This window comes from Scyliorhinus canicula, chromosome 6 (genome assembly GCF_902713615.1).
Source record: "Scyliorhinus canicula chromosome 6, sScyCan1.1, whole genome shotgun sequence".
NCBI lineage: Eukaryota > Metazoa > Chordata > Chondrichthyes > Carcharhiniformes > Scyliorhinidae > Scyliorhinus > Scyliorhinus canicula.
The window spans coordinates 97,462,018-97,534,106 of NC_052151.1; the positions used below are offsets into that span (position 1 = coordinate 97,462,018).

The 72,089-nt window shown below is 47.2% G+C and overlaps 1 long non-coding RNA gene across 2 annotated transcripts; it reads right to left on the reverse strand.

The window, feature by feature from the left end:
• Nucleotides 1-2,658: 2,658 nt before the first annotated feature.
• LOC119967330 lies at nt 2,659-49,356 on the reverse strand. 2 transcript variants are annotated; one of them, XR_005460963.1, is made up of 4 exons: nt 49,203-49,352; nt 7,124-7,245; nt 4,718-4,824; nt 2,659-2,852 (listed from the first exon to the last, which is right to left on the reverse strand). It is a non-coding gene; the product is annotated as an uncharacterized LOC119967330 (long non-coding RNA). The 2 variants fall into 2 exon arrangements; XR_005460962.1 differs by having other exon boundaries at nt 4,718-7,245; nt 49,203-49,356.
• Nucleotides 49,357-72,089: the final 22,733 nt, after the last annotated feature.

Here is a 72,089-nt window from a genome sequence, read left to right on the forward strand (position 1 = left end):
TGCCCTTTGTCCCCAACTCCAAATCATCTATGTAAATTGTGAACAATTGTGGGCCCAACACGGATCCCTGAGGGACACCACTAGCTACTGATTGCCAACCAGAGAAACACCCATTAATCCCCACTCTTTGCTTTCTATTAATTAACCAATCCTCTATCCATGCTACTACTTTACCCTTAATGCCATGCATCTTTATCTTATGCAGCAACCTTTTGTGTGGCACCTTGTCAAAGGCTTTCTGGAAATCCAGATATACCACATCCATTGGCTCCCCGTTATCTACTGCACTGGTAATGTCCTCAAAAAATTCCACTAAATTAGTTAGGCACGACATGCCCTTTATGAACCCATGCTGTGTCTGCCCAATGGGACAATTTCTATCCAGATGCCTCGCTATTTCTTCCTTGATAGATTCCAGCATCTTCCCCACTACCGAAGTTAAGCTCACTGGCCTATAATTTCCTGCTCTCTGCCTACCTCCTCTTTTAAACAGTGGTGTCACGTTTGCTAATTTCCAATCCACCGGGACCACCCCAGAGTCTAGTGAATTTTGGTAAATCATCATTAGTGCATCTGCAATTTCCCTAGCCATCTCTTTTAGCACTCTGGGATGCATTCCATCAGGGCCAGGAGACTTGTCTACCTTTAGCCCCATTAGCTTGCCCATCACTACCTCCTTAGTGATAACAATCCTCTCAAGGTCCTCACCTGTCATAGCCTCATTTCTATCAGTCGTTGGCATTTTATTTGTGTCTTCCACTGTGAAGACCGACCCAAAAAACCTGTTCAGTTCCTCAGCCATTTCCTCATTTCCCATTATTAAATCTCCCTTCTCATCCTCTAAAGGACCAATATTTACCTTAGCCACTCTTTTTTGTTTTATATATTTGTAAAAACTTTTACTGTCTGTTTTTATATTCTGAGCAAGTTTACTCTCATACTCTATCTTACTCTTCTTTATAGCTTTTTCAGTAGCTTTCTGTTGCCCCCTAAAGATCTCCCAGTAATCTTTGCCACTTTATATGCTTTTTCCTTCAATTTGATACTCTCCCTTATTTCCTTAGATATCCACGGTCGATTTTCCCTCTTTCTACCGTCCTTCCTTTTTGTTGGTATAAACCTTTGCTGAGCACTGTGAAAAATCGCTTGGAAGGTTCTCCACTGTTCCTCAACTGTTCCACCATAAAGTCTTAGCTCCCAGTCTACCTTAGCTAGTTCTTCTCTCATCCCCTTGTAATCTCCTTTGTTTAAACACAAAACGCTAGTATTTGATTTTACTTTCTCACCCTCCATCTGTATTTTAAATTCCACCATATTGTGATCGCTCCTTCCGAGAGGATCCCTAACTATGAGATCATGAATCAATCCTGTCTCATTACACAGGACAAGATCTAGGACCGCTTGTTCCCTCGTAGGTTCCATTACATACTGTTCTAGGAAACTATCGCGGATACATTCTATAAACTCCTCCTCAAGGTTGCCTTGACCGACCTGGTTAAACCAATCGACATGTAGATTAAAATACCCCATGATAACTGCTGTACCATTTCTACATGCATCAGTTATTTCTTTGTTTATTGCCTGCCCCACCATAACGTTACTATTTGGTGGCCGATAGACTACTCCTATCAGTGACTTTTTCGCCTTACTATTCCTGATTTCCACCCAAATGGATTCAACCTTATCCTCCATAGCACCGATGTCATCCCTTACTATTGCCCGGATGTCATCCTTAAATAACAGAGCAACACCACCTCCCTTACCATCCACTCTGTTTTCCAAATAGTTTGATACCCTCGGATATTTAACTCCCAGTCGTGACCATCCTTTAACCATGTTTCAGTAATGGCCACTAAATCATAGTCATTTACGATGATTTGTGCCATCAACTCATTTACTTTATTCCGAATACTACGAGCATTCAGGTAAAGGACACTTATGTTGGTTTTTTTACCTCTGTTTTGAATCTTAACATATCCAGTTTTATTTATTTTGTTATTACTGGGCCTATTCACTGAGCTCCCCTCAGTCACTGTACCTTGTACTGTCGCCCTTTTAGATTTTTGACTATGGCTTCTCTGCCTTGCACTTTTCCCCTTATTTCCTTTTGCTTCTGTCCCTGTTTTACTACCTTCCAACTTCCTGCATCGGATCCCATCCCCCTGCCACAAGTATACAGATGAGGGTAGTGCGGTTGATGTAGTTTACATGGATTTCAGCAAAGCCTTTGACAAGATTCCACATGTGAGACTTATTAATAAGGCAAATTACATGGGATACAGGATGATTTGATAAAATGGATTTATAATTGGCTTAGCAGGAGACAGAGGGTGATGATAGATGGCTGCTTTAGAGACTGGAAGCCAGTGATCAATGGCATCCACAGAGATCCCTGCTGGGCCCCCTATTGTTGTTATTTATATAAATGACACAGATGACTTTGCCAGGGTATGATCAGCAAGTTACTGGATAACACAAAGATTAGCTGGATGTTAACTGTGAGGTTGAGTGTCTTGGGTTACAGGAAGATATAGACGGGATGGTCAAATAGGCGGATAAGTGGCAGATGGAATTTAACCCTGAAAAGTGTGAGGTGATACACTTTGGAAGGAGTAATTTAACAAGGAAGTATAATAATAATAATCTTTTTATTGTCACAAGTAGGCTTACATTAACACTGCAATGAAGTTACTGTGAAAAGCCCCTTGTCGCTACATTCCAGCACCTGTTCGGTACACAGAGGGAGAATTCTCAGCCGGTATGCAAATTGAACTCAAGCTGCAGCCTGTGAAAGGTCCGACACTGGGAAGTTCCAAAGAACAAAGGGACCTTGACGTGTTTGTCCATCGATCCTTGAAGGTAGAAGGGCAGGTTAATTGTATTGTGAAAAAGGTATATAATAATAATCTTTATTGTCATATATAGGCTTACATTAACACTGTATCGAAGTTACTGTGAAAATCCGCAAATCATCACATTCCGGCACCTGTTCGGGTACACGAAGGGAGAATTCAGAATATCCAATTCACCTAATAGCACTTCTTGCGGGACTTGCGGGAGAAAACCGGAGCACCTAGAGGAAACCCACACAGACACAGGGAGAACGTGCAGACTCTACACAGTCAGTCACCCAAGTCGGGAATCGAACTGGGACGCTGGAGCTGTGAAGCAACAGTGCTACCCACTGTGCTACCATGCTGGGACTCTTGCTTTTATCAATCAGGACATCGATTATAAAAACAGGGCGATTCTGTAATCTCAAGCTACACAAAACTGGATAATAAACTGAGAGCAATCAATGCAGTGCATCACCACTTCACAAGTGGGACCTATTACAGTTTATATACCACAGAGTTTTCCATGCTGTGCTGATCTTACATTGAATGCATTGTGTTTTATGACGATAGCATCAATAATTTGGAGAATAGGATACTTTCTGAACTCTTTTGACATGAAGGAATTTTCCATGTCTGATAGGTTCCATCATTCATGGCAACAGCGCAAGCCTAATTAACGCAGAAGAAAAAGTAAAACTGATAATAGAAAATAATGGGAACCAGCTTTCAGCTACTGGATGGTTACTGAGATAAATATTGTCAACAGAAAAACTAATACAGACTGAAAACTGCACATTTACATTACAGGACCAACAACTTAACTCCTTGATTTCTGAATTTACTTTGCAAACTACTGCCGGCTACTAATTTTCGTGATTTTCGAAGGGGGAAGGAGGGCCTCATTTATGGTCCCCGGTGGCAATGACTGCGCCTTTTTTTTAACTTGTTCATGGAATGCAGGTTTCACTAGCTAGGCCAGCAATTATTGCATTTTAAGAGTCAAGGACATTGCTGTAGACCTGAAGTCTCATGTAGGTGTCATGTGAGAATACCTTTAAGAAATGGGTGTTTAAGAAATGTACCTTTAAGAAATGAGTGTTTATCAGTGATGTCAGAGTGTGGGTGGAGCTGGGCTGTCTGTCAGATTTTTACTTTTGTTTTAGGCTGTTTCCTGTAGGGTGTGTTTTAGTTTCGTTTTCAGAGCTGGATAGCTGCAGTCACAGCCAGAAAGGGTATTAGTCTCTCTCTCTGTAGTCTAAAAACTGTAAATCAATCCTTTGGTGATTTGAAACAAATAACTGCTCTCAGTAGTGACTTTAACCTGACGTGCTTCTGTTAAAAGTTATTTTTAAGTCTTATGGATGTTAAAAGGGCCGCTTAAGGATTACTTATTGTCGTATTCTTTGGGGGTTGTATTTGAATTAATGGTTGCTAAGGTGTTCACTGTAAGTTTTAAAAAGGTTAACTTGAGTTCAGAGAATAAACATTGTTTTGCTTTAAAAAATACTTTTCCATTTCTGCTGTCCCACACCTGTAGAGTGGGCCGTGTGCTCCCCATACCACAATCTAGTAAAAGTTGTCGGTCAGGTGAACTCCATGATACACTTTGGGGTTCTCTAAACCCTGCCCCATGACATAGGCCAGGCTAGATAAGAATGACAGATTTTCTTCTCTCAAGAATATTGATGAACCAGATGGATTTTTATGACAATCGACAATGGTTTTATGACCATCATTAGACTTTTAATTCCAGATTATATTTATCAAATTCAAATTTTACCATCTGCATGGTGGCAATCGAACTCAGGGCCACCAGAACATTGCCCTGGGTCTCTAGATTACTAATCCAGTGACAATACCTCTATGCCACTGCCTCTCACCTGTGGTTATGGTGCCATTGTTGAATAGTGTTGTGTCTGATCTTCCATAACTTGCAAAGGAATCCACCAAACACCTAGACTTGTCCAAACCGGGATCTTTATTGAGTCTCATGTGGTAAAAAAAGCAACCTGTTATCAAGTACGTTGTCACAGAATCTCCTTTTTACTCCTCTGGAACTGCACGTAGCACCGATCTTTCAACTGTATGTCTTACTATCATCTGCAACCATCTGTGTCTGTTTCCAGAGAACTCAATTCCCTTTATCTTTCTACATATGTATCTTTGGAACAACAAATGCTCAAGGAGAATAAAATAAATGTAATGAATGGTGTGTCTCCCCTTATATGGGAGTAGCTGATCCACATGACCAGGGTCTTGAGACCACAAGGTGTGTCTGCACTGCCACCTGCAGGTTGGAGGTCGCACACCATCCATCTCAGATACCTGTGTCCTGGAACACTGGGCTTAAGGGGACGTATGAGTCTAGAAGGTAATACGGTTTCAAGCAAGCAAGTTGTTTTCCTGGCACAGCCATTTGATTTTTTCCAGTCTACCTTTCTCCTGGAATTACATGTTCTAAGCCTGGTATATTCTTTGTGGTCTGCGAATTATAATGATCATGTTCACATTATAAAAGAGGTAAAGACTTCCTTTCAGCCTAAAATAAAGTGAAGCAAGGTTTGGACGTCAGAACAAAGAGATGAAACCAGCAATGCTGCCTCTCGAATTTTACACCGTTCTCCTTGAGCATTTGTTGTTCCAAAGATGCATATGTAGACAGATAAAGGTAGTCGAACACAGAACATTGGGTAATCTTACAATATCTTGCTGCTGATACAGAGTCCAACCAACTCGCAGCACATATCAGGAAGTCTGGTACTTGTCAGCCATTATCCATTCATTAATTTTAATGCTGGATGGTTGGAGGAATTGCACTCAAAATTACTATTGTGTTCTCCCAGCGCAACACATCAGTAATTTGATATTATAAAATTAGCCCCTCTGAAATTATCTAATTGAAATTTTCCAAGATAATACACTTCATGAAAACATTGGGCTGGATTCTCCATCTCAGACGAAGTACTCACGCCGGGACTTAATCGGTGGTGTCCCATGACCACGGAATCTGTGCCAGTCTCGAACAATTTAGGATCTATTAATGGGCAATCACCGACACCACGTGGAACTAGAGCAATTCCAATGAAGAACGGTATCTGATTCTCCGAGGTCGGAATTGGCACTCGAGAGGCTGACAAGTTGCAGTTGCATAGAAGCACTCCACTCCCCGCACGCACACTCATTCCAACCAACAAGGTGACAACACGAAGAGTGGCACAGAGGTCCGCAGTTGCGAAGCTCGAGACCGTGCTGGACGCCATGGAGGAGAGGAGGGCCACTGTACTCCAAGCCTGGGTGCAGGTGGCAGAGGTCACAAGGGCTGTGGACCGCACCACCAAGATCAGCCAGCAGTGTCGCAAGAAGCTGCATGACCTCCTCAGAGCATCCAGGATGGGCAGTCAGCACTGTGCCCCTGGCACCAAACCCTGTCGCACACACCCGTAGCCCCCCCCCCCCCCAACTGCAGGGCAACAAAAGCCCACCCATCGACAGTCTGCTCATACCCCACCCTGCGCCACATGCCAGCACCCATACCGCCTGGCATGGCTGGGAGCCCTGTTCACAAAGACCACCAGCTTCCCACCCTCTGTGTTGCCTAACCCCAGAAGAAGGTGGCACCAAACAGAGAGGGAGAAGACCGGAGGTGGCCCAGGGGACCTGCGGCACCTCACCATTGGGGAGCGGCAGGCACTGGACCTGGTCGGTTTGTCTGGGGAAAGGGCAGTTGTCGAAGTGGAGGTTGGCATCGAGGAATCAAGTGAGCCCCTGCTTAGAAGTGGTGTTCCTATGGCACGCGTGCCACAATCCCACACCAGCCTCACACCATCTCACCAGCCCAACACCCCCACCTCCGCTACACCACCCCAACCCCACCTGACCCACACCATCGCCCCAACCTGCTATCCAAGCATGTGTCATGTCTTGTGTTTTGCAGGATCACCTGGCAACAAGGTCGGCCTTTCTGGTGTCCCCCGCCCCTGGCCACTACCTCAGGACATGTCCAGCGAGGAGGCTAACCACTGCACCACCGTGCTGCCCTTTGCCTCTGAGAACATGACCTATTTTCTCTCCCCCTCAGCAGCCACTGAGTCTGTTTCCCTCTTTTTAACGCACGAGTGAACCTCGCTGTCAGTAATTCCTCCTGCCGGAGACAAAGCATCACAGTCCCGGAGAATAGTGGGACGGGCTCATTAATGATATGCTAATGGCATTTAGTGTATGTAGAATGCATTCACATGCTGTCGAGGCACCAGAGCATGGCATTCTGTAGAGCGCCCGACGCCAACCTCGATTTCCGGCTGACGCCGAATTCTCCGCTCATTGTGTTTCCAGATTCCGGCGTCGGCCAACAGAGAGTCCCGTCCATTGTGCTCAGTAAATTGTTCACTATGATGAAGTATTCAAATATCTGTAACACAAGCGAAACCAGAATGAGAATGATGATACAATAGAATAAGTTAAGAGTGAAGCCTACTGAAGCAGATAGTGAAAGTGGGTGGATGGTGGAATTAATACATGTGAATAATATTACATGGTATGGTGAGACGTCAGTTAGTTGGGATTAAGCTGTGGAAAAATGCATAGTTTGTTTGGCTCGAATGGCCTTTACTATTCCCAAAACAATTATGTCCTTCTGACATATGGAGGTGATTACATTTTAGGTTACCAAAGTACGGTTTAGAACCGTATGTTAATCTTTGCATAATCAGAGGCTGCCTTATCCTACTGACACATGATATAATCTTGGACTGAAATTATTTCTAAAGATAGCTTCCTGCCACCACTTGTCATTCAAAATAAGATGTACCATTGAGTCCTTAAGTGCCGAATTTTCAACTATTATGTAAAAAGATGAATAAGCGAACTCAATCTCCGAGGCAATAATGGTATCATGGCGGGGATTCGCCGACCCCGCAGCGGGTTTGAAAATCCCGGGGGGGGGGGGGTGCATGAGAATTGCACCCCACCTCCCTGACGCCAGCTTCACCATTCTCTGGTGTCGTTTTTCGGGCGCCCGCGGGATTCCCACCGCTCCGGTTGGGGCCGTTGTCAGGCGATTCTCTGGGCCCAAATGGGCTGAGTGGCTGACGAGTTTGGCCGAGTACCGATGGCATGGATTAGTCACCTCACATGGCGGGACCTGGAAGGTGAGTGTGCGGGGGCTGTCCTGGAGGGGGGGAGTGGGGCCCCCACGGTGGCCTGGCCCGCGATCGGGGCCTACCGATCGGCAGGCGGGCTGGTTCCGTGGGGGCCCACTTTGCTCCGCGCCGGGCCCCTGTAGGGATCCGCCATATTGCCCAGAGGCCGGCATGGAGAAGGGAACCCCTGCGCATGTGTCCCCCTTATATGGGATTCGTGCATGTGCGGAAATAGGCCAGCCGTTCCGCGCATTCGTGGAAATACGCTGGAGCTGCGGGGATGACGCCGGCAGTAACCTAGCCCCCTAGAAAGGTGAGAATTCCTCATTTTCGGGGACTGTTGACGCTGGAGTGGTTGCCGCCGGTTTTCAGACCAGCGTGAGGACATAGCCCCATTATTAGAGAATCCCGTCACATGTCTGTGAGACCTAGCTGTTAATACTCTGGCCTTGAGATGCTTAGCACCAAATTTGCACATGTACGATTTTAAGGCAAGAAAAAAGAAATGAAGGGTGTCTAGTATTATTATTATCATACACACACATTATTGCTTTCTGAAAAATATCTGTTTTAAGGAATAATATTTCATATATTCTTTTCAGAAAACTTTATTTAGGAACCGCACATTGACAAAAAAATTAATTGATTCGTCTGGTAATAGAGGGACTATAAACTGAAAGGGAAATTGTTGCCATAATTGTATGACTTTCCCAGCATGGTGCAATGAGAGATTGGATATAAGATACAGTGGTTCTTTCAGGTCTCTGCATCCCTTTTCTCTGCTTTTGCTGCTGGAAATCAAGGGGCGATTTCTGAAATGGTGACTGAGGCGCAACCAGATATGGACATGCCTGTAATTTCGGCCTCAAACTGACATGTTGGTTTGCAAGCATGTTCCTGCCTTCAAGCCATTTTTAATCATGAAAGTTGGGGTGGTGGGATGGGGGGGGGGAGGGGGAAGGGGAGGGATAGTTCTGTATCTACCACTTGTAAACCCCCAACACTTGCTCTGTGGTCACAAGTTCAAGATGGTGATGATGCTGGCAACTGTTTCCTCTTTTTATTTTTAAGTGTCTAAGAAGTCTTCAGAGGGACCTCCTACCTAAATCAGAAGGCCTCTCTTCTATGAATGGTGTGGCCAATGTGTGTGTGCTGGAGGGCATACTCAATTGGATGGCGAATGTATGCCCTGACGAGCACTTGGCCCGCAGTTCCAAATTGTTGTAGGCATCGGGATCCAGAAATGCATCAAGATTTGGGGTCCTGACCCCAGAACAGATATTCAGTCTCTGTAGTGTTCCTCAGGCATATTGGAGAGTGATAGTGATTTTTATGTTAATCAGCTAATCTCGGCAAAGTAGCACAGTGGCTAACATTGCTGCCTCACTTCACTACAGACCTGGGTTCAATTTCGACCTTGGACTACTGTCCATGTGGAATTTGCATGTTCTCCCTGTGTCTGCATGGGTTTCCTCTGGTTTCTGGTTTCCTCTCTGGTGCTCTGGTTTCCTCTTACAGTCCACAGATGTACAAGTTAGGTGTATTGACCATGCTAATTTCCCCTTAGTGTTTGAAAGATCAGGTGGGGTTTCGGGGATAGACAGGGGCATGGTTTGGGTAAGGTGCTCTTTTGGACGTTCGGTGCTGACTCGATTGGCCGAATGACTTCCTTCTGCACTGTAGGGATTCTATGATCTTATCGGCAATTTTAGTTTATTGCACTCAGGCTAAATTATTACCCCCTTCTAGGTGTCTGTAATCAATTACAGACTGCGAACAAGAAGCGATTGAAATGTTTTTGGTAAACACATGCTAATGTTAAGTTTGTACATCATTCCTCTCACCTCAAACTTTTTATTTCAATGCGGAACCTAATTAGAGATTCAGTGAGTGATGCACATTAACTAAATTTCCCATCACGTATTTTACAATCTGTTTGGTATCCTGGAAATTCAATGGAAACTTGCACTTGTGAGCTATAGTTCAGGACATTCATGCAAAGGAAAGACATTCCTGTAGTGAAGAACAAGTAAATCTACATTATTGGAAGCACCTAACTTTTATCTTGGCAACAGCTTTGTCTCCACTATGAATAACGCATAGCAATGGAATAACACAAACACTTCCATCTTAATTCTCCTGCAAGGCATGTCGTTCCTTGATTGGTAACAAAACCACGTGAATAATTCTATCCTTTGTGGGCAGAGGAAAACATTTCAAAACCTTGAAATACTTTGCTATATTTACTGCTAAGTTGGCAGGTATCTCTGTTCTTCAAATTACAGGAAAGACCGATGAGGTTATGCTGATGATGAGGGAGGCAAGAAATATAGTGCTCCATGAATAGATGACTAAGGTAGAGTCAAGCAAAGTAGAAAAACATCAAAAACAACCCAGGACAGTCAGTCACAAATTTTATTTAAGAAAATCCACAGGTTTAATGGAGAACAGTAAATTATACCACGTAGTTTATTGCAATCAGATTTTAAAAAACTGGTGAGCTAATTATAAATTTAGAACGGAATAAAATATCACAATTTAATGTTGGTGCATACATGCCTGAACAGACTGGCAATGTATAAGGCAGCAAATATCAGCAGCGATTTTGGGTCAAAGCAACTTTACTCCTGGTCAAATTAAGAAAGTTTTTTAAACAATGGAGTATTCATTTTTTCAACAAAACTTTTTTGAAATACTGTACTGTACTGTATTTGAAGATCCTTTGAAACTTTAATATTTGAAATATGTTTAATTGTTTTTTGAAATATTTCTGTTTATTATAACCTTACAGTGATGAAGTCCGACAACTGGACATTCCATGAAAAACCCACGTCAGGTGAACAGGATTCTGCAAATTTACTGAGTGGCACAGTCTCCCTGTGTTCAAGGGATCACAGATTCCACCCAGACAGCAATCGAATAACAGAAAAGAATTACTCTCTCAATATCCAGGTTATTTCTGCTTCATATCAAAACATTCGAGTTACTGCCCAGTTCCCTAGAAGTTGCCGTTTCTTTTAAATCAATAGTGTGCTGCTACTAGTCAACACTGAAATTATTCCTATTCTCTGTGTCTGTGCCTAATGACTATTGTGCCGTATCCCAACCTGAGAATCAGTACTATTAGATCCCCTCAACAGGAAACTTAAAGCATTCAGATGAGGATGTTCCTCCATTGTCACAAGAGTTCTCCATGAGAAATGTAACAGAAACATAAGTTTTGTAGTAAAGACATGCTGCCTTATAATTATATGCTGCATGCTGCATGTCAGGGGCCTGGAAGAAGAAAGCATCCAAAACCAATGGTAGAATCAGTTAAAGATCCAGCAACTGCCTGAAGACAACATGGAATCATATTTGTCCTACTCGGATGCGGGAAATCCTCTTCCAGCTTCCAGATCTAGCCAGTGCATTAACATTCCAAAATCGCCACTGAACATCCGATTAACATCTTCCTCTGTATCCACCAGCTCATACAACTCACATTCAAAACTCATGATGAACGCCACCTTTCAGCAGCTATACCCCCACATACATAACCATTTGTTGGCAACCCAACTTTAATGAAAACCTGAAGTCCCAGATCGTGGCCGTGCACCTACCTGTGGTATGGACACTCCCCGTAGTGAATTGAAATGGGAGTTCTATCACAACCATCAGCACCAACCCTAGCACCTGTTACCTGTATTTTGAATAAAGTACTGACACATGGAAAAACTTACTCAAAGTTTGGCCTGCAGCACGCTTGGCTGGAAAGTGCAAAATTCAGCAAGATTGCAGCGCTTTGAGGGGCTGCAGCCTGGCATGAATAGAGAGAGACATTGAGGATGGGGGAGAGGTGGACTAATTATTCCCAGTTGCATTCTGGAATGATGTGGGCAGCTCTATTTCCCTTTGAAGGTAAATATTTGGCAATGTAATTGTAGGAAGTCCACCAAAAGAGAATGATTCTATTGGAAGCTGGAAGCCAACTTTCAAGAAAAGCACATATGTCAGCTGCATGGAGCCAATATAGTCAGTCAATTCCTTCATATTTGACTGCAAATGAAGCACTGCATTGATATCAGGAGAAAGGTAAAGGTTAGTGTGCTCCTCACTATATTGAGTGCAAATATTTTGAGACATTGTGCTTAAATATTGCTATTTATTACTGTGACAATCTTTGATCTGTGGACAGTGCAGTAAAGAAAATTTGTAATTTCTTTAAAATGTCTGTGGAATCTAATTATTTTAAAGAATGTTTGAAAGGACTTTAAAGTGTTTGCATCAATTATAAAAGGGTCAATGTAATTTTTTTAGATAATGGGAAATACCGGTCATGTGACCTGCTGGCCCTTGACCCTGAAATGGTAACAATAGGAAATACGTCAAGATAGAGACTATGTGGCCAGTTGCAAAGGAGAGATGTAGACAGAAAGGAGATCTAAAAGTAGAGGAGCTAGGTAGGCGAAGTCACAGATACAGACACAAAGGAAACATGCAGTTAGAAAGAAGAACACAGAGAATTCTTGGGAGGAGAAGATGCAAATTACTATCAGGATAATGTCAGTTTTTCTCTTTGGCAGAAAATGAGATAAGAATTCCTGAAGGCAATATGCAAGCTGGCTAAACAGATTTACAACCTGGAAAGCTGTAATAGCTTGGAAACACTAAATAAATGAATGTTTTCCCAGAAGTGGTCAAACTATGAACCGGAGTGTTATTAGTTAGTCAGGAACTCTGGAAAGCTACACCATTAGGACTGTCAGAACTTGAGGGAAAGCTGGTTCATAGAACGTAGAACATACAGTGCAGAAGGAGGACATTCGGCCCATCGAGTCTGCACTGACCCACTTAAGCCCTCACTTCCACCCTATCCCCATAACTCAATAACCCCTCCGAACCTTTTTTGGACACTAAGGGCAATTTAGCATGGCCAATCCACCTAACCTGTATGTCTTTGGACTGTGGGAGGAAACCAGAGCACCCGGAGGAAACCCACGCACACACGGGGAGAACGTGCAGACACCGCACAGACAGTGACCCAGCGGGGAATCGAACCTGGGACCCTGGTGCTTTGAAGCCACAGTGCTATCCACCTGTGCTATCGAGCTGCCCATAGAAGTGTGCCTTGCTGATAATAATCACACCTATGAAACTCAGGAGACAGCTGTTGTTGGGCAGGAGGTCACGGGCCTACACTGCATGAATAAAGGACAGCGTAATGTGAGAAACTATGTAGCAATATATTGTCACAATAATACAGGGAGTGAAGAACGCTCTTACAGTTGTGTGAGATGTATCTTTATTGTAATGAATATTTAAAGTGAAATTTACCTTTTTATCTGAAGTATTTTTTACCTGTTAATTCATATATAATTTACATTGTTTCTGATTCATGATAAAATAAAAGCTATGAAAAGAAATCTTGTCGGTAATTTCTTATTTTGGGGGTTATTCAGTAAATTTAGTTATTTTGGTTTACGCTTCCTCCATGGGGATTAGAACAAGCACACATAGAAATACATTTTCAACTTGCGACCCAGGCAATTCATCTGATACTTTGATTAGGCAAATCAAAGACATTCAAGGGGTCTGTAAAACAAGCAGCCAATCTGCAACCAGAGTTCAATATCCAGGCGACAAAATGAAATCAACCCCATTCATTCAGTGTGCCGAAGTTGTTCAGCACATCTTTATTGGCAATGGAAATGACAACCCACAGAGAGTGAAGGTATCCAGGCTGAGGTACTCTTAACTTCCAGGATCCCCAACAACTTTTGTATTAGACGGGAAGAAAATATCAGCTTTATGAAAAACAATTTCAATTTGAGCTGCCTCAACTCAGCCAGTTAGTACCATTAGCCTAATACTTTCAACTAAATCATAAATTGGAAAATTTTGCCAATCATAACATTCAAATTCTGTTTCAGCATTCCTGCTGCCACTCCCTTCTATGTTAGTTTGCCAACCTCACCCTCCTCCTTCACTGATTACTTGCCACCGTCTCCATATCCTTAAGCTTATTAACCTGGGCTGTTGTATCTGCAAGATTGTTTGTCAAACTCTCTTCATTTTTCCACAGTACCTCTCACTCTTTTGTATCTCCAAGCACCCCCCCATCACCTTTCTCTTCCACTCTAATTGCCCCTCCCTCCCCTCTGATGCAACTCCTGTACGCTCCTTGCCCCTTCACTCTTCCCTTCTCCCCTGTTCAATCAGCCGCCATCCTCTAACACTCATACATCTGAATGCTCCACTTGTTGTGGCTTTTCAATGGCAATATTAATCTAACCTACCCCCCAAGAACCTGGTGAGTTCAGATGTAAAGTTAATGTCAGTCTCCATTGAAGTCAATGGAGAATAATGTTAGGGAGGGTGTAAATCCAGCATTCCAGCTAATCCTATGGCTTTCCCAGCCAATGAGTTAGATTAAAATGGCCTTCATCCATGTGTGATCAACCAGATGCCATAAATCTGATGCAGGTGGCTAATTGAGAAACAATGGCATTTGTATGAAAGTTTTCCTCACACATCAAGGTTTACAATAAACATTGCCTAATGTGGCGAGAACACGTGGAATGGTCAACATATTCATTTGTGAGAAAATGTTGCAAAAATAGCCTTAAAACCTCACCACATTAAATCGGTACCTTGTTGCGTTTGCATTCCTGGAGGGAACCTTGCCCACCAAGAATATGTATCAGAAATTCGAGAATGTGCTCTGAACACTTTTCCAACTAAGTGTGCAGCACGGGCCAGAATTTCAACATGCATGCTCAGCAGGTGAGATTATTAGGAGTGTGAAGTTGGAAAATCAACTAAATAAGAACACATGAGAATCAGATTTTGCTATTCGAGAAACACATTTTTCAAAAAACGAGAAGGAACCAAAAGAGAAAAATTAATGTATTTATTGAACATATCAATTATTTCTCCACTTGTTGTAAGATTCATGTTTTTCACATAATCTCTCATTCCAAACTCTTTCGGCAAAAATCAATTGCTTGATAATGAGCAGCTTGAGCACTTTTCACGTACTACATATACATTTGATTGATATGCACACTATCAGTCCATTCAATAGCGAGACCTGAGGGGCGCGATTCTCCGCTCTCACGCCGGTTCGGAGAATAGAGGGCCGTGCCGATTTTCACGGCGACGCTGGTCCGACACCCTCCCACTATTCTCTGAACCCTGCACAAACTACACGTCGGCATTCCCGGCAAAGGCCTCGACAGACCTCCCGACACGACCAGAAGCCCGACATTTTGGCCCCCCGCAATGTTTTCACGCCGGCCAACTCACCTGCTTTTCAAGTTCGTCAACCAGTCGTGCTGGCTGACGAGAGCTTCGAGGAGGTGAGCGCACCGCTCAGCGCACAGCTCAGCGCACTGCTGGAGTCTGGCCACAACGGGGAAGGCATCCCCGAGAACGGGAGGGGGTCCAGAGCGGGGGGGGGGGGGGGGAGGAGATAGAGGGGTGAGTGTGGGAGACTGAGGGGGGGAGTGTGGGAGACTGAGGATGTAAATGAGAGACTGAGGGGGGGGAGTGTGGGGGACGGAGGGGGGAGTGTGGGAGACTGAGGGGGTAAGTGGGAGATGGAGGGGGGGAGTGTGGGAGGCTGAGGGGGGGAGTATGAGAGACTGAGGCGGGAAGTGGGAGACGGAGGGGGGAAGTGGGAGAAAAAGGGGGGGAGTGGGAGACTGAGCCCCCCTCAGTGGGAGTGGGAGTGGGGGGGTAGGGAGAGAGTGAGCGAGTGACCCGTCCAACCCCGTTACAAAATGTCTGCCACCATGCCATGGCGTGCCGGTCACGAGGACACGGCCGCTGGTTCCCCTGTGGCTTGCGGCCACAGGCCACTGACGCACCAGTGAGGAGGAAGTAGTTAACTACCCGTTGGATGCAGAAAGTGACCAGGGGTTAGGCTACCCGCGTGTCAGCAGCGCGACCAGGCCACCGGGACACACAGGTATCCCATGGCTGGCGGTTGCCGAGGTGTCGACTAACCTCCGTCTAACATGTCCCGTTTCTCTGCCCCCCACCACCCTTCTGTAGGTTAGCACAATGTCTGCGAACAGAACGGCTATGTTCTGCGCAGTGGTTGGGGCCGCTGCACTGCATTTGGAGATGCAGCAGCATCCACAGCCACAACCCGCAGTGGATGCAGGGCCAGCTGCAGCAGCAGAGGGAAGGGCCGAGGAGTTGCCAGTCGTCGAGCAGCATGGGGGGGAGGAGGAGGAGGGGGAGGAGGAGAGAGTGAGGGTGCAGCCACGGCGCCAGAGGCGACGACCAAGGCCGAGGGTGTACCGTGCCCGGATCTCTTTCCTAACAATGACGGACATCACCTGCAGGAAGAGACTCCGGCTGAGTAAGGGGACGGTAACACAGATCTGTCACCTCATGGCGCACCTCGCCCCACGTGGAACGGGGGGAGGACACGCGGTCCCGGTTGCCATCAAGGTGACGGTCGCTCTTAACTTCTATGCGACCAGCTCCTTCCAGTCTCCGAGCGGGAACCGGTGCACAGGTGCATCCGGGATGTGACCGACGCCCTCTATGCCATCGCCGATCGCAACGTCACCTTTCCCGAGGACCGAGCAAGTCAAGATTCACGAGCTCGTGGATTTGCCAGCGTGGCCGGGATACCGATGGTGCAGGGTGCAATCGATTGTGTTCACGTCCCCATGCGCCCGCCTGCAGGGGACAGGGAGGTCTTCACAAACAGGAGGGGGACATACTCCATGACTATCCAGGTGGTATGCGACCCCCACATGAGGTTCATGAACGTCTGTGCAAGGTTCCCAGGGAGTGTGCATGACTCCTACATACTGGCACAGTCGTTCATCCCTGCAATGTTTGAGGGGCGTCCCCCCCGGCTGAGGGGCTGGTTGCTAGGCGACAGGGGTTATCCGCTGAGGTCTTGGCTGATGACGCCGATACGGAGGCCTCAGACCAATGCGGAAACACGATACAACGAGGCCCATGCAGCAACCAGGGGTGTGGTGGAGCGCTGCCTTGGCCTCCTGAAGATGAGATTCAGGTGCCTGGACCGCTCCGGAGGGGCCCTGCAGTACCAGCCCGACAAGGTCGCTCGCAATGTTGTGGTCTGCTGTGCGCTGCACAACATCGCGATGCAGAGGGAAGATGCCCTGCTGGAGGAGGCGGACAGAGAAGCCAGTGGCAGTGGTGCCACCACAGAGGAGGAGGAGGAGGAGGAGGAGGAGGAGAGGGAGGAGGGGGAGGAGGAGGAGGAGGAGGCTGGCTGAGTGGCGGGCGCAGCACGCAGACATGACCCAGGTGCTGGTGATGCCCAGGAGGCGGCACGACGGACCCGGCGAGGACGGCGGGCACGCGATGCCTTGGTGGCAGCACGGTTCACGCATCGCATGCGACGTCCCCGCTGAACACCAAACCACTACCTGCATCGCTAGTCATGCAGAGGGTCAACACACAACTGCCACCCCACAACCCCCACACCCCCTCTCCGTGTACACTGCTCCACTTCGACATCACCCTTACCACTGGGTCCAGACGGTATGGCACAACATTGATGGCTGTGTCAGCGGGTGTGATCAGTGCCATGTGGAATGATGACAGCCCGCTCTGCGATGAGCTGTGAGCTCTGAATCGTTAGAGAGAATCTGACCCATGGCAATAGCTGAACCATCCACCTTGGTGGCCGCTGAGTTCGTCACGGACACTCCATCATGTGCCCGCGTGGGGTAGCTGTGGGAGGGGGTGGGGGGGAAGGGACTGCACACCCGGCACCGAAGTTTCACCGTTCGTCAACCACAGCGACACTCGGTCACCATCACGATTCCTGTGGCTGTGGAACAATCACACGGTATTACAAGTAAGGTGGAACAGTGCGTTTAATGTTAACAATAATTTACAGATGCCCTAGCCCGTACAACTAAGCTGTGCCCTTCACTCGTGCCAACTTACTCAGTGTCTCTCTTTGTTGCCTTACGGGCCCTACCACTACGTCTAAGTGATTCCCCAGATGATACAGCAGGAGTGGATGAGGATTGCTGCGAATCGCCCCCTTCGACTTGTTTCTCCTTTGGCAAGCGTTTCCTGGGGCGACCCGGCCTTGATGGGCCAGGCTGCACTGCGGGCGTCTCGGGTGACGTTGTGCCACCCTGCTCTGCCCGCCCGATTCACCAGGGTTGGGACGGGGGGAGGCCGAGAATTCCGGGACGTCCCCTGATGGAGTTAATGGGACGGGCCCCGAAACCTCCTCCTCCCTCGGGGAGCCCGGTGGCCCCCGGGCCTCACTGTGGGACAGAGGTGTGAGCGGGGAGGTGCCCCATCGCGCCACCGACACCTGGCTCTGCCAGTCCTGGAGGCCTGCAACGGTATCCACCAGGATCCGAAGGTTTGCAGAGATGGAGTCCAGGGAGTTATACATTCCCGCCAGGGACTGTGCGATCTCAACCTGTGAGTGCACGACGCCATCCAGCACGTGTGTCAGGCGGTTGATGCTCTCCACGACTGACTGCTGAGACTGTGCCATCGACTGCTGTGACTGTGCCATGGCGTGCTGCGACTGGGCCATGACCTGCTGAGACTCGGCCAAGGCCCGCAGCGCGCCGGCAATGTCGTGTTGGCTCTGGCGCATTGCTGCCTGTGAGAGGGCAACCCTGTCCAGGGCCGAGGATGACGCGTGCACATTAAGCCTAACGCCTTGCATAACCTGACCGTTTGCCTCCACCCCGGATGCCACCCGTGCGGTGTCGGCCTGGGTTGCTGCCATGAGCGGCACCACTCCCTGCTCCTGGACGCGGTTCGACTCCTCTAACTGCGTCTGCAGAGTCTGGAAGACAGCCCTCATCCCATCAGTGTGTCCCTGGGTTTCTTGATGCATCGGCTGTGCGGGTGTGTTGAGAAACTCCAGGAACTCAGAAAACATCTGGGAGCCAGCTGGATGCTGGGCCTGGCCTGCCCTCCGCCAGTCCAGGCCCTCGGCTGCTCCGACCTCCACCTTTTGTACCTGCTCATCTGTGATGTGCGACCCTGACTGTGACCCAGGAGCTTCATCACTAAATAACCCAACCGGGGTGAGTGTCTCTGGGATGGTGGATGGTGTGGGAGAAAGCTGTGCCGCAAGCTCAAGGTCGTCTTGGGTGCACGTCTCCTCTATGTCATCGGCCCGCTGAGAGGCCGCAGGGCGTTCGCGGGCCATTTCTCTCTCTTCCTCTCTCGCCGCCCTCTGGGCGTCCTGCTCCACAGATTCGGTGGGGGAGGATGGGACTCACCGCTGATCGGGCACCCTCTGTCGTGCGGCCCTGGGTGCGGTGGGGGCAGATGCCTGTCTCCACCTGGAGGCAGACGGCCCTGGTCGTTCGGCATCACGTCCTAGGGAAGAGAATGAAACGGGTTATTTAGAGACGCTCGGCCGGGCGCTGGACGGTCCCAGTGGGCAGGGTGTGAAGGGACAGAGAATGGGGGTGGTGTCCCAGTGGGCAGAGTGTGAAGGGACAGAGGATGGGGGAGGTGTCCCAGTGGGCAGGGTGTGAAGGGACAGAGGATGGGGGAGGTCTCCCAGTGGGCAGGGTGTGAAGGGACAGAGGATGGGGAGGTGTCCCAGTGGGCGGAGTGTGAAGGGACAGAGGATGGGGGAGGTGTCCCAGTGGGCAGGGTGTGAAGGGATAGAGGATGGGGAGGTGTCCCAGTGGGTGGAGTGTGAAGGGACAGAGGATGGGGGAGGTATCCCAGTGGGCAGGGTGTGAAGGGACAGAGGATGGGGGAGGTGTCCCAGTGGGCAGGGTGTGAAGGGATAGAGGATGGGGGAGGTGTCCCAGTGGGCAGGGTGTGAAGGGACAGAGGATGGGGGAGGTGTTCCAGTGGGCAGGGTGTGGGAAGGGACAGAGGATGGGGGAGGTGTTCCAGTGGGCAGGGTGTGGGAAGGGACAGAGGATGGGGGAGGTGTCCCAGTGGGCAGGGTGTGTGAAGGGACAGAGGATGGGGGAGGGGGGGTGTTTGTCATGCAGGGTTGTCTCATTTGGTGCAGCTCCGCCAACCTCGCATTGCGTGACCTCCCGGGTGGCAGATCCCCCAACAAGGTCCAGTGCCCTCTGCTCAAACGTGGTGAGGGGGTGCAGAATGGGCGAACCCCCTCCAGTCTTGTTCCGCTCATGAGTGTTGTGAGCGGTCTTGTCCTGTTGGGGGAGGGGGCATAGGTAGATCATTACAATGCGGCAGGTATCAGCAGGCCATTCAGATACTGGCACAGTTTGGGGGTCAAGTTGTAACAAGACCATTGCATCTCTCCACGGGGGCCAGAGCGCTGGGTCTGTGACTACTTAGTGAACCACCCTCCACTCACTCTGCCCCAATCCCCCTCCACCCCAGTGCCAGAGGGGGGGGAGGGGGGGGGGAGGGGGAGGTGGGTGATTAAGTAAAGGGGAGGGAGGGATGGTTGTGACCCGGGGGCAGCGCCGGCCCTAGGGTTGCGGGTGCCCCGGGCAAGCTGAACTTCGGCGCCCTTCGTGGGGGGGGGGGGAGGGGGGGGGCCGGGGGGTAGGGGGGGCGGGGGCCGGGGGGGGGCCGAGTGGGGGGGGGGGGCCCAGAGGTGGGGGGCGGGGCCGAGGGGCGGGGGCGGGGCCGAGGGGGGGCGGACGGAGGGCGGACGGAGGGGGGGGGCGGAGTGGGCCGCCCTGGGGGAGGGCGGCCACCGCGCATGCGCTGGTTGGCACCGGCCCAACTGCGCATGCGCGGGACCCGAGTCTCTGGCGCCCCCTAGCACATGGCGCCCCGGGCGACTGCCCAAGTTGCCGGTGCCTTGGGCCGGCCCTGCCCGGGGGCACCCTCTTGGCACTTACCATGGCAGCCCTGGTGAGGTCGTGCAGCTTTTTACAGCACTGTTCCCCAGAGCGAGGGGTCTGCCCCACAGCACTGACAGCAGCAGTCACCTCTCGCCAGGCCTGGCGCACCATGCTTGCAGGTTGGCGATGCCCTCTTCTCAGGCAGATGATGCCCCTCCTCTGCTCCACCTCATCGAGGAGCGTTTCTATGTCGGCCTCAGCAAACCTCGGCGCTGCCCTCCGTGGCTCCGACATGTTTCCCGTCCCGTTCCTGTGCTCGCCCGCGCCTTTTTACGGCATCGGGCGGCATCACGTGGCCGTGTTCGTGGCGTCGCCGCGTTCCAACGCCATGTAATTGCCGCGGCCCCGTTCCTCGCCCATTTCCCGGGCGTGAATACCTCAGGAACGGGGCCGTGTCGGGCCGTCGGCAAATTCAGCCGTTTTCACGGCCGACTACGCGATTTTCCCCGGGTGCGGAGAATCGCGCCCGAGGTGTTTTCATTTGTGCTGAAAAACATAAAATTCTTACAGCAAACAAAAGATTAAAAAATCAGAAGTCTTACATTGACGAGGTAAGTTACAACATAATAAGGGCAACTTTCATTCTTCATCTCAGCTGGAAGCCTTTTCCACTGAAACTGGATATTGAAAACCAACCTGAACAGCTTTACAAAGCCAGAAACGAATATGCTACTTGTTTGTTATTATGGGTTTCAGCTTGCATAAAATGGGTGGAATTGTCCCATCTGGGACTATGTCCCAAAGCGGGGCTGGTAATGAGGAGTATTTTGCACTGTGGAGGCTGGAGGAATAGCACGCCCTATCTTCCAGACCCAACCTCATTTATTATCCACTCGGGTGTTTTATGCCGTATTCCGTGACATCTTAGGCCTGATGGCTGGTAGTTGGCTGCCATATCTATGTGCCATATTGAAAAGGCACCCAATTTCACTGACCCACTATTTAAGAAAGAAAACAAACCTCCTGAAAAAGAAGATGGATTGCCAGGAACACTCTGAGGCTGGAAGAAGGACCTCCTCGATAACACTGAATCTGGAAGATCCACCAGTAGATGCTGCCCCTGTCCGCTGCTGTCATGTTCTGGGATCCAGGGTTGCTGGCGGCTTCCATTCCAAACTCCGGAGACAACCCCAGGCATTATTCAAGTGAGTCCCCGCATCTGCATGCCAGGCTGTTCTAGACGTATTTTGGACTGGCATGTTTACCCGCTGGTATCACGGAAACTTGGATGTGGGTGGAAGATTCCAGTCGCGCCGTCATCTTCATCCCATTGGTGGGATGTAATTCAGTTTAATGCCAGCCTCCAGCAGGTTTCCCGACCCACCATGGAGAACATCAGTGGAGGATACTGTAGGAATGTCCTGCTGGCACTGCTGCCAAACTCCCTCTATCTCCCTGCTTGTCTTTGCACCCGCTGCTGGGGGCATGGGAGAATTCCACCATGTGACTTCACTAAATTACAAAATCATCACAGCACTATGAGGGCAGCAACAATGGGCCACAAGTTCCTCGGTCAGGGATTCAGCGGTGGATTGCCTCTCCGAGCTCAGGGGATGGGGGTCAGGTCAGTGGGGTGGGGGATGGGTAATTGGGTCGGGGATATCTGGTCGAGTGAAAGGATGGGGTTCAGGTCTGGGGGTTGGGACAGGCTGCGTCGCCTCTTATCGTGGAATGTACAACTGCTCCTTCTTCACCACGGGCGGCATGGTAGCACAGTGGTTAGCACTGTTGCGTCACAGCTCCAGAGTCCCAGGTTTGATTCCCAGTTTGGGTCACTGTCTGTGAGGAGTCTGCACATTCTCACCATGTCTGCATGGGTTTCCTCCGGGTGCTCCGGTTTCCTCCCACAGTCCAAAGATGTGCATGTTCGGTAGATTGTCTATGCTAAATTGCCTTTAGTGTCCAAAAATATTGGGTGGGGTTACTGGATTACGGGGATAGGGTGGAGGTGTGGGTTTAAGTAGGGTGCCAAGGGCCACTGCGGACTCAATGGGCCGAATGGCCTACTTCTGCACTGTAAATTCTATGAAACCTTCATCCTCTTCAGCTTCAGCAAGTAGGAATCCTTTACGTAATGCAGCATTTTGGGGCATGCGGAAGTTGTTACTACTAGGAGTCATTGAGAAACTGTATAGACACAATTAGGGGAAACTAGATAAACAAATGAGGCAGTAAGAAATAGAAAGATATGGTGAGAAGGTTAGATGAAGGAGGTGGGAGGTGACTTGTGTAGAACATGTAATTGTACATTCTGAGTCAGTATCAAGCTGGAGGGTATGGTGATATGCCTGTGAATAATATTGTATACACTTAGCAATGCAACCTCCAACCAGCAGGTGGTGTCAGGCATCAGTCATGTGACATCCGGCTCTCACCAGAAAGTTGTGAGGCGTACACCAGGACAGTCGAGCATAATGGTAGTTCCAGTGGAATTTATGTAATTCAAATAATAACTTAGGCTGTATAGCAATCTGATTTTTACCGTACCACGTGTAAATCAATAAATCATCATTCTAGTTAAGTCACCAGCAGTTAAAGGGCGGCATGTGGCGCAGTGGTTAGCACTGGGACTGCGGCGCTGTGGACCCAGGTTCGAATCCGGGCCCTGGGTCACTGTCCGTGTGGAGTTTGCACATTCTCCCCATGTCTGTGTGGATTTCACCCCCATAACCCAAAGATATGCTGGTTAGGTGGATTGGTCATGCTAAATTGCCCCTTAATTGGAAAAGAAAAAAAAAGAAAAAAAAGTCACCAGCAGTTCTGGATGAATCATTGCAAAGACAAGGGGCGGGATTCTCCGCTGCCTGATGCCGATATCATAATCGCTGATTGGGTGGAGAATTCCTTCCAACGGCCAAAGATGGGGCGGCACCGGTTTTACGCTGATTTTTGAGTCTCTGCCCCCTCCGAAATGGCGTCTTTGTGCCACGCACCGCACGCTGCACACTGTTGAAACAGTGTTGGCTCATCATCAGAAGGCCCTCCCACGATGCTCTGCCCCCAATGGGCCGAGTTCCCGACTGCGCGATTGACGTGTGGTCTGAGCTATTGGGAACCCAGCATGGTGGCTGCAGACTGTATCCAATGCAGCCATACTCGGCCGGGAGCCATGCTGCTGGCTGGGAGGGCTTCCATGAGAGCTGGAGGGACTGGTAGGGGGTGGCCAGTGAGGCTGTATTTGGCAGGTCGGGTCAGCACACAGCCGGAGCCATGTTGTACTTGGTTTAGCACAGTGGGCTAAACAGCTGGCTTGCAATGCAGAACAAGACCAGCAGTGCGGGCTCAATTCCCGTACCGGCCTCCCCGAACAGGCGCCAGAATGTGGCGACCATGGGCTTTTCGCAGTAACTCCATTGAAGCATACTTGTGACAATAAGCGATTGTTATTATTATGATTACTTCGCGACCAGGGCAGGTCATCGCCATGCGCATGCACGGCTGCAGACTCTGGCCATGTTTGGTGAGGGAGCCGGGAATTTTACCCGGCGCCGCTGCTAGCCTCTCACGGAATCGGTGAGGTTTCGGCGCCGATTTTGGTGTCGTAAAAAGCCCGCAAATTCTCAGTTTGAGCCAGCACTTAGCCGCTGAAATGGAGAATCCAGCCCAAGGTCACAGAACACAACAGAGGGAATGCTTTTGCTCTCTATATCCAAAGAGGAATGGATAGAGCGAAATAAATATTTTCAGTCTTGAGAGACGCAGGATCTGTTTTGGATCCATTCTTCCTGCAATACATAAATGATCTGCACTTAAAAGTGAAGGGAACGGTTTTGTACTTTGTTGATGGGGCATCTGGAAAATTGAAAGAAGTCATGTGAAAAACAAGGTTGAAGCAATTGTAACCATCTTCAGCGCGAAGTGCCGACCTCCTCCCATGGTACCCAGCATTACAGCTCCATGCGACATTAGGAAAGGCTGAAGGCACTGGAAACAGCAAAGGTTATGGGCCCTGACAACGCCCCAGCTGTGGTACTGAAGATTTACATACCAAAGCCTCCAGTGCTGTATCAGACAACCTCAGTTGTGGCATGACTTTTAATGCAGCTTATTCTATCTTGCTCAGCCATTTCCACCACCTGCTGAGTCTGAATGCACCTTGCTGTTAAGAGGTGTTGGTCAATTGAAGGATTGCAGCTTAGTTTAAGTGATGCTAGCTTCTCGGGGATTTGAGCCGCCAGCTGAGGGACGCAGACCCAGGTTCAATTCTTGCCTTGGGTGACTGTGTGGAGTTTGGACATTCTCCCCATGTCTGCCTGGGTTTCCTCCGGATACCCCAGTTTTCTCCCACAGTCCAAAGATATGCAGAGTTATGAGAATTGGCCATAATAAATTGCCCCTTATTGTCTCTGTAGGTTAGGTGAGGTTATAGGGATAGGGCGGGAAGTGGGCCTAGATAGGGTGCTCTCCCATAGGGCCGGTGCAGACTTGATGGGCTGAATGGTCTCCTTTTGCACTGTAGGGATTCTATGGATTCTGATGGCTACTTTTAGTTCCGGTGAGTCATTTTGTTTCAATTTTTTAATATGTTCTTTGTAAATAAAGGTACAGAAGCTGATAGATTAGACTGCCTAATGAAGACAAGAAGCATACATATCAAATAAAAGTGTACACATAGGCACGAATGCAAAATAGATGCACACAGACAAAATTAAACACAGAATTTAGAAAATGAATAATAGAAAATCAGATGCCAGTATAGTACAAACAGCGTAACTAGATTGTAGATAATACTGTACACACAGCCGCATTTGAATAAGATATGATCTAATTAACTTCTTAAACTGCTTTACAGAGGAAGCTACTTTTATGGTCTGTGGTTACTCATTCCAAGAGAAAAATATTATGGGCTGTTGCAGACCCAAATCTTTTATTGAGAAGATTACAAATCAATATAATGTAATGTCACTTGAATTCAGCATTGAAACATCCATAAATACATTTTAAATCTTTAGAATATTATTACAGTAATTATCCATGTGCAATATAGAATATTAAACTAAATGGACACCTCAAAATACATTTAACTACTAGTGAGGGGAACCGACATCTTGCTTATTTCAAGATACTTGATTCCTTTATCAGCCTCTTCCATCTATGAGAACAGCAATCTAGTCATTCTCTACCAGAATTTTTTTTTTAAATCAACCAACACCATACATTCTTTCCCCTGAAGTTAATTAAAATTAATGTTAAATTTTACAATACTTATAAAAGTTTAACGTTACTTTTAATACATAATCTATCCATTAGTGTATAAGCATATATCTACGTGTCTTTCCTCCGGTTTCCTCCTACAGTCCAAAGATGTGCAGGTTAGGTAGATTGGCCATGCCAAATTGCCCCTTAGTGTCCAAAAAGGTTGGGTGGGGTTACTGGGTTACGGGGATGGGGTGGGGGCTTGGCCTTAAGTGGGGTGCTCTTTCCAAGGGCGGGTGCAGACTCGATGGACCAAATGGCCTCCTTCTGCACTGGAAATTCTACGATCCTATATTGGCCTTGTTTTGAAGCATAGGTCAGGGGTGGGATTTTCCGGTGGTGACATCGAAATCGCAAAATGCGATTGGGCGAAAAATGTTGTGACGCCAAAATTGTGGTGGGCACCAGGCTCACGGCAGAAGGCCATGCTCCGGTGCCTCGATAGAGGTGGCAATGCATTCTACTCCACACACGTAGTAAACACCGTTGGCATATCACTGGCGGACCTGACCCGGTATTCTCCGGGGCCTCCGCGATGCTCTGCTCTGCCGGGGGAATTACCAATGACGAGTTTCACTTGTGGTTTTTAAAGTTTGGAAACAGGCGCTCTTGCCTATGAGGGGGGGAGAGGAGGTAGGACATACAGAGGTGAGACCATGGGCTGCCGGCCCTGCCACTGACAGGGCTGGATAGGGGGAGATGTCTTCCAGGCGGTGGGTGACCAGGAGATGGGCCATGGGACAAGGGTGGCCAGGGACAGAACACTAAAGCAGCCATCTTGCTGCGCCCACTCACCACCCACCGCAGCCCCTGGTTGTGCAGAGTGCCTCTGGTCATATGGGTACCCCCCTACCAGCACACCCACACCCGAGGCCTCAACCTCAACCCCACCAACACCCCCCAACCAGCCGCCACCTGTTAGCGGGGCAACAAGCAGCCCACCCAAGGCCAATTCCCACTGATGTCACTGGCATGGGTAGCGGCAGTCAACAGTCTAGCAACAGGGATGGGCACCAGGGGTGCAGTGGACAGGGTGCCACGGGGGAAAAGCCAGGGGAGGGTGTGGAAATGGGGGAGGGGGACATGAGTAGGGAAGAGTCTGCAGTGCCCACTGTGCAACCTGTTGGACCTGGTTGGGCATGGTGGGGGGGGGGGGGGGGGGGGGGGGGGGGGACACGAGCCATGCAAACATGTCAGCCTTTCACCCCCTGCAGACATTGGACTTAGGACTTCAACCAGGAATGGTGGCCTTAATCCTAGTCGCCACAGCCCTGGGGGACGTACAAAGGCTGTACGAGCTGGACCTACTCGAGGAGGACATTGCAGCAACGGAACCTGCCTCAGGTGCCTGGGCCGCTCTGGAGGGGCCCTCCAGTTTTGCGCTCAAATTGTCTCCCACATCGTGGTGGCCTGCTATGTCCTCCACAACATTGCGCATCAGAGGGCAACGTGCTGGAGGAGGAGGATGAATGCCAGTCCTTGTCCAACGAGGAGGACGTGGGGGACGGTGAGGTAGGTGCACAATGTGTGCGCCTGGGCAAGCGCACATGGGACATTCCCATCACCTCCAGGTTCACCGACTAGGGGGCCTGGCCAGCGGCACAGACATCCCAACCTAACCTACCCTCCCTTCTCCTGGCTGACCACCTCCTCCCATGACCACCCTCCCTGTGCAAATGCCCTCTACCCTTGGAAACCCCGCCATGATTTATATCTGCCTCACTATGGGGTGCAAGCCCTGGGTTGGAAGTAACAGCGAGTCTGGTCCATGGAATGGAGGATGATGACAATCCGCTCTGCGATGAACTCTGGTCCATCTCGTTGCGCAGCATAACCAATGAAAGCCGGGTGACACCACTCCCGGCTCGCAACGCCTGATGAGATTCAATGCAATTTTGTGTGACATTGCTAGGAGAATCCCACCCACAGTGGGCGGGAACACCTTTTGGCAAATCTGCATATTAGATTATACCTTACTTAAATGTGCAGATTTCCAAGGTTCCTGAGACTTTGGGATTGAATCCCTTTTGCCTCAGGGGCCTTAGGCAAGCGCCGTTTAGCACTAGTCCCCTCAGACGGGGACCAGGCAGAACGGCACTCATGAGAGTCTCCAAGAGGATCAGAGACCCCGAGTTTCATGCCCTTTGGGAAGAGTGGTGCCTTCACACTGCTGGTGCCACCTGGATACTTTGGCAATGCCAGCCTGGCACCCTGGCAGTGATACCTGGGTTCCGTCTTGGCACTCTCAAGGTGCCCAGGTGGCACTGCCAGGTTGCCAGGTTGGCACTGCTAAGATGGCATTTTTGCGCACGTGGATTGGGCCAGGGTTGCCCACCGTGAGTGTTGGGGTGTGGGGGCGGAGTCCCTCCCAGCGGAGGACCCTCCCATGTTGCATTTGGGGTGGGGAGAAGTCGAGATTTTTTTTGTGGGCCTCGCTACAACAGGCAATTCTGGCGAGCAGAGCTCCCCATAGTAAAAAACGTTAAAAACGGGGCCATGTGTGGCCTCGGCCATGCGTTTCCCGTTTAGGCCCATTGATCAACACGAGTAGTGTTGAATAATGATGGACTTGTCGGCACTGCGAGTGCAGGGAAACAGGCAGCTAAACGTGCTCACGAGGGAATTTTGTTCCCTTTTGATTACGCCCAACATATCATAGCATAATCATATCAAATTTCACATGGATTTTGTTTTGACCAACAATGTGTAGATTTTCAGAATTTAGTTAGGTGCCTTGCATATCAGCAAGGAAACAAATTAAATTTTTCACGATTTAAATTAATGGCAATTTCCATTGAGAGTATATGATTCCCTGGTCATGATTTTTCTCACTGCTCGATGCCCAAGTGATGCTTTATGCTCAAGCAAAGAATCCAAAGATTTAACCAGTTAATATTGAACAGAAGGGTTTCAAATGGGAGGAAAGTGAATGCAGTTGCTTGGCACAATTTTGTCTTTTTGTCTTTTATCCAGGTTGCTGCTTCCATTTTACCATTCCTCTGTGCTCCACACTCACCCTCCCACTCTACACCTGTTGTCGTGCACACACATACACCACAATGTTTACTGGAAATCATGTATGGTTTACATTCAATCATTCAAAGGTCAATATGAAAATGAATGTAAAGTACAATTCTTGTGGAGTCAAGAGTGCTTTGTGACTGCCACCCACAGCGACAGATACTGATCAAGCCCCCTCTTGGGCTTACCTTTGGATCATCGCTTGTGGCAGTGCAACAAGCTTGAACAGATCACCCAAAGTAAATTAATGAGGCCTAAGGTCCAATTTTGCACTGGACCCGGGTCATGTGTATGGGGCAGCTATCTTGTGTTTGCTACTCACTTGAGGCCCAAAAACTGGCTGAAAGAAATTTCACTCGCATGGGAATCAGCCCATTAAAACTCATCTTGGATGGATCTGTTTATTGTCACATGAGAAGTATTTTTCTGTGTGCAGCTCAAACAGATCATTTAGTACATGAAGAGAAAAGAAAATGCATAATAGGGCAATGACGAAGATATGAATATAAAAACCATTATTTTGGCATAAATACTTGAAAATGCAGAGTGAAGCAAATCTACAGTATCTCCTTTCTGTGCGTTACTTTGATAGTGAAGAAATATTTTTTCCCCAGGGCTCGCTGGAGGATGTCTGTCCCTAACAGTAAAGCCATTCAGTTTATAAAGCACATTTTCCTTTGAAGGTGCCCTCCCCATTGCTTGATAGTGTGAAGAATGGCAAAGTACAGCTAACAATGAAGCTTTGTTTGAAGAAATCAAAAACTTCAATCAGTTAGCTTATAGATGTTAAAATACACTTTCATATCAGCAGTAGTAATAAATTGAACACCGCTGGCAAACAACAATGCAGATGGACTGAAATCCATAGCAACATATACCTGTGCATGCAGTTTGAATAAAATTCAACTCCCTGAATTTCTGCAGTTTCTCCAGCATGAGCAAATACTAAAAATGGTTTATTTATAGGAATAGTTCCCAAGCCTATTTAATTTACCATGGCTGAATTTTACATTGGGGGTGGGGGGATTCCTCACCAGAAGAAAGTCAGAAGCCAGCCAACCCACGTTAAAAGTCCCCTCACAACGGGTAGCAAGAACAAGGTGAGAGCGGAACTTCTGTTCCTCAGTAGGAGGAAGATTTGTCCCTGAGAGCTGCCGACCAATCTGATTGGGCGGCAGCTTTATCAGCCTCAACAGCGCCAGAACTCAGTAATGGGCAATGACAGAACTGCAAGCAGGCACACAGATGTAGGCAATATGGCCACCAGAGAGAGGTAAGTCTATGTTTTGGACAATAAAGTATTAGGGACCCTACAGAAGTAGGTGAAGACTTAAAGGTTTGGGTTCTGGTGTCCATATCAGAAGGAAAAAGCACTGGTACCATTGTACACACGGCATCCCCAAAGAGTGTAGCCCCATTATTTGGGGCTATGTTGGGCCGGCTGCAAATTTCAGCACCCATGCACCTAGCAAATGATGGCGGAGAACTCGGGAATTGGCAAGAAGGTCATGGGCTTGCAACACCTCATATTTTACATGTTCCGCCCTGAGTGAAAAAGTACCCAGCAGTGGGTATAAAATCACAGCATATAAATTCAAAATGCTGATCTTAATTAGCTCAAATATCCACATCTTGTACTTTTACAATCTGACCATTTTGGTTCTCCATTTTGAATTCAATGTTAAAAAAAGCTTTCATCTGAGCTGATTTACAACAGCCTTTATTTATTATAAATTTAGAGAGCCCAATTTTTTTCTGATTAAGGAGTAATTTAGCGTGGCTAATCCACCTACGCTGCACATCTTTGGCTTGTGAGGGTGAGACCCATGCAGGTATGGGGAAAATGTACAAACTCCACACGGACAGTGACCCGGGGCCAGGATCGAACCGCTGTGAGGCAGCAGTGCTAACCACTGTGCCGTCCTAGAACAGCTTTTATAAACCCTGGAATACCTTTCTGAGTTTGTGCTGGTGGAAGTGATCACTGTTCACAGAGCTTGCTGGAAAACACAGAGGGCACAGTGCTGCTGATTCTGGGATAAAAATATCTGTCATGACAAATGCACATTAATTGGTTGGTTTCTAATGGGAAATACTGTCAAATTTACAAGTTATATATTTGAAGGAAAACGGATTATTTCTGCGTATTTAACATGCAGATGAGAATCAAGCAGAAATGTGTAACTTTTAATAATTAGCTCCAAATTAAAGGGTCATAAAACGGAAAACTCCTTGACAATTAATCTGGACCATTTCATCTTTCATGTGGTACCATATGCCATCAACCTTTTAAAGTATAAACTGATTAATAATCTGAAAAGTCTGTGATGAGACGAAAAAAATCAAAAGGTGATGGGATTAATTCAGAGGTGAAAGAACAAGTAGAACTGAGACTAAAACTAAAATCACCAAGGATAAAGGTTGTTCAGTGCAGAGGTAGATCTGGGATAACATTTGGAGAAACATGTAGTTGTTGGGGGGCTATATATTCATTGTAATGTTTATTGAGTGTTTAATTCTTTTCAAGCAGTAGAAAGTACCTTGTGTTCCTATATATCGGAACAGACTAAAACTATGAGGCTGGATTCTTCCGCCCCACCCATCGTAAGACCGCTACAGGCGGGGCACAGACTATGGAAAAGTTCATTGACCTTGGGAGGGGTTCTCCGTCACCAGGCGGGCGCAGCCGTAAAATCCCGCCCTAAGTGTTGACACTGGGACAGGATTCGTGGAGTTCCACAACAACAAAATTGGCGCTGTACCTGGACCGATTCAGCTACTATTAAGGGGCTAGCAACGGTGCCATGTGGAACACAGTCTATTCAAATGAGAAAGGATGCCGGATTCACCGGTTTCACAATTGACACTCAGGGGGCTGAGAAGCTGCCGCACACACTTCCCACACACTGCACCCCAGCCAACAAGATGGCATCAAGGAGAGCGGCACCCCATTTCACAAACGCAAAGCTGCAGAACCTTCTGGACTCGATGGAGGAGAGGCGATTGACCTACACCCTGGCCAGGGAAGGAAGCTGCCAGCTGCAACCATTCTTCGTGCCTGTCAGGAGGCAGAGGCTGTCAGCGCCACCAGCAACACCGTCTGGACTGGCCAGAAGAAAAATACTGCTCAACCTCCTCAGGGTGGCCAGGGTGAATAGGCAGCACTGTGATACTAGCACTAAGCCCGTCCCACAAACCCGTAATCCTACTGAACCTGAACCACCCCACCCTGCACCACATGCCGGCACCCATACCTGGCCACTAACGCCACCAGCTACCCACCCACTGGGCTGCATGTCCGGTTTCTATGTCCGGTTTCAGGTGCCTTTAGTGGGGTATGTCTTGCCAGCTGCAACACTGTTGCACGTTTTGCTATGGGCGTAAAACGCGTTTATTGGGGTGTATTAACTTCCAAGTGCTTAACACCACTAGGCTCTGTCTTATGTATTTATTCAGCTTAGGAGTCGCCAGTTGCCGTATAGACAACGTCACGAGTATTCCAAGGTCAAGTTCAAAGTAATAAAGACGATACACCGATTAGTAAGGTCCAAACGATAATATTTATTATATAGTAATAATAAATATTCATGCACACACTAAGAGACTAAGCTATGACTAAACTAAAGTAATCAGAATACTTATCTAACAGGAACAGGCAAGGTCAGGGAGCGAGGCCTTCGTCCTGGTCTTGGGCTGCAACCTTCAGCAAGCGTTCTGGTCACTGGGGGTTCTAGCGGGCTTAGTTCGCGTAGCGAGCGTCGTACTGGCACTTACGGTTCGGCGGCTGGTGCTCGACGGCTGGAATCAGATTGGATCTTCAAGGTCTTGGTCAGAGCCGGAGCACGGAAAAAACAGACCGGACAACACGAGGTCCCTGTCTTTTATAGGGATTCCATTGTCCTTCCCTCTTCTTGGGCGGGCTTTACCTATTGGGTCAATTCCTCATCGATACTGTTTTAATTCCCCAATGCGAGGGGGTCTCCGTGATGGGGGGGGCGTTTCTTATGCCCTTTTGTTTGGAGGTTTCTGGTGCCTTGATGTCTGGGCCTTGATTAAAATGTGTCCATTCAGAATCAAATGTATCTATTGTGTGGGTGTTCAGGTCTGATTGCCTCATTAGCATGCAAAGCGTTTTGCCATTTGCACCTAGCTAAGGTCTTCTCACCTGAGCCCAAACTGGTTTCTGCTGCTGCAGAATGCAAAATGCTCTCTTTGCAGACTGCTGTTCTGGCTAAACTGTCTGTTTCCCAGCAGTCTTAGCGCTTGGCTTATTTTGTAGCTCAGCGTCCATTTTAGGTGGCTACATTCCCTCCTTGTGATCCTCACAATCAAAATATTGTGAAGGATCACAATGTACGTCGCCTTGAGTGCATCTGGGTTGCCTTCTTTGTGTCCCCTGACCTCTTGCCAGTTCCTGGGCTACTCTATCTTAAACTATGGGAAGAAAATTTTTTACCTGACATCTCTACTTGGCGCTATGTCAAAGGGGACATGCATTACCATAAACTGGGAACCTCTACCTATCACAATTATCCCTAACTTTACTTAAACATTTCCTCACACTCTAAAACCTTAACCATTCACACCACAACATCACATTTCCTAACTCGGCAGTCGAGTATAGGACAATACAATACAGGGTCGAATTTTTATTCATTACACAGTTCTTTATTTATCATGGGGCAAAGGGGATTGATGAAATCGGAAAATCGGAGATCGAACTCCATAGACGGAAGGGCAAGAACGGGAGGCTCTCCTCTTCCACTTCCTCAACCTGAGGGTCTGTACAAGGATAACGAGGATCGCAATCACCAGTAGTGATTCGATTACGTATGACATGGAGTACCATGTCATAAATTTTGTGCACCAGGTCTGAACCTCACTGATCAGAGCTGAGCACTGGGGAGTGGTTGTAAGGGAAACATTTACTGTGGGGGAAACGTGTCTTGCTTCCACACAAACAAATATAACAGTTAACAACAATAGGTGAGCTTCCATCATCTTCAACTTGGTTTCCTTCTTTCTTCCTCCTGTATGGACAATCCTTGCTTCGATCCCTGTCTCTTCCTTCGAAAGCTATGGGATCAAGCACAGTATCTGTCAATACACAGTTTAAGATCTTTACCTGTTAGTGCATCTGTCTTTTATATTCCGATTGACCCTTTAAAAATGACTGGCCAAGTCACACCCTGTGACTCCCCTCATTTTTTTTTTCAAAAGCGAATTTGAAGACCAGAATACACCTAACAATCCTTCTCCTGCGAGCCGTCTCGCAGGCTTTGCTAGTTTACCATCCGAATGTTCCTGGATGTAAATAGCATGTGGGATGGCGGCCGAAGGGCTGCCTAACGAAAAATGAAAACAAAATTTTGAAAGAAACGTCCGAATGAGTTGTGTATGGGCCGCTACGGGTACGAGTTGGATGGGATCCCCGGGTAGGGCGTGCTGTGCCATACCCGAGCTTGGCTGACCAAAGTGGGTTCTCAGACAGGGCGGGTCCTCAGTGCCGTTTGTCCACTGCCTGAGTAACCTGGATTAAAACGGGTACGAATGTGTTAACCGTGACTTGCAGCCTCTATTCGCCGAATAGAGGGGCACCTAAAAACAAGGGAGCCATGATGCTCCTTCATCTGAAAGCATGAGCTGGGCTTCAGACAATTTAGCTGATAAGGTGAGCTGCTCACCATAGAAGTTCTCAGAGGTTTCGGCAGAGAAACTAAAGTGCGTGTAAGCCTTACAACTTTGAAAAGATATCCAATCAAACTGGTTTTTTGGAACCGAAGTTCTCAAAGGTATCGGCGGACAAACTAACGTGTATGTGAGGTGGTGACAATCTTTTCAGCTGAACCATTTACAGTACTGAAACAAAACAAACATAAAACGAAGACAAACATACGTGCAGGTTCCATCAGAAAGGACATCGTTTCCCTCAAACGATTCCTATTTTACATCATCTGGACACCTCACTTTTCCTCTGTCTCTGTGAACAGGGTCACAAAGGGGTTGCCGTATCGGGATTCAGACACCGTGTCGTCCTGCTCTCCCGGATCCCACACCCTTGTGTGGATCAGGCATGATATTTTCGAATTGTGTGACCGGGGGTCACTTTCATCATTGCGGACAAGTCTGTATGAATTGTCCCTGTGCCATAGTGTTGTGTCAAGTGTGTTGTCGGGGTAGTCGGGGTCGGGTGGTGGTTCTGGGTTTTTAAGGTAAGTGACTTCCATGGGGTCACTGGAGTCGGGGTCGTAGTTGGTGCAGTGTGGGCTGTATGGCTGTGTGCTGTCGCTGTCCTCAGAGTCAGTGTCTGTCCTGCTGTCTCTGCTGTGGCAGCTTGTGGGCGTGTCGGGGCGTGGTCTGTCGTGGTGTGTGGGCGGAGTCGTGGGCGAGTCCGTTGATGAACTGGTCTGTGAGGGGGATGGTGGAAAAGTGTCTCTAGTGGGCGGGGTGAAGTGTTCTGCTGCATCTAGCAGTACATGATGAGCATGGTTAGACTGTGTCCCATATGCTTTAAGCTGGTTAATATGGAACCACGCAGTCTTCCCATTAGGATATTTTACCCTGTAGACTGAGGGGCTAATTTTATCCGAAATTGAGTATGGACCGGAATATTTTGGAGCCAAAAAACTGCTGGGGTTGTAAACAGATAACATTACCTGTTGCCCAACCTGGAATTCTGTGGGGTGTACGGTCTTATTAAAACAAGCGGTGCGTTGTTGACGGCGTTTGCCTAGCTGAACTGCGGCTGCAATCTGTGCAGACCTCACAGTCTCAACCAAGTCTTTAACCGTCTTTTCGTGTGTGAGGGCTGTCACCTCGGGGCTGGTCATGTCCAGTCCTAAAAGGAATTCTGTCCCTTTCATAGGGCGTCCGGTCATGAGTGTGTGTGGTGTGTAGCCTGTGGAAGTGGAAACAGTGTTCCTTATGAACATGAGTGCAAATGGGAGCACTGAATCCCATGTGGAGTTATTCTCCTGAACCATTTTTCTAAGGGTAGTTTTTAGAGTCCGATTCATGCGCTCCACAATCCCGCTGGACTGTGGATGATACGCAATATGAAAATTTTGTTTTATTCCAAATATTGTCAGGACGTTCCTCATGACCCGTCCTGTAAAGTGAGATCCCTGGTCCGAATCGATACTTCGGGGTAAACCCCATCTCGTGAAGATGTGGTGGGTCAGGATCTTTGCAGCTGTCTTGGCTGTATTTGTTCTAGAGGGGAATGCCTCTACCCATTTGGTAAAGGTATCGATGACCACCAGAACGTATTTATAGCCATTCCTACAAGGGGGCAATGGTCCTATAAAATCGATCTGGAGGTTTGTCCAGGGGCCGTTAACTGGGCGAGTATGCCGAAGTTGTGCCTTCTTAGAATACCTCTCCGGGTTATTCTGTGCACAAATAAGGCAATTCTCTATGTAATGCGTGACATCAGTCCTGAGATTAGGCCACCAACAGAGTTGCCTGAGGTGCCTCGTTGTTGCATCAATTCCCTGATGCCCGTGGTTATCGTGGAATAAAGCAATCATTGCATTCCTGTCCTGCTGCGGGACCACATAAAGTTGTTCCTTTATGATCACACCCTCATGTGTGGTCAGTGCATGTTTAAAGCTCTCGTACTCTGGCACAAAGTTGCCTTTAAAAACCTCCCTGAGGTCCTTATCCTGCTTTTGTGCTGCTACAAGATCTTTAATATCTGTCTGTGAGATGTGGACTGCGCTCACAGGGGCGCTAGCTGGTGCGCTAGCTGGGGGGGTCCATAAGTGTCCTCGCCTGGAACCTGCCTTAGCCAGTGCGTCGGCTTTTACATTCCCAGGGGGGGATGACCTATGGTGACTTCGTACTTTTATTATTCCAAAGGTCCTGTCCTTCGCTTTTTCTAAAATATGCTGGAGTAGAGGGGCTGATGGAAGGGGTTTCCCGTCTGCAGAGACAAAACCTCGTGTCCTCCACAGGGGCAGAAAATCTGTTAAGCTATTGCAGACATATAAGCTGTCTGAATATATGTCTGCTGGGCTGGGGAAAGAAGCGGGGTGGTCCACTATATACGCCAAGGCCGCGAGCTCTGCTGCCTGCGCGCCTAAGTGACCTGGTAGTTTTAGAGCGATTTCTTCGAGAGCGCGCCCCTGCGCGTCCTCTACATAGATGCCGCATCCTGTGATACGCTCACCATTTAAAACTGTGGAGGAACCGTCTACATAAATCCTCAGTGGTCCACACGTGTCTGTGGGTTGGGGGCTTTGTTTTGGGTTCCCTATCTTCCTGGGGGGTGTTTTTGCTATAAAGGGTCCTGTGTTATGCAGGGGAGCTACAATTTCACAGTCATGGGGCTGTCCGGGGTATTGGAGGTTGTCTGCTAAATATGTGTGTGTGCGGGTCCGTTTTACTGTAATGTCCCGTCCTTGTAGAAGTAGTGTCCATCTAGCTGCCCTAATCTGGCTAACTGAACCGTCCTTCAGTCGACCGTCTAGGAGTAGCTGTGTGGGTGTGTGTTCGGTCAGAATAGTGATGGGGTTGAGTCCGGTAATGTATGAGAAGTATTGTACTGCCCAGAAGACAGCAAGGAGGTGCCTCTCACAGGCAGAGAATCCTTGTTCTACCGGGTCTAACAGTCGGGAGGCATAAGCCACTGGTCTTAGCTGCTCGTGCCGTTCCTGAAGCAACACGGCCGAGAGGGTCAGATCGGTGCTCGCTACCTCTATTGCATAGGGGGAAAGTTGGTCTGGGACTAGCAGCGCGGGTGCTGCGCTAAGGGCTCGTTTTAACTCCTCCACAGCGCCTGTATGCTGCGGAAGCCATTCCCAGGGGGCTCCTTTCTTAAGGAGGTCTGAGAGTGGGGCGGCTTTTGTCGCGAATCCGTCGATGTGGTTCCGACAATAGCCAACCAGTCCTAAAAACGACCGGAGGGCTGATACATTTTGGGGAAGGGGCAATTTGACAATCGAATCAATTCTTTTGAATTCGATCTCGCGTTTGCCGTGTGTGATGACTGTTCCCAAATACATCACTTTACTTTCCAAAATCTGGGCCTTTCTTGGGTTAACTTTACATCCAATTGAAGTCAACAGTTCCAGGAGTTCGGCCAGAAGCGTAATGTGCTCTGCCTTTGTGTCTGTCTGCAGTAGTAGGTCGTCTACATACTGTACCAGACATTCGGGGCGGGAGAATTTCTCTAAACCACTTGCCAACTGTCGATGGAAAATGGAAGGGGAATTGTGGAATCCTTGTGGAAGGCATGTCCACGTATACTGCTGCGATTTGAAAGTGAAGGCAAATTTGTACTGGCACGCTTTTGCCAATGGTATCGACCAGAATCCATTACTGATGTCCAATACCGTGAAGTATTTGGAGTTGAGTCCCTGCTTGAGCATGGTCTCGGGACTAGTAGCTACCGTTGGGGCTACTGCGGGGGTGACTTTGTTGAGTTCCCGATAATCGATGGTCAGACGCCATGATCCATCGGGCTTCCTCACTGGCCAAATAGGGGCATTATTGGTCGAGGCTACCGTTCTGAGCACACCTTGCTCCAATAAGCTTCCTATCACCTTTTCTATTTCCACCTCTGCTTCCAGGGGAAATCTATACTGTTTCTGTGGTCGGGGGTCCTGTCCGGTTACGTGAACTGGTCCAGTCATTCTGCCACAGTCATGACGGTGACTTGCAAATGCTGTCCTGTGTTTGTTCAGTAGGGCTTTTATTTGTCTGTCGGAGTGGAGTGTAGTCAGGTCAAATGAGTACTCTCCCACTGCGCTAATCCGATTAGCGTAGTCTCCTACTGTGAGGGTGGCTGGTGCTCTGTCTGATCTAGCCATTCGCCAGACACACTGGTTTACTGGGTCGAACGACAAGCTATGAGCGTTCATAAAATCTATCCCCAGGATGTGTTCTGCTGTCCGGGGAAGATTTACTAAAACTACGGGGTGTTTGGTTGAGATGTTCCCTAGCTGGATCGCTACGGGTGCTGTGATATGTCCCTGCTGCGAGTGTCCGGTGAACCCGCTAAGTGTAATGGTGGAGGTGGTCGGCCACGTGTCTGCGTGTGCCGTGGTCGTAGAGTTAATGGTGGTGCGGGAGCCTCCTGTGTCCCACAGTAACTCTATGGGCTTCCCTTTTACTCTCGCTGTGAATCCCATAGTGTGTCACAGACCCAAGTGGGGGAGCCCGAACACCGTCAGTTCGTCTCGTCCACATTGGTGGGTCCTGACTGTACTGCTATGTTGTGGATGGGTTTTGCCTTACTGCGGTTCAGAGTGCCTGTCTGCTGGCCTCTCTGAGATCGCTGGGGTGCTTGGCATTCTTTTGCCCAATGCCCTAACTGTCCACAGTTATAGCATTCCTGTCCTTTCTGTTGTGGGCTGCTCTTCCCTTCATTTACCCATGCGGGTTTCTGATGCTCTCTCACTGCCTGAATATCTGCGGCAGCCTGAGCCTCTTCTGGGGATTGAACCTTACTCTTTCCCTGAATTGATTGCTCCCAAGCGCGGGACAACCTTTTCAGGACCCATTTCTCATTATGGGCCTCTTCTGAGGGGTCATAACTGTTGCAAGCGCTCTGTCCTGCCTCTGTTGCGTGTGAGATAATGGTGCGCGTCCATTTGACCATATTTTCCCGGTTCAAATGCGCTCTGTTTAACTCGCCGAAAACTGCGTTGAAATGAATCCACAGCCTTCCTGCGAATGCTGTGGGGTGTTCGGATCTTTTCTGCCGGCACTTATTAAGACCTTCTACGGGGTCACCTTGATTATACCCTATGGCATCTAAAATGGAGGTGTGCATCTCCTCTAGGGTGCCTCCGGCAACGTTCTGTGGGTCGGGGAGGGCTGCTACCACGGACTGGTCTAAGCTCAGCATGGTGAGCTTAACCTGCTCTCTCTCATCCAGGCCGTACATGGTAGCCTGCTGTTTTACTTTAGCGAAGAACTGGTGGGGGTCTGCGGTGGGGAGGAACGGAGTGATCTTCTCACATGCGTCCCTGAGCTGGGTTACAGTTAAGGGGGTGGTGTAGGTTATATCTGGTGCGCCTTCTGTTATGGCTTTTCTCTGCGTGGTTACGGGATTCATGGGTGCGGTTATGATCTGATCTGTGGGGGGTGGGGGTGCCTGCCTTTTCTGTTGCGCTGCTGGCGCACATGTTCCCTGAACATATCGCTGCGCTGTTTCACTTAATTCTTGCCAATCTGGGGCATTTTCTCCATCTAACTGGGTTCCAAAGGTGCTTTGGAACCCATTTTGCACCGAAAGCAGCGATTGCAGCTCTGCAATCTGTTTCCTGCATTTCGCGTGATCCACAGTACTTTGCCTTTGCTCTGTGGTTGCAGCATGGAGTGCTCTCAAAGCTGCTTTGAGATCAGAGCATTGCCTCTGCAATGCCTCCACCTGCTTCTCTGATTCCTCTCTTATCAGAACGGCACGTTGCACGTCCTGATAAGCCTTTTCGTACTGGGTCTGGGAACTGCTGAGATGGGCTAGACAAGACTGATGTGCCCTCTTGGCATCATCCACCTCTCTACCTTTCTCTACCAACTTCCCTCTTAGATCCAGATTCTCTTTCTCAATGTCCCTGACATCGACCTTACTCATTCGGTTCCTTTCTTCTAATTCTGCCCGGAGCGTCCTGACGACCTCCTCTGTGCCTCGCAATTGTGCCAAACAGGACACAATCGCCATCGGCTTACGTGCTTTACTGAGGTTCTTTTTGTGAATTTGAGAGAGGTTCTCCCACCAAGTATGTCCTATACTTCCGGGACCTGTCTCCTCATTCAAACAAAACTCTTTCCAAAGGGGCCATCCCTTTCCTTGTAAATATTTGCGGAGTTCCAGCTCCCACGTGGGACACTGGCCTACCCTGCTACTGTTGCTGGTCGCTGCGACCACAAACCTTTCTGGATCCATCAGACGTTCCATTGCCTGCATGGCCATTTTCTCTGACTCTCTTTTAGTTAATTTGGAACAGGGGGTTGCTGGGGTTGTGTTTCAAGAAACGGGTACGGCTTACGCTATGTTCCGTTCAAAAACTGCCGAAAGTTTGTCGCAACAAAATGCTTTCAGTTTTACCTTACAGCCCTGTTAGTACGCATGCACTAAACACACTTCCGAATTACGCTTATTAGTTTGAACACCTTGAATACTCGTGATTTTCTTTACTTTCTTACTTTCTCTGTAATTTGGAGTTCTAATTCAAATTTCAGGGTCCTGGACGGTGTGGGGTTTCCACTTACAACCGTGTCCCGTCAGGAAGTCGCCACTAAATGTTGCACGTTTTGCTATGGGCGTAAAACGCGTTTATTGGGGTGTATTAACTTCCAAGTGCTTAACACCACTAGGCTCTGTCTTATGTATTTATTCAGCTTAGGAGTCGCCAGTTGCCGTATAGACAACGTCACGAGTATTCCAAGGTCAAGTTCAAAGTAATAAAGACGATACACCGATTAGTAAGGTCCAAACGATAATATTTATTATATAGTAATAATAAATATTCATGCACACACTAAGAGACTAAGCTATGACTAAACTAAAGTAATCTGAATACTTATCTAACAGGAACAGGCAAGGTCAGGGAGCGAGGCCTTCGTCCTGGTCTTGGGCTGCAACCTTCAGCAAGCGTTCTGGTCACTGGGGGTTCTAGCGGGCTTAGTTCGCGTAGCGAGCGTCGTACTGGCACTTACGGTTCGGCGGCTGGTGCTCGACGGCTGGAGTCAGATTGGATCTTCAAGGTCTTGGTCAGAGCCGGAGCACGGAAAAAACAGACCGGACAACACGAGGTCCCTGTCTTTTATAGGGATTCCATTGTCCTTCCCTCTTCTTGGGCGGGCTTTACCTATTGGGTCAATTCCTCATCGATACTGTTTTAATTCCCCAATGCGAGGGGGTCTCCGTGATGGGGGGGGCGTTTCTTATGCCCTTTTGTTTGGAGGTTTCTGGTGCCTCGATGTCTGGGCCTTGATTAAAATGTGTCCATTCAGAATCAAATGTATCTATTGTGTGGGTGTTCAGGTCTGATTGCCTCATTAGCATGCAAAGCGTTTTGCCATTTGCACCTAGCTAAGGTCTTCTCACCTGAGCCCAAACTGGTTTCTGCTGCTGCAGAATGCAAAATGCTCTCTTTGCAGACTGCTGTTCTGGCTAAACTGTCTGTTTCCCAGCAGTCTTAGCGCTTGGCTTATTTTGTAGCTCAGCGTCCATTTTAGGTGGCTACAACACCTAGAAACATCCCGCTATTCAATGGCACTTTTCCTTCAGCCCTGGGGAGTTTCGCCACCCAGGCCGCACTCAGACAGATTCCCTGCTGGCGAACTTCAGCTAGTCAACAGGAAAGGCTCCTCACAGATCGGGGCCATATTTCTCTAATCAGTCCACCCACCCCCTCCCCACAGGGGCCTGTCTGATGCTAGGGAACAGCTCACACCAGATGGGTGTTGTGCTTCTGGAAAATATGATCCTATCACTGATGCAGAAACAGAAGCACAGCCAGAATCTACAGGAGGAGTTGTCAGCAACTTTCCAGTGCTTGGAAATCCAGCTGGAGGTGCAACCAACTTCAGGCACACTAGATGGTGCCAACAATATGTGGCACCCAGGCCAACACTGAAAAGGTGCCGTCCATGGAGGAAGGCCTGGGGCATGATGTCAGACCCATATTTCAGGACGTCTAAGGGTTGTGGCACACTGTGCTGTCCATGGCTGGGGTGCAAGATAGGAGAGACCAGCCATAGATAGACATGACCCAGGCTCACTGGGACGTTGCTGCATCACAATTAACAATGGGTCATGGCTGAGACAACGTATGCATTTGTTCAGACAAGGTGACGGTGCTGTCTCCAGAACTCACTCCGGCCTCACCTCCATCCCATGGGGTAACCCGGGGGGGGGGGTGCCTCCAGCCAGCCAATTGACCCATGTCCCAGCCCATCTCTCGGGTGCCGGGAAGTCTGGGTCATGCTGTCCAAAGCTAGAAGAACAGTATACTCTGTTGTAACTTCTTGAATTCCTCATTCTCTCTGCTGCCTGCCTTTCAGATACATGTCCATTGAGCTTCCATGGATCATTATCAAAAATGATAATGGCAAAAATATAGTTAAGGGAAATAAGGGATTCATCAGGAACGGCCCTTACAGAGGATAAGTCTTGTTGCCCAATAGACAACACCTCACCCAAGGGAGTGCCTTGAAGGTGCTGGGAATCGACAAGTATGCCCAAATGTATGCGTTGTGCACGCTGCCTGGATATCAGGCACAGAGGTGCATGATGTGCAACTGGTTGCACACTAACTGCACATTCATGGAGTGAAAATCCTTCCTATTGGCAAAAGGCATCTCTTTTCAGATTGGTACTTGGAGGGAGCCATGTGTGCCATCGATCACCCCCTGAACCAGACATGCCAGCAATGGGGGTGAATCCTGCTGCTTGGGCATCCAGTTAGGCCTGTCCCAGGTGAAGGTGATGTGTGCACCCGGGTGCATAGCCCATTTATAACAGTGCTGATGCACCTCGTGAGCCGGAGTTGGTGACAACACATGCAGTCTGCTAGTTCCTCGAACGACAGGCACCAATAGTATATAGGTGGCCTGCTGCGGGGCCTTCTTTGCACCTCCTCCTTATCCTAATGGATGGTCGGCACCTGAGCCTCAAACCTCACTGGCTTCGCCTGCTCTTAAGGGGCATGCTCCTCTTATGCAGGGTCCTCCCTGAGCTGACGCTGGTGCTCTTTCTGCCATGAATCCATAACGACAACTGAGGCCAGGTAGGCAGTGAACATATCTGCTATAGTCCTAAATCCATGTCTCTGTGGGGGGAGAGAAAGAGAATGTGAGCAAGGTGAGGACTCACTTGACCATCGAATGCCACCAGGTCACATAGTCACCTTGCGATGTACTGCTGCACCACCCTCAACATGTACCCCTCCCCTCCCTCGGCCCCTTCGAGATGACGTAGTCCGCACTGCACCTCTGTCCCATCAGTGAGTGGCAACTGGCCTTGTGATGTGTGGAGCCTCTATCCTCACCACCAGTCCCTGCCAACAGGTGCACCGGAGCTGCTGCAGCCCGTGTTTGTGATATGCTCTATGGCGACATGTTTGTTTATCCCACTGTGGCCTACTGAGGGTCTCCTCACTGAGTGAGCCTTGTGTTATCCTGTCAGGGTGGCAAGTGGTTGTGTGGTGAAGATGGTCATGTTGTGCACTAAGGTCCTGGTAAGTGGGCAGGTCTAACAGATGAGGGTGAGCGAGGAATGTGTGCGTTTGCTGGACCTTAGCTGCTGTGTTATGTGGAGCCCGGGTTTAACTCACAGGTGGGTGACAGGGAGCTGGTCAGGTTTCCTGGCCAAGGGTGGGATGGATGGGATCAGGGGCGGGTTGACAGGCAGGATTTGGAGATATCTTGCGATCCTCAGGGGTGGATGAGCTCATAGAGTTACTGGTGAGACTTCTAGTCTGAGAGGGGCTGTGTGCCAAGAAGGGTTCCAACACCCATGATACATGTGTCCTTTGTTTGGGGTGAGCTCTGCTAATTCCCTGCTTCCTCTGCTGTGGAGAAGAATTTCTAAGGAGTGGACTGAGGAGTGCCAACACCTGATGGGCCGGCAATTGTGCTTGGCCATGCCCATCCCCTTGATGATACTGCTGGGGAATGAGGGTTTCCAGATAGGTAAGGCTGGGTGATTCCCACATGACCAGAAATCCTCAGACTTATACATGACAGTGTGCACAGTCAGCAGTCTCAGCTGCCAGGAGCCTGTATGTTGCAGCTGGGAGGTGGGGTTTAAACAAATTAATGCAGCAAAGAGGATCTCAGCCAAGGCACCCCAATTCCGAGTGGGAAACCCCAAGTCCATGCATTTGTCACCATCCATTTCCCGCTGTCCCCTGAGGACCAGGCATCCCCCCCCTCCCCCCACCCCCATCAAGCCCAAAGAATTTGGAGAGTTTTCTTACCTCCTTGCTCCCCTCAACGGCCATGGCACCTGGGCCCCGCTCGTAAATACGTGCACAAGTTCATGCACCATGGAGCATAGCAGACGGGTGGAGCATTAGGGGTCCAGCTCATTAAACATATTTAAATCCATGCAACTTGCGGTTGTGCATGGAGACGCTGGCGCGGGGCATGTGGCTCATTGCCACTACCAATCGCCCATCCCGTTTTTAGCCGACACTCGATTCTCCACCCGATTCCAGATCTCGCTGTCAGTGTTGGGCAGCGGAGAATCCAGGCCATGTGGTTGCCATCAAAGAAGGGTACTGGAGATGCATTCAAGTTTGAAGGGAAAGATTTATAAACAATCCACCAAGCAGCTGTCTATGGAGTAATAAAACTGTCAATCACTGGCTGATGCAATGTATTGCTGTGTGAAATTGAATGGAATATTTGCATTTCAAAGGTTGTCAAGGGATTTCAAGCCCTTTGAAATGTACTGGGCTTTTGAAGGTTCGAGGAAGCCTCTGACACTTCTAACAGCTGCTGCTTTAAATACCTTTGTCTGAGGCAGCAGATGTTAGGGAAGGGTAAGTGAAAATGCTGTGATTTTTCAACCTACTGCCTGGGCGGCTCTTCAGCTTTCAGGCAGAGGTCTCTGATGGGGGTTTTGATGGGGGGCTCATAGGGGGGGCGGTCGGGACACCCTCATGCATCCATGCTGTGGGAGGGGTGGGGGGTTACCCAGCATTCCTATGGTGGTGGTGGTGGGGGGAGGATCCTTCTTGTCAGCGGAGGAGGGAGAATGATTTATGTTGTCGGTGGGGGAACTGGGTCTTGGTATTGGGCACCCGCTCAAGATGGAGCTCTCCTCCATGCATAAATTTGTATGGAAAAGGAGAGGGAATCGCTCCTGGGCACCGCCTCTAACACCAGGAGAGGCCAGGAGCAACTCTATTCCGGTGGGAACATGTAATTTCCAGAATGGAGAATCCAGCCCACTGTGTTGAGTTTTCCCTGGGAAATGGATTAGTCATCCAGGTTTAAATTGGGATAAACTATGTGTAAAGTTAGGTGCAAAGGAGAGCTCGGTGTTTATTTCATTTTTGTCTTGCTGAGTATTTGAAGACCCTTAATTAATTTTTGTGATTTGGACAACGGTGAATTATTGAACTGAGTGAACTCCACCTTCCCTATCATGATCCACAGCCCCTTACAGCACACACGGGACAATTTCAATTGCGGATTAATTGTTTGATTTCATCACTGCTAAGTTTAATCCCTTGGTTGAACTTTCTTGATCCAAATTAAAATGTATATATATTTGTCACTGTACCAGATAAACCTGATGTGGAGATGCCGGTGTTGGACTGGGGTAAGCACAGTAAGAAGTCTTACAACACCAGGTTAAAGTCCAACAGGTTTGTTTCAACCACTAGCTTTTGGAGCACTGCTCCTTCCTCAGGTGAGCAGTGAGGAAGGAGCAGTGCTCCGAAAGCTCGTGTTTGAAACAAACCTGTTGGACTTTAACCTGGTGTTGTAAGACTTCTTACTCAGATAAACCTGTCACACATTAAATAATGAATTACTGAGATGTATTTGCTTGAAATTAAGTGATGTTCACTCTCCTAGAGTTTGAAAGTAAACCTGTTTATGTCATATGATACCGTCATCAGTGTGGTACATGCCCTTCAGAAATATTTACCACGATGTTGCCTGGCGTGGAGGGCATTAGCTATGAGAAGAGGTTGAAGAAACTTGGTTTGTTCTCACTGGAATGACATAGGTTGAGGGACGACCTGATAGAAGTCTACAAGATTATGAGGGGCATGGACAGAGTAGTTAGTCAGAAGCTTTTTTCCAGGGTGGAGGAGTCAATTACTCAGGGACATAGGTTTACGGTAGGAGGGGTAAGGTTTAGAGGAGATGTATGAGGCAAGATTTTTACACAGGGGGTGGTGGGAGCCTGGAACTCGATGCTGGATAAGGTAGTGGAAGCAGATACGATAGTGACTTTAAAGGGACGTCTTGAAAAATACATGAATAGGATCGGAATAGAGGGATATGGTCCCCAGAAGGGTTGGGGGTTTTAATTCAGGCAGGCAGCATAGTCAGCGCAGGCTTGGAGGGCCGAAGGGCCTGTTCCTGTGCTGTAATTTTCTTTGTTCTTTGCTGATTGAACATAACAATATTTTAAACGATTGTGGCATAGTCAAATCTCAACAACAAATCATGGATAGTTTCCAATAAATGTTATTACCAGTCAATCTTCCTTGACTGTCAAATAATACATATAATAAAACTGAATTTACTCAGCATTATATTTGATAAATGTATTAAACTAGTTGTAAAATATTAGTTTTCTGTTTTTTTTATTTAAAAATATTTCAGGAAGCTGTGCAATACCATAATTGAGAGCAAACCCATCTGCTTCACAGTAACTTCTGTTTATTGTGACATGATTCAGTGAAGTAAAGATAATACAGCTTTCCTGAAATGGCACAAATCACGAAACCTACAATTGCGTATACAGTCCGCACTGACCACAACCTCGTCACTTCAACCACAGTTATTTGATTGTAATTTAGTTTCTTTCTTTCAATTAAATATTGGACATGGTCTTTAGTTTGGTGAACGTAAACATCTTAAGATCCATGCAAGACATTTAATGCATTGTTTGATCTGAGCACTTGAAACACTTGGGCTAATGGTCACGCATATGTAAACCATGTACAACTCGTATTCCATGTGCCAAATGTCTTAGCAAGACATGTGCAATATGTCCAACTTAAAGATGTTACTTGCACAATTTTATGCATCTGAAATTTGATCATGGCTACAAAATATGCACAAAATACATTTTAATGCTTTCACTTTGGTTAATAAGTGTAGACATTGTGGTGATATGCCTGTAGATAATATTACATGTACTCAGCAGTGTGGCTTCCCACGAGCAGGTGGCATATACCCAGCAGTGTGACCTCCCACCAGCAGGTAGCGCCAGATATGTCAGGTGACATCCGGCTACCATCAGAAGGTTGTAAGGCGTACATGAGGACAGTCGTACATATGGGTAGTTCCAGGAGAGTCTAATGTAACTCTATGATAACTGGGTCTGTATCTGATCATTACCTTACCATGTGTACATTAATAAATCCTAGTTATGGCTAAGTCACCAGCCGTTTTCTAGGTTCATTGCTAGACAAGAACACAGAACAAACAGACATCACATTTGGTAAAAAATGAATTACGATTACAGTGTATGCAATGAAGTTTACTTCAGTGCATACGATTAAACACAAGAATATGAAATTCAGTTCTTTGCTAATTCAAAATCTGGAATCAACAAATGGACCTAATTTGCTGTACATTGCACATCTTTGGCATATCCTCATTTTCAACCTCTGCAGCTCCATAATACCACTTTTCTTAATAAAAAGTGACAGATGTGTTCTGGGCCAGAAAACAACTTGCTCATGGGATTTTACATCTGATCTGTTCTGAGCATTGGGCTTCATACAGAATTCACACAGAACAGTCTATTTAAAAAAAGATTTAGAGCTTGCATCTATTTTAGATTTTTATTTCAGCTGACTTTGTCCTGGCATAGACAGGAAAGAGATGTTGCCCCCATCTTTGTGGTTATTCTGCATTCTGTTCAGCATCAAAATTATAAATACAGCATCTGCTGCAATCATTGGAGCAAAGTGTCAGTCTTGGCTTAATGGTAACATTCTTGACTCTACAGCAGAATGCTATGGGTTCCAGCTCCACTTCTTAGAGAACACGAGCACATGTAATCACATATAATCTCGGCTGACAGTTCTGAGGGAGTGCTACACTGCAGGTACTGACTTTCGTTTGGAATGTTAAACTGGTGTCCCATTTACCCACTCAGATGGATATAAAAGATCCCACAATATTATTTGGAAAAGAGCTGGGGAATTCTCTTGGTGTCTTGGCCAACATTTAATTCTCATCCAACACCTAAAACAGATGTTCTGATCATTATTCTGTTGTGCGAGAATTGGCTGCTACCTTTCCTGCATTAGTGCTGTGACACACTTCAAAAGTACTTCACTGGCTGTAAAGCATCATATAAATTTCTGCCTTTTCTTCCAACATAAAAGCCATCAAAGTTCCCCACTGAGTTAAAAAATCTCACCCTTCTTTTGAAATATTTCAGCTGCTTTGTTACTTGAAAGCAAAAGCACAATTGTAAGCATTAGATGGAATGGTGTGCTTTTTTGAACGAGTCTGTGCATAACCAGTTTAAATATAAATATACTTACAGAGCTCGTCCATTGTAACTCTTAGTTTGAATCATATCTCAGTTTTAGTACTTTTCCAGCTCACGTCCCACGTTCCCAAAACAGCAGTGTTGCAATAGTTGAGGATGCCTGTCACAAATTATGTATTTTTCACATATTGTACAACTTCCCTGCAGTATCTTGCCAAGGGTCAATGGAGAAAAGTGCTTTGTACTGGGTTTTCAATTAGTGCGATGGTCAATTGAGCCTATATTGCATACTTCAAAGGGCATTGCGTCATCCTAATTAATGTAATTGATGAATTCTACTCAAAGGTAATGAAGTGTTCTGAGCACTGCAGAAATCTGTAACCTTGGAGCCAATGGATTTGTGTGTCTGGGGTTCGTTTGCAAGAAGTTTGTAATATTTTGATGTCAGACAGGAATGTCACAAAGGGAGGATTTTTTTTAGTTCAAAGTTTGGATGTGCGCTGAAAGCTGTGGCAACCAGGCTCTCATTTTACAGAGAGGCCGTTCAGGGAGGGCAAAAATGGCTGTGGATAAGTACCAGGGATGGAAAAGAAAGCAACTCTGTCAAAGGTAATGGCAGGAGCTTTGAATATTCTTCTTTCAGCCTGCTGCGTTTTGCGCCCTCTGGCCTTTGATGTCTTTGGCGGACATCTGCTGGAGAGCTTGGAGCCAGAGAAAGCTGACCAACTTACTGGTGTCACTGTATTCTGGTGAACTGGTGCGACGACAATAATCACTCCCTCAATGTCAACAAAATGAAAGAGATTGTCATCGACTTCAGGAAGCGTAGTGGAGTACATGCCTACATCAATGGGAATGAAGTAGAAAGGGTCGAGAGCTTGAAGTTTTTAGGTGGGCAGATCACCAACAGCCTGTCATGGTCCCACCATGCCGACACTATAGTTAAGAAAGCCCACCAACGGGCAGCACGGTGGTGCAGTGGATTAGCCCTGTTGCTCTGGATCATTGTATGTGTGGAGTTTGCACATTCTCCCCATGCTTGCATGAGTTTTGCCCCCACAACCCAAAGATGTGAAGGGTAGGTACGTGGATTGGCCACGCTAAATTGCCCCTTAATTGGAAGAAATGAATTGGATACTCTAAAGTTATTTTTAAAAAAAGAAAGCTCACCAACGACTCTGCTTTCTCAAAAGACTAAGGAAATTTGGCATGTCAGCTGCGACCCTCACCAACTTCTACAGATGCACGATAGAAAGCATTCTTGCTGGTTGTATCACAGCTTGGTATGGAGCCTGCTCTGCCCAAGACCGCAGGAAACTACAAAAGGTCGTGAATGTAGCTCAGTCCATCACGCAAACCAGCCTCCCATCCATTGACTCTATCTATAATTCCCGCTGCCTCAGAAAGGCAGCCAGCATAATTAAGGACCCCACGCACCCCGGACATACTCTCTTCCACCTTCTTCCGTCAGGAAAAAATACCAAAGTTTGAGGTCACGTACGAACCGACTCAAGAACAGCTTCTTTCCTACTGCCATCAGATTTTTGAATGGACCTACCTCGTATTAAGTTGATCTTTTCTCTACACCTTGCTATAACTGTAACATTATATTCTGCAGTCTCTCCTTCCTTCCTTATGTACGGTATGCATTGTCTGTACAGCATGCAAGAAACAATACTTTTCACTGTATACTAATACATGTGAAAATAATAAATCAAATAATAATACTCACCTTGCCACTCTGTTTTGCTGCTGTCCTTGGGATCCACCAGTGCCAGGAAGGGGGGGGGGGGGGGGGGGGGGGGGGGGGGAATACAGGAGAACTGGGGACTGCTGTTATGTCTTTGATGGCAGGCCCTGGATTGGCCTCCAGGGCTTCCCCCTCCCTGACAGTGGCATAGGCCCTTGGTTTAATAATAATAATATTTATTGTCACAAGTGGGCTTACATTAACACTGCAATGAAGTTACTGTGAAAAGCCCCTAGTTGCCACATTCCGGTACACACAATATCCAATTTCCTTAACAGCATGTCTTTCTGGACTTGTGGGAGGAAACCGGAGCACCGTCGGAAATCCATGCAGACACAGGGAGAACATGCAGACTCCACACAGACAGTGATCAAGCCAGGAATCGAACCTGGGACCCTGGAGCTGTGAAGCACCAATGTTACCCATTGTGCTACCGTGCTGCCCTCCATGGAATGGAAGGGCAGCTGGACTGAGCTCCAGAGGCCTCTACGTCATTTGCTTTGGCTAGTTCTGGCACCTCCCCATTGTCTGCACCATTGTGTCAATGCCCTCAGTGATGCTCCTCACTGACTGGGCCATGCAGTGCAGTGCAGTGGCCCAGCAATGTACATTTGTGTCTGTGACACGTCCCCCAGTGACTGGGTCATGCTTTGCTGTGCCTCGGCAATGTCCACCTTATGGGCATGTCTCTCAGTGACTGGAACACGATGTCAATGCCCTTAGCCATGGCTGTCACAGACTGAGCCGTGTCTTGGACACCACTACTCAAGATGCTTTCCACTGCGGTCGCCATCCTAGGAGTTTTGGCCACAGTGCCACACATTTTTGGCATAATCTCCTGCACCGGTAGCCTTTGGGACCCCTCTAATTGGCTATGCATTGACTGGAATGTGGCTGACATCCCCTCTTGAATCTCACGGCCATGTCTCAGCATCTGTTTCAGCTCTGGGATAACCTTGTGCAGAAGCGCGGCATCTGACTGCTCACTCTCTTGGATGTTTCTGCCTCCACCTGATGTGCATTAGCAACTGTATGGTGCTCACCAGATTGTTCCCCAGAAGCCTGTCCATTAATGCCACTCACCAAAGTGTGTGTTTCTGCACAGGTGGAAGGTCGGGGTGACAACGGAGATGCCTTGATGGCAGTCTCCTTGCTCCTCGCCTCCGAGGTGGTCTCTTGTGTGGTGGGGAGTGTCGGGGGGGGGGGGGGGGGGGGGGGGGGGGGGGCAAATGACTCCAGCTGGCCCAGCCCATCATTAGAGATCATGCGATAGAATGGACATGTGGTCATTAAGAGGAATGGATCATTGTGTCTGACACAAACAACTCGCTTGAGACAGGTCATCTGTGTGAAGTGAATCCTGACCTCTGTGGCACAGGCCGACCTCGCTGTCAGTGACTGCCCTCTCCTCAGTCAACCCCGCGATCTCCAGAGCCTGTTCTTCATAAGGGGTGAGGACTTGGATCTCTGGTACTCAGTCTTGGTCTTTTTCCGATAATTATGGGCTACCTTCCCCTGCAAGGTCAAAGGGAGGGTTTTGTGAGTCGCATGCTTAATAGATCAGGAGTGTCTATAGCAGGTGGCATGTATGGGCATCGCAACTGGACATGAAGTGGTTGAGCTGGTGGGTGCCAAGGGGTGCTGAGGGACAAACAAGAAAAGCGGATATGGGGAATGTGCGAGGTGTCAGCCAGTGATTTCAGGGGCGGTTGGCTTGGGAACTTGAGAGGTGGCAGTCGGAACTGATGCCAGTAGAGTGGTGGTAACTTACCCTTGCAGCAAGGCGGAGGTCGTAAGTCTTCTTCTGACATTGGATGCTGGTCCTCCTGGTCATACTGTCCACACTGACAGCCAATGCCACTGCCTCCCAGGCAGTATTGGTGGCCCAGTTTCTGGCCCTCCAACCCCTTTGGAGGAACAGGTTACCCCGTCTCTCATTCACAGCATCGAAAAGCATGTCCAGGTTATCACCCCCAAAACAAGGAGCAGGTCTGTGCGTTGTGCTTGTGTGTTGACTGGGTATGAGTGGCAAAGGAGTTTTTAAAAGCAGCTCCCCCTTTTACGCAGCGAGACACTGGCGCGAGTCTGGCGAATCAGACGGCTAGGAAGCCAGTAATGGCGAGACCTTCGTTGGGGGCTAATTTTCAGCACCAAGGGCCAATAAATAGGGGCCGCGATCTCACCAATGCAGTATCAGCAAACACCCTGCCAATTACGTCCAAAATGACACTTCGAAACGTTTCTAATCAATCACGCCCTTTGTTTCTTCTTGCACACCTTTTTCCATTTTTCATATTGAGTTGCATCTGTCACCTCACATCCCACTTTCTTTACCTAGTCTGTCACCCTGCTGTCTTTATAATGCTTTCTGCCTTTCTACCAACAGCTAATTTTGAGATTCTCTCCCATATAACCGACGCTAAATTATCCAGAGATAGTGAGAACAAGCACAGAACCAACACTAAGCTTTATACACATTACTCATGACCTGCCTCCTTATGGAGCATCACCCATTTGCTCAAACACTTTGGGCAGAACTTCACCCTGGTTGGATGGCCCTCACTCTCCTCTGTAATTTTGAGCGTAATGTCATCAGGTCTTGTCCCCATTATCATGACGTCTGACCGTAACAATATGGAATTAAGCAAGGGATCTGCAATCCTGGAAGCCTGCCTACCTTCTGATACAGATCAATTCAGAAATGTTTAAGGCAATTAAATAATCGGTTGACTGCAATTTTGGCTCCCTGAGCAGTTTTAATTTGGTCATCCAGTTGTTCAGAGTGGTCAGGGAGGAATTGCAGCTCGGTTGTTGTAATGTAGGACACGCAGCAGCCAATATGCTCACAGTAGACACCTACAAACAGCAATGTGATCGGAATAACTATTGTTCCGGACATTGGGGATAAATCCCCCGATTTTCTTCAAACCATTGATATGGGATCATGTACTTCTCACCTGAAAGACAGCGGAGTGAATTCTCTGCCGGTGGGATTCTCCGTTCCTCCGGCAGCCCACCCACGCCCGTAGGTTTCCCAGCGGCATTGGGTGGCCACAATGGCAAATCCCATTGGCCGGTGGTGGGAATGGAGAGTCCGCTTCTGGGGACAGCACACCACCGAGGAACACATAGCTGGGGAGGCGGAGAGAGTGCAACACTCCCTCAGTACTATACTGGGATAATAGAGTGGGATTCAAACCCACAATTTTATGATTTAGAGGCAGGAATGCAGCCAAACAAGCCACAGCTAACATAAAACGGATTGTGAATGTGTAATTGGAGACCACATTGAGTAGTTGAAGGCAATAGCATAGCAACACTTAGGGAGAGCTAGATATGTATGAAGGAGAAAGAAATAGAAGGAGATATTGATAGAATAAGGTAAAAGGCGGGAGGAAGCTCATAAAGAGCATTAACACCAGCATAGTGCTTTTTGAATGGCCTGGTTCTGCAATGTAAAAGTCAATGGAGCCAAATGCAAGTGGTTGCCATGATTGCAATGTGTGATTAACCTGGCCCATTCCACGGCTTCCACAGAACGTGGGAGCCATTCATGCAACTGTTCCGGGACCTGTTTGTGGCCAACGTACATGAGGAAGAATAGTCGGGTGGCCAAGAACCAGGGGAAAATGGGCGGGGATCGGGGGAAGGTAGCCGGGGGGAGGGGGGGGGGGGGGGGGGGGCTACGGGCTCGGTATGGGGGTTTGATGGCAAGCCAAGGCCCAAAACCAAACTATAAATAAATGCCTATAAACATGTGCCTCGGCCATATTGGGGAATGTAAAATATGTATGCTGGCTAAAGGGGGCGGCCACAATTATTGTTATGAAGATGCTTACCTGTAAATATTCATGTAAAAAAATTTTGTGTTTTCCTTTTTTTTTCTCTCTCTCTAATAACTTGTAATTTGTCATATATAAAATATGAAAACTCAATAAAAAAACATTTATAAAAAAATAAATAAATAAATAAACCTGGCCCATTCCTTTGTGCTACTTGCCTCATGTGCAGGCCTGAGCGAAACACGGTATGCACTGGCTACATACATCCGGAGGGGCCCAGTTTTGTCTGAGGTTACCATCAATTAAAACAATCAACAATTCTTAAAAGAGAGGTGTGTTCTGGGTGCAGCAGATGCTTGAAGTGGCTGAGAAAGGTAACATTAATTACGGTCACTGTTAGTACAGCAGGGGAGAGCATGCTCCAAGGTTCTTAGATGCAGCATTGGAGCCCTTGGTGCCACACTTAGAGAGTAGGAGATGTGACATTATGTAGAATGCCTAGTACATAAAGGGTTAATGTAATAACATAATTGACTACTAGATGGAACTGTGGAGCAGACCAATAAAAAGGAATGCCTCTCAGGCTTCTGGGGGAGGGGGGGAGAATGTAGAGAAAGTGGAGAGAAGCTTAGAGAGACAAGGAGCATCGCAGAGTACAATTTAAAATAGCATGCATGAGATATTGCTTGCATCAGATATGCATATTCTATGCATTAGAATACTGCTTGCATTAGGAATAGTGATTGAACTGTATAATAAGTAGTGTAATAAAATATTAGTTTTATTTGACTTAGCTTTTTGTGGTCCTTGTGTATACTACAAATCCATCCTGAGTATTAGCAACACAAAGAACACGACAGCAGAGATATCTTCTATCCACAGGGAGCCAGGAAGAACTACAGACAAACATTGAGAAGGCAGCAGGATCAGATAGCCATTGCAGTTATTGCAAGCAGTATGGCCCCAATGACATGGATAAATTGTTGCAAGAGGTTTAATGACATTATAAGAGTCCATAGAATCCACAGAATCTCTCCAGTGCAGAAGGAGTCAATTCGGCCCATTGTGTATGCACCGAGGCTCTGAAAGAGCACCCTACCCCGCCCTGTCCCCATAACACCATCTATCCTGCACATATTTGGACACTTAGGGGCAATTTTAACATGGCCAATCCACCTAACCTGCACATCTTTGACTGTGGGGGGAAAATGCAAACTCCACACAGTCCCCCCAAGGTTAGAGTTGAGTTCAATTCCAACCTTGGATGACTTTGTGGAGTTTATAAGTTCTCCCCGTGTCTGCATGGGTTCCCTGCGGGTGCTCCAGTTTCCTCCCACAGTCCAAAGATATACAAGTTAGGTGGATGGACCATGCTAAATTTCCCCCTAGTGTCCAAAGGTTAGGTGGGTTACAGAGATAGGGCGGGGCGTTGATCTGGGTGTGGTGTTCCTTCGTATGATTGGAGCGCAATTGATGGGCCAAATGGCCTCCTTCTGTACTGGAGGGGTTCTATAATTTGTAGAATCATAAAATTCATTCATAGAAACGTTACAGCACAGAAGGAGGCCATTCAGCCCATCTTGTCCAGGCCAGCCCCAGGACACCCAGGTGTCCTTTCTAATCCCACCTTCCTGCACCCAGTCCAGAGCCCTGTACTTTTTAAAAGAGTTTAAGGTCTCTGCCTCCACCACCAACTTGGGCAGTAAATTCCAGACTCCCTCTGCGTAAAAAGGTTTTTCCTGATGACCACTCCACACCTTCTGCCACTTAGCTTGAATCTATATCCCCTGGTTCTAGAATTCTACACCAGGGGAAAAATTCTATCCTGTCCATCCCATCTCTTTCCCTCATAATTTTGTACACCTCAATTAAGTCACCCCTCAGCCCTCTTTGCTCCAAGAAAAATAACCCCAACCTATCCAATCTGTCTTCGTAGCTACACTTTTCTAGTCCTGGCAACATTCCTGTAAATCTCCTCTGCACTCTCTTCAGAGCAATTGCATCCTTCCTGTAATGTGGCAACCAGAACTGTACACAATATTCCAGTTGTGGCCTCACCAGTGTTTTATACAATTCTTTTTTTTTAGTAAATTTAGAGTGCCCAATTCATTTTTTCTAATTAAGGGGCAATTTAGCCAATCCACCTAGAGTGCCCATCTTTGGATTGTGGGAGCAAAACCCATGCAAACACGGGGCGAATGTGCAAACTCCACACGGACAGTGATCCAGAGCCGGGATCGAACCTGGGACCTCGGCGCCGAGAGGCAACAGGGGTAACCCACTGCGCCACCGTGCTGCCCGATTTATACAATTCTAACATTATATCCTTACTTTTATATTCTATACCTTTGCCAATGAAGGAGAGTATTTCATATGCTTTCTTAACCACCTTGTCTACTTGAACTGCTGCCTTTAGGGACCTGTGTACCTGTCCACCAAGATCTCTCACTTCATCTACCTCTTAGTATATTCCCATTTATTGTGTACTCCCTACAACTGTTCGACCTCCCCACTATAAGTGCACGACTTCACCCATCTCAATGGTAAATTTCATCTGCCACTTTAACGCTTACTACACCAACCCATCTATATCGTTTTGAAGTTTATATCTATCCTCTGCACTGTCCACCACTTGGCCAATCTTTGTGTCATCTGCAAATTTCCCAAAAATGCTTCCTATGTTCACGTCCAAATCATTAATATGTAACATATGCCAACACCGAGCCCTGTGGAACTCAATAATGTTGGAAGTTCATGTGTGTTGCTTGATGGACAAGCCACTGTCATAGAGCTGGTTTAGCACAGTGGGCTAAACATCTGGCTTGTAATGCAGAACAAGGCAGCAGCTCGGGTTCATATTCCTGTACCAGCCTCCCCGATTAGGCGCTGGAATGTGGCGACTAGGGGCTTTTCACAGTAACTTCATTGAAGCTTACTTGTGACAATAAGCTATTATTATATGAATGATAAGTAGCAGTTTCCTCCCAGTCGCTAATGTCAATGCTGCTACACTTCAAAGAGAGCTACAAATGTCTTGGTCATTTGAGAGTTGAAAAACAGGACTTGTCAGGGAAGATGGTTTTGGCCAACCGAACAGTCTCCAATTCATTTCAGTTGATTTTAGAACATAGAACATAGAACAGTACAGCACAGAACAGGCCCTTTGGCCCTCGATGTTGTGCCGAGCCATGATCACCCTACTCAAACCCACGTATCCACCCTATACCCGTAACCCAACAACCCCCCTTAACATTACTTTTTAGGACACTACGGGCAATTTAGCATGGCCAATCCACCTAACCCGCACATCTTTGGACTGTGGGAGGAAACCGGAGCACCCGGAGGAAACCCACGCACACACGGGGAGGACGTGCAGACTCCGCACAGACAGTGACCCAGCCGGGAATCGAACCTGGGACCCTGGAGCTGTGAAGCATTTATGCTAACCACCATGCTACCGTGCTGCCCCGATTTTGCAGGTCTTTTGCCTGAATAATAGTAGATCTGGCTTCAAGACGGGCACTAACATTTGTTCAGTGGTCCTCTCATTGAATTGGAGGATGCGACGGAGGAACTGCTGATGGAATTTCCTTGAACACTTTTTTGTTGCTAATACACAATCCAAGTCTTACTTCAGTGCAGGAATGTGGTGATGACAATTTTCCTGTACATTAGGACTTTGGTTGACTTGCAAAGGCCTTTGTTGTCAAAAGCCAGCTGCTGTAGCTTGTAGAAGGCTGAGCTGACACAGTAGATCAGTTTTGAATCTCCTCATCAATGGTGGCCTTTTGAGAGAAATGGTTGCTAAAGTCTTGGAGGGGCTCAACATGTTCCAGAGTTTCTCCTTCAGTATATATGGGAGGTGGAATACTTGGCTGGTCAGGTATAGGTTGATATGAGTTTTGTTTTGGCAACATTACCAGGATGTTGCCTGGAATGGAGAGTAGGTCATACGAGGAAAGGTTAGGCATTTTCTCATTAGAACGGAGAAGGATGAGGGGAGACTTGATAGAGATTTATAAGATGATTAGGGGAATAGATAGAGTAGACAGTCAGAGACTTTTTCCCCGGGTGGAACACACCATTACAAGAGGACATAAATTTAAGATAAATGGTGGAAGATATAGAGGGGATGTCAGAGGTAGGTTCTTTACCCAGAGAGTAGTGGGGGCATGGAATGCACTGCCTGTGGAAGTAGTTGAGTCGGAAACGTTAGGGACCTTCAAGCGGCTATTGGATAGGTACATGGATTAGGGTAGAATAATGGAGTGTAGGTTAACTTCTTAAGGGCAGCACGGTAGCATTGTGGATAGCACAATTGCTTCACAGCTCCAGGGTCCCAAGTTCGATTTCGACTTGGGTCACTGTCTGTGTGGAGTCTGCACATCCTCCCCGTGACTGCGTAGGTTTCCTCCGGGTACTCCGGTTTCCTCCCACAGTCCAAAGATGTGCAGGTTGGGTGGATTGGCCATGAAAAATTGTCCAAAATTCTTTGATTAACCTAGGACAAAAGTTTGGCGCAACATCGTGGGCCGAAGGGCCTGTTCTGTGCTGTATTTCTCTATCTCTATCTATCTATAACATTCAAGGACAGGCTGAGTTTCTTCAATGCAGAATTGAAGAGATCGGGAACGGCTTGAAAATCTGGCAATGATACTGCAGTCATCCAAAAACTGTAGATATTAATGGTGGTCAGTTTAATTTTTGTATGGAGGTGATTGAAGTGAGAAGAGCTTTCCATCTAGATGATATTTAATAGTAATACCAGAGGGAAGGTGATTTTTCTTTCTATCTCCATCCTATAACAGAATGGTATGAGGGTTCTCCATTTCTTCTTTGAACCAAACAGTCCACATTCTCCACCACTCTCCTCCACCTGGCTGAACTTGTTCTCACGTTGAACAACTTCTCCTTCAACTCCTTCAGTTCCTCCTAATAGGATATGTGGAATAGTCTTTGTCCCATTCACACTCTGATCCCCTCCACCTCACCTTTCTCCAGTAGATTAATGACAGTATTGGTGTTATTTCCTGTGCTCACACTGAACTGGCAAATTTCATCAACTTTGCTTCCAAATTCTACCCTTATTTCACATTCACATCTTCAGTCTCCAACTTTTGCCTTCTTTTCCTCAATTTCCCTGTATCTATTTCTGGGGACAGGCTATCAGCTGATATTGCCCATAAGCCCACTGACACACTACCTTAACTCGTTCACAATGCTTCCTGTAAGGATTACAATTTATTCTCCATCTTTCTGTGTCCCTGTTAGAACATAGAACATTACAGCGCAGTACAGGCCCTTCGGCCCACGATGTTGCACCGTCCTGTGATACCCTTCTAAAGTCCCTCTACACTATTCCCTTATCATCCATATGCCTATCCAATGACCATTTGAATGCGTTTAGTGTTGGCGAGTCCACTACTGTTGCAGGCAGGGCATTCCATGCCCTTACTACTCTCTGACTCTCTATCTCCCCTCAATTTAAAGCTATGTCCCCTTGTGCTGGACATCACCATCCGAGGAAAAAGGCTCTGATCATCTTGTATGCCTCAATTAAGTCCCCTCTTAACCTTCTTCTCTCTAACGAAAACAGCCTCAAGTCCTTCAGCCTTTCCTCATATGATCTTCCATCCATACCAGGCAACATTCTTGTAAATTTCCTCTGTACCCTTTCCAATGCTTCCACATCCTTCCTATAATGTGGCGACCAGAACTGCACACAATACTCCAAATGCGGCCGCACCAGAGTTTTGTACAACTGCAACATGATCTCATGGCTCCGAAACTCAATTCCTCTACCAATAAAAGCTAACACACCGTACGCCTTCTTAACAACCCTCTCAACCTGGGTGGCAACTTTCAGGGATCTATGAACATGGACACCGAGATCTCTCTGCTCGTCCACACTACCAAGGATCTTACCATTAGCCCAGTACTCTGCTTTCCTGTTATTCCTTCCAAAATGAATCACCTCACACTTTTCTGCATTAAACTCCATTTGCCACCTGTCAGCCCAGCTCTGCAGCTTATCTATGTCCCTCTGTAACTTGTAACATCCTTCTGCACTGTCCACAACTCCACCGACTTTAGTGTCATCTGCAAATTTACTCACCCATCCTTCTACGCCCTCCTCCAGGTCATTTATAAAAATGACAAACAGCAACGGCCCCAAAACAGATCATTGTGTGCACACCACTAGTAACTGGACACCAGTCAGACCATTTCCCATCAACCACCACTCTTTGTCTTCTAGCAGCTAGCCAATTTCTGATCCAAACTGCTAAATCACCCTGAATCCCATGCCTCTGTATTTTCTGCAATAGCCTACCGTGGGGAACCTTATCAAACGCTTTACTGAAATCCATATACACCACATCAACTGCTTTACCCTCATCCACCTGTTTGGTCACCTTCTCGAAGAACTCAATGAGGTTTGAGGCACGACCTACCCTTCACAAAACCATGTTGACTATCTCTAATCAAATTATTCCTTTCCAGATGATTATACATCCTATCTCTTATAAACCTTTCCAAGACTTTTCCCACAACAGAAGTAAGGCTCACTGGTCTATAGTTACCGGGGTTATCTCTACTCCCCTTCTTGTACAAGGGGACAACATTTGCTATCCTCCAGTCCTCTGGCACTATTCCTGTAGACAAAGATGACTTAAAGATCAAAGCCAAAGGCTCAGCAATCTCCTCCCTAGCTTCCCAGAGAATCCTAGGATAAATCCCATCCGGCCCAGGGGACTTATCTATTTTCACACTTTCCAGAATCGCTAACACCTCCTCCTTATGAACCTCAAGCCCTTCTAGTCCAGTCGCCTGTATCTCAGTATTCTCCTCGACAACTTTGTCTTTTTCCTGTGTGAATACTGACGAAAAATACTCATTTAGCACCTCTCCTGTACTCATTTAGCACCTCTCTGCATGTTCTGTTAGAGTTTCCATTTCATTTTCCTTGTCTTGAACTGACAATTCCCCTCCCTGGGGTTGGCAGGGTTCTAAAGTGTCAATCACATTTGCCACTCTTCAGTTTGCACTCCTTCCACACCCTCCCAGAACTGTGATGGATTTCACTTGTCCTCACCTTCTGCCCCATTAGATTCCACATTCAACAGATCCACCTCCAGTGTGATGCCACTGCCAAACACATCTTCCCTGCCCCTTTCAACATTGTGAAGGGACTGTTCTCTCCCCAACACCCTGATCCACTTTGCAGTCTTGTCAGACAACCCCTCTCCCTCCCACAGCACCTTTCCATGCAAGGGAAGTTTAGCTCAGTGGGCTAGATAGCTGGTTTGTGACACAGAACAAGGCCAGCAGTGTGGGTTCAATTCCTGTACCAGCTTACCCGAACGGGTGCTGGTGACTAGGGGCTTTTCACAGTAGCTTCATACAAAAAAGGTTGTTATTATTATTACTCATCCCTCCTCATCACTCAATAGCCTGAACACTCCATTCGGGTTTAACATTGATTTACTTGTAGTTCTAGTATACTGTATTCACTGCTCACAAGGCTCTCTGCTCTATATTGAAGAGACCAAACACAAAGTGGGCATCAGACTTGTGAAACACCTTTGTTCTGTCTGCAAGGGTAACTCCAAGTTTGTATTCATCTGTCACTCTAATTCTCTTGCCACTCCCATTCTGACCTCTCTGTCCTTGACCTCCTTTCTTTTCCACTAAAGCTCAACCTAAGATCGAGGAAAGGCATCTCATATTTCCATTGGGACTTTACATCAGATTGGATTCAACAATTTTTGATCATAACCTTTGTCCCCCTCAACCCTTTCACCTGAATCGCAGCTATTGGGGTTGATTATACTTTGCCCATTTACATTCCTTTTAAAAGCACTTTTGTTTCTTTACTTGTTCCATTTCCATCTCCTTGATCTTGCACTACCATATATTTTGGCATTTAATCTCTCCTGCTTTCTATGACATTTCTTTGACTCTGTACTTGCTGTTACATCTTTACCTTTTTCTGGCTCTGATGAAAGGTCGTCAACCTAAAAATCTGATTCTTTCATTCTCCACAGATGTTGCATTGCGAGGTCTGCGGAATATTTATAGCGTTTTCTGTTTTTATTTCAGATTTCCAGCATCCACAAGCTTTTACTTTTTGTTACAGTAGCAGTTTATTGATGCATCATGGTTCCTTTGTGCATTGTGGGTGAGCAATGTGAGTTTATGGATTGAAAGCATTTCTTCATTGTCTATTGGGTCTTTTTTTTAACCTCTCTCCACTTTGTGTACAATACTCATTCAGAACACAACGCAACTGATGCAGATTTTGATTATCGTGAACAAAAAACATGATTGACGTTCAGTAGGACATTAAAGAAATGAATTTGGAAAACTACGTCAATTGAATTAGAAACTTCTGCAATTCCAGGTTGAACATTAGGACCAAATGTTTGGCGCAGCAAAATGCAATATGTCAGCGGGTAAACAGTGACATTCCAGTGGCTTTTGAAGCTAATTCTCTCATACCAGCTGTATCTTTCCAAAGCACTTTCAATGTAAGATGAAGATTTTCTGCCAGTGATCCGGATGTAAGTCAAATGACTTTGCCAGAACAAGTTACAATTTGTTCTGATGATGTAAATGTTAAAATTGTGTGTTTTAAACATTTAAGACTGTTTTCCATCCCAAAAGAAAATCTACAGGATTATTTTATTTTAAAACGCATGCATTGCTTTGAAGATGTTGCAATCACTTTCCAGTTGATAACAAGTAAATGTGTACCTGATCCAAATGTAACCAATCTAAATGCCAATATACAAAACATCTCACTATTTACTCCAGCTGTATAAATATCCTAATCCAGATGTTGTGAAATGTAGGCAAGAAATGAACAAAATACTAAATGAAAACAACTTGGTATTATATCTGAATAGTCACTCATATTGGCCAAGTAGCTTTTTCTTACAAGACCCTTTAAAATATTCCGATTAATAAATGTAATTTAAAGTACTTCCATTAAAAGTATAAATATAATCATCATTCTTCCCATATAGGATTTCAGTGAGAAAATTATAATCTCCCAAAATATGCCTCATTAATAATTTAAAAACATGAATAAATTCAGCAACTACAATGCCCGCGTACATAATAAAACAAGGTTACAGCACTCTTTTGGTAATGTGCAGGAAAGATGGCAACACCAAGGCCATAGTTAAAACGACTACACTCATAAATATCCACAAGTCCAAACGAATTGGAGATTTCCTTGACCAAGTTGACCAGTTGACAATGGATGAATAATGGGTAAGTTGGAATTAATATCAACAGCAGTACATGATCCTGTCCAACATTCAGTTTTAACATTGTCAAGGTTAAGTATTTTCTTCGTAGACCATCCAGTAGAGTTTACATCAGAATCAGGACAAACAATAGACTGGAAGGTAATTAGTCCATTTGATAAGGGAATGGGCAGGCTTTCTGAGGAGCTACAACAACCACTTCCTTTCCTGAATATGTACCAATAATAGGTAATGTGCATCATTATCATTTGACACACCACCGATGGTAGATTGGTACAGTTTCTCATAATTGATCTTTTGACACCTCCAGTGGAACAGTGAGTATTTGAATTTCTTTAGTTAGAGATCATACTTGTGTAAATTGTTGAAATCTACTTCAGGTGTTTTCAGGCGTCTTCCCTTTAATCTTCCAGTTGGCAAAAGATCATCCAAGCTGCATTGAATACCTTGGTGATCAATTAAAATTGTCATCCTGCTTTACTGGAATGGCGAGGAATTTCACCTTTTTTAACAATGAAATCCCCAATGTGTATTTATCGTTGACAAATTCTAACTTTCTTCCGCAATCTCCAATGGCAAGTAAGCAGGGGGGAACATCTAATTTAGAAAATTGGTGAACACCACTTACACCATTGACCTCTCTCCAGGGATCACTGGTGGAGGATCAAGTAAATTACAGGCAATAACCACTGTTCTCAGTGGAACTGCCGGCAATTGAGAGCCACAGGCCTCTAATTGGTTGACGACCCCTGGGAGTGGAAATTCCGTCACCCTGGGGAAAGTCCTATAATTAAATGACAGCGATGGAGCAGAAGCCCCAGCACCAGGGCTCCGATTGCCAATGTAGGATTTCATTCCATCGGGGTTCCTGGGGATCATGTTGGCGGAGGTGGTCACTTGTATTTCTGGTTGATGTTGTCCACTCCATCCCACCTCCACCTTGCCGCCCACATTAAATGCTGCCCAAGTAGTGGTTATTTGAGCATCATATATATTTGTCCTTAATTGAGCAAGAGCAATCAGATTTTGGATTAATTATTTTACTGCAGATCTGCAGAAAATATGAAAATATGCTCTGTGTTTGGTGTCTCCTACAAAGTTATTTTTCCCAAGAATTAAAATTAGCCCTTTTGTATGCTCACTCCAGCTCACTCCTATTCAGTACTTTGTCATGTTTTCCAAATACTTCCAACGTGATTGAAAATAAATGTAGTGGCAACTTAAGTAACCTTATTGTCACTAAACACTGTTATGTCCAAATAGTTTTGTATGTTGCTGATGTACTAACCACTTTTTATTTCCCAATCCTCTTGAATATTTACATCAAAAATAACAAAATGAATAACAAAATACCTGCAGCGGTTCAAGAAGGCAGCTCACCACCACTTTCTGAAGGTCACCTAAGGATGGGCAATAAATGCTGGCCGAACCAGAGACGCCCTCATCCCATAAATGAATTTTTAACAACCGATGGAGTTTAACCCTGAAAAGTGTGAGGTTGTCCATTTTGGAAGGACAAATATGAATGCGGAATTCAGGGTTAACGGTAGGGTTCTTGGCAATGTGGAGGAGCAGAGAGATCTTGGGGTCTATGTTCATAGATCTTTGAAAGTTGCCACTCAAGTGCATAGAGCAGTGAAGAAGGCCTATGGTGTGCTAGCATTCATTAGCAGAGGGATTGAATTTAAGAGCCGTGAGGTGATGATGCAGCTGTACAAAACCTTGGTCAGGCCACATTTGGAGTACTGTGTGCAGTTCTGGTCGCCTCATTTTAGGAAGGATGTGGAAGCTTTGCAAAAGGTGCAAAGGAGATTTACCTGGATGTTGCCTGGAATGGAGAGTAGGTCTTACGAGGAAAGGTTGAGGGTGCTTGGCGTTTTCTCATTAGAACGGAGAAGGATGAGGGGCGACTTGAAAGAGGTTTATAAGATGATCAGGGGAATAGATAGAGTAGACAGTCAGAGACTTTTTCCCCAGGTGGAACAAATCATTACAAGGGGACGTAAATTTAAGGTGAATGGTGGAAGATGTAGGGGGGATGTCAGAGGTAGGTTGTTTACCTAGAGAGTAGTGCAGGTATGGAATGGACTGCCTGTGGAAGTAGTTGAGTCGGAAACATTAGGGACCTTCAAGCTGCTATTGGATAGGTACATGGATTACGGTAGAATAATGGAGTGTCGATTAATTTGTTCTTAATCTGGGACAAAAGTTCGGCACAACATCGTGGGCCGAAGGGCCTGTTCTGTGCTGTATTTTTCTATGTTCTATGAACAAACATCATGTAATTACATTCTGTGTTTGCTCCTATTAGGGGGCCATCTAGTGTTTAATTAACAAGATTCAAGTACTGCACATAACAGTGAGGAGGTGCAGGAAATATTTTAAAGACATGGAAAGAACAGAAAAAGGAACAGATGAAAAAGAAAAGTAGAGGATAGAAAAATAATGAGTTTAACATCACATTGCTTCCTGTGAAAAGTACAATGTGTTAAGCTTGAGTAAAACAGAAAATGCTGGAAATACTCAGTTGGTCAGGCAGCATCTGTGGAGAGAGATACTCTGGTTCGAATTTTATGGGCTTCTTGGAATTGGCTGAGAGGTGGGAAGACTGGCAAAATGATGGGCAAAGGCATTGGTTGGCAGACCTGGTGTCCTTCCATCGGCAGGTCATTTTGTCAGCAGTAGGAAGGCCGACCCACCTGCAGCCCAGTTGAAGGCCAATTAAGAGCCTCCCCCCACCCCCACTCTGTTACCAATTTATCAATAGCTGGGTCTTCCACCATGTGGGGAGACTGCCTGATAAATCATGGCAGCCTCCCCGAAGATGCAGGGAGGGCCTCCACAGAGAATAACACTCCAGCAGCAATGGCTGCCCATACTGTAAAACACCATCTATCCTTACTGAACGCCCCATCAGCTCCACTCACCAGTGCCTGCCTTACCTGGCTATGAGGGTGCACATACATCGCTACACCACCAGCACCTGTGAGTGTTGTATCCACTCCCAGTGGCACTGCTGAGCCTGCTGAATTGTTATCCCTCTGATTGGAATGGCAGTGCTTGGGCCTGGGCCACTGTCCTTGATAGGATAGCAGTCCTGACAACAGCCATTGAATTGGCTGTCACTCATAAAATGTAGCCCTGGGGCCTAACGACCAACCAAGCAGGGCTGGCTCCTCCTTCTGACCCTGGGAACGGGACCCCTCCTGTCTTGGGAAGCTCCAGTCAGCGTTAAAATTTCAGACAATTACTTTTTGTCAGAACTGGGAAAAGTTAGAAATGTGAGCAAGTATAAGATGGAATGATGGAAAAAGAACAAATTGTAAAGTCTGTGATTGGTTGAAGACAGGGGAGGTTAAATGGCACAGGCGTAGGTGGTGCAAATCCAAAAGGAGTTGAATAGAGAGCAAATGTAGAGAACAAAAATGTGCCTTGAGGAGGTGTAAATGGCAGAATCACAAACAGCTCCCACCGTGCCGCCCATCCGAAAGCAAAAACAAGAGGAAATTAGAGTAAAACTGGAACCTGCACAAATAAATGAAACAAAATGGGGGCAGAGATAACTGTCACAAAATGTTGAACTCAGTCTTCACTCCAGAAAGCTGTATAATGCCTAATCAGAAGATGGAGTTTATATTGAGCTTCATTGGAAAACTGTAAGAGACCGAGTGCAGGAAGACTAAGGTGGTGAATTAACATGGCAGTCAACACAAAGTTCAGTGTCATTTTGGTGGGCTGAATAGAGGTATTTCATAAAGCAGTCATCCAATGGATTTGGCCTCTCCAGTGTAGAGCAATGACATTGTAATCAGGGCGGGATGGAAGCACAGTGACTAGCACTGCTGCCTCACAGCGCCAGGGACCCGGGTTCAATTCATGTTGATCCATAGCCAAAACCCTCGCCCCCAATGCCTCCACCACGGACGCCACCTGTGTGATGTTGGCCTCGATGGCAAGCATGGTCGGCACCACCTCCTGTTCCTGCACGTGGTTGGACTCCTCCAACTGCACCTGCAGGTGCTGGATGCTCACCGACAACCCATCATGTAGTCCCTGGCTCTGTGACTGCATCTCCACAATCATTGGGACTGTCCGTTCCAGAAGCCCGAAACCCATCTGGACGACATCTAATTTCTGGGGTGGAGCACCCTCCGACCGTCCGCCCCCTCGGATGTTCTTACCTCCACCTGATGCACTGGATCAGGTGCGTGGTACGCACCAGATAGTGTCCCAGGTGAGGTGAGTGTCTCTGAGATGGTCGATTGTTAGGTGGATTGGACATGACAAATTGCCCTTAATGTCCAAAATTGCCCTTAGTGTTGGGTGGGGTTACTGGGTTATGGGGATAGGGTGGAGGTGTTAACCTTGGGTAGGGTGCTCTTTCTAGGAGCCGGTGCAGACTCGATGGGCCGAATGGCCTCCTTCTGCACTGTAAATTCTATGATCTATTGTGGAGGTTGTAGACAGCTGTAATGGAAAATCAGTTTCATCCTCGGACTCGAGCTTCGTGGTGTCTTGTATCACTGGAATATGGTTTCCATCTGTGCTGCTTTTCTCACAGCTGGTCGGCACATGGGGGATCTCTGGCTGTGGCACTGGCTGGGGGAACAGGATAGCAGATGGACCCGCCCCATCACCAGCAGGGCCTGCAAGACTCGAGATACGATGCATGATTAGACTGAGGGCCGGTGGGGGTGGGGGGGGGGGGGGGGGGGGAACTGTATCTCAGCGGAGTCTCACTTCCTCGCCCATGGCCGATCTTCACCTTGGCGACGTCACTTTCCTCTGGGCCACTGACCAAAGTCCAGGGCTCTCTGCTCAGGCACGGTGAGGGGGCCGCATGTCCGGCGGCCCCCCCTTAAATTTTCTCCCAATCCTGGCGGGTATGGGTAGCCTTCATCTGGGGGTTGGAGGGAGAAACAACAACAGATAGTGTTAGACAGTCCAATGCATACAGCCCAGGGGATGGGTAGCTGGTGGCCTCAGTGGCCAGCACACCCGGGATATGGCAGCTGCTATTTGCGTTGTTCCTTGTGTCTTAATAAAGCTCGTAGTCCTAAAGTTGAAGTAGATGCTTTATTGTGAGTTCATTCTCTCTTCAGTGCTTAACTTAATGTTACATCTGTGCTGTTAGTCTGTCTTGCTACCAGCTCCCGTTCCCGTGAAGTGTGTCCTGACTTCCTGTTCGTGTATATTTATATCTCTCCCGTGCTCCCTCTAGTGCTTGCTCAGTTGTATTGCATCCACACAGATATACAATCACCACATCCCCCCTTTTTTCTTTACATATTTTCTGTACATTGTTAAAGAAAATTGTACAAAACAGTTAGATTACTTATGATAAGTGTATCTACACAAGTGATGATGATATTGGATATTTTACAAAGCCAATGAATATTTATGAGTCCAATCTTAATAAAAACATTTATGAGTCCAAACTTGATGAATTTGTTTGTTGAGTTTTTTCTTTTTCATTGTTGACGTGGTGATATTGATATTGCAACTCTGTTGTGAATGTTGTCGGTGTTCTTGATTTTTAAGTAACCAATAAGTCATCCCGAGGTGTTTGAATGGTCGAACCACTGATGTTGACTGACATGGACTTTTTTCTGTGCTTGTGGTATCGATTTAGTGTATCATCTGCCTTGAAAGCTGGTGTGCAGATGTGAATTTGTGAAATTTGTTGTCATGCCATGGCATGTTTGTAGTCTTGTCATTGTTTTGCAGTGTGCTGTGGCATTTTCCTTCATGTTCAGAGTTGTACCATTTTGTACAGGTCGTTGTTTCATTGTTGTTGTTTCTGTCGTTTCTGCCTTTGTTGTTTTCATTGTCGTTCTTGTTGCTTTTGTCGTTTCTGTCTTTGTTGTTTTCATTGTCGTTCTTGTTGCTTCTGTTTTTGTTGTTTTTGTTGTTGTTCTTGTCGTGCTTGTTGCTGTCTTTGTTATGCTTCTTGTTGTTTTTGTTGTTCTTCTTGTAGTTTTTGTTGTTGTGCTTGTAGTTTTTGTTGTTGCTGTTGTTGTTCTTGTTTCTGCAGTGCTTCTTGCGATTTTTGTTGTTCTTATTGCACTTCATGTTGCTTTTGTTCTTGCTGTTGTTGTTCTTGTTTCTGCTGTGCTTCTTGTGGTTTTTGTTTTTCTTATTGCGCTCAATGAGTGTCCTGTGTGGATAATTTGAGTCATTGTCACAGTTATTGGTGCGAGTGTCCTTTGTGGTATCTGTTACATTGAGCGTTTCATCTAGAGAATGGTTAGAACGATCTGATGTTGCATTGATGTTGGTGACATCAGTCATTTGTGGTGGATTTGATTCCTCTTCTTTGCTTCCTTTGTACTCCTCTTCTGGAGTCATTTGTGGTGGATTTGATTCCTCTTCTTTGGTTCCTTGCTGCTCCTCTTCTGGAGTCATAATCTTCACGATTTCATTTTCTTGTTCGTCTTGGTGCTCCTCTTCTGGAGTCAAAATCTTCATGATTTCTATTGACGTGGTCTCTCTGGACTCTTGGTACTCCTCTTCTGGAGTCAAAATCTTCAAGATTTAAAGTGACGTGGTCTCTCTGGACTCATGATTAGCCCTACTCTGTGCTTCTGCACAGACGAGCTGAGATCTGTCAGTCTCGCTGTGATCATGCACCTCCTGTATGTCGAGTGTGATCACATTGTCCCTGTTTTCGCATGCAGTGAGTAGATTTACATTGTCTTCTTCTTGATTATGTGAGCTTGGTAGACTTTCATAGTCTGCTTGTGGTTGCTCAGATATGGTGGGTTGACCTTCATGGTCTTGTTCATGCATAGTGTTCACTATGGAGTGTTTGCTTGCTTCCATTTTGGAGTCTTTCAACGAGCTGTCTGTGGAGGCTTGCGTCACTCTCTTTGTGGAGGATTGCGTTGCTCTCTTTGAGGAGTCTTTCATCGCTCGCTCTGTGGAGTCCTTCATCGCTCTCTCAGTGGAACTTGTCATCGCTCTCTGTGTGGAGTCTTTCTATGCTCACTGTGTGGCGTCGTCTTCGTCTTGGGTATTGCTGTCACCCAATGTATCGACGATCTGCCATGGCACCATGATATTGGATTCATCTGCCATGAGTACAGTCGTGTTGAGTTTTGCGACCGTGTTGCTGATGCTGCGATCAGCATATCAGAATAACTCAACCAACTCAGCCATGCCTGAGTAGTATTGTTCGAAAAACAAATCATCTTTTTCTGTTTCGGATTTGGTATCGTTTCTTCATCTTTTTTTGTTTTGGAATTGTTATTGTTCTCTTCACTTTGCGCGGTGCAGACTGCTTGTCTGGTGTTGTTAATAAGGTTGTCTTAATAAAGCTCGTAGTCTTAAAGTTGAAGTAGATGCTTTATTGTGAGTTCATTCTCTCTTCAGTGCTTAACTTAACGTTACATCTATGCTGCTAGCCTGTCTTGCTACCAGCTCCCGTTCCTGGAAAGTGTGTCCTGACTTCCTGTTCGTGTGTATTTATATCTTTCCTGTGCTCCCTCTAGTGCTTGCTCAGTTGTATTGCATCTACACAGATATACCATCACCACACTATTGGTGCCGGAATATGGTGCAGGGTGGGATTTCGGGCACCCTTTGTATTGGCGAGGGGGTGCTAAGTTTATGGGTGTGTGGGAGAGGAGTTAATGCTAGGGGCACAGTGCTGCCTAGTTACCCTAGTCGCCCTGATGCTGGCCAGTGTTGTTGGTGGCGCTGACCACCTCTGCCACCTGCGCCCAGGCATGGCCTAATTCCCAGGATGGGGTACAAGAGGCTGGTTTAGCTCACAAGGCTAAATCACTGGCTTTTAAAGCAGACCAAGCAGACCAGCAGCACGGTTCGATTCCTGTAACAGCCTCCCTGGGCAGGTGCTAGAATGTGGCGACTAGGGGCTTTTCACAGTAACTTCATTGAAGCCTACTCGTGACAATAAGCGATTTTCATTTCATTTCATTTTCAAGATGACTTGCTTCTCCTCCTTCTCGTCTAGCAGGGTCTCCAGCTCATGTCCATGAATCATGAGGTAGTATGTCTTGCTGCCATCTTGTTGGCTGGGATGGTGTGTGTGGGGTGTGAAGTGTGTATATGCGGCTGCAGCTTGTCAGCCTCCTTGGTGTCAATCACGAATCCAGCGAATCCGAACCGTTTCT